We start from the raw sequence: 72089 nt of genomic DNA on the forward strand, positions 1-72089 counted from the left end.
AAAATGAAACTGAAAAACTAAAACCAAATCAAAAACAAATACTGTAAAAACCAAAACGAAAAACTGAATAAAGTTAAACCCACCTAAAATGAAACTAAAAAAAAAAAATCAAACCGAAACGAAACTGAAACGAAACAAATTTATAGAAACTAAAACAAAACCAAAACAAAAAACCATAATGAAACCAAAATAAATAATAACTAGCATAAAACTTTGAAAAGAAAAACACAAACTGATTAAGAAGCACATATATTATTAATAGTATAGTAGATTATAATATGTTAAATGTAATTTAATATAATTTTAAATTATTTTATTAGCAAGAAATTATAAGAATGCTTATTAATTATGAAAATAGTTGTTGCTTTAGTAGATATTTGTTAAGAGTAATATGTTTGATTACTTGACCCAAACGTTGATTACATATATGCCATGTTTATTGATTATATGTCATTACTTATTTGTCAAAAGCAAGTTTACGGCAATTATCTTTTGTAATTGATTATTCATTTGAGACAAATAGAAAGGGAGACAAAAATTAACAAGATGAGAATGATTTGTAGTCACACAAAAAAAAAACCATCAAAAAAATATAAAAATTAATAAAAAATCATAACTCAAAATTTAATAAAAAATGAAAAAAGTAAAAACATAAAAATGTTTCCACTGTCTTTCTCGTTCTATAAAAAAATCATGTTGAGTGAAAAACATCATTGTGTCTTTTTGTTTATCATTGTGTTTTGTGTTTATTTTCGTCATGGATTGTGTCTTTTTTTTCTTGGCATTACGTATTTTTTTCTTAATATTGTGTTACGTTACTCAACATTGTGTTATATTTTGTTGGGCGTTGTGTTATATTTTGCGATCTATTGTGTCTTTTTTTAGTAATAATTGTATCTTTTGTTCATTTTCGTCATTGTGTCTTTAATCTCGCCATTGTGTCTTTTCGTCAGGATGATTTTTTTTTGAACGGGAATGATGGGGGAAGCATTTTAGTTTTTTAAATTTTTTCGTTTTTTATTTATATTTTGAGTTATGATTTTTTTATTAATTTTTTTGAATTTATTTTTAAGGATTTTTTTGTATGGTCATAAATTCTTCTTACACTTCTTATTTCTGTCTCCCTTTGTATTTTAGCTTTACCCTTAAAACAAATTAAGGTAATAATCATGTATGAAGTTGGAATTACTTAAACCTATTTCAAACCTGATCTATTTCCATCCCTCAAATAATTGTTAGAAAGCAACCTGCTACATTTAATTTCATCTATACTTAAATACTTTTTTTCCAAATAGATTTATATAATTAACCTTTTCCTAAGCTACAAATGCAATGCAACATCATAAACCACGAAATTCAACAATAAAGATGATTAAATCCAAACAGCATGATAACTAGTGATTATTATTCAATTCATACATCATTATCACACATAATAAATTAGTGATGGTATAATCATAAACCACCATGGATGCAATCGCCCATTTAGCTTTCATTCCGTAAAACAATACATGAGTTCAAATTGTCTTATATTATGTTTTCTAGGGATGTAAATGGATCCAAGCCATTTGGTATCTGGATCTCGTCGACCAGTTAAGATTAAATGGAACTACATTAAAGAAACCCGAGGCGAGCTAGCTATTAAACTCAAACTTACTTAATAGCGTTGTTTTTCCAAACGCTTTTTAAAGAGAAGAATGAAAGGAAGGGGAAAGAAACTATAATAGATTTGTGTTTATGAGTTTTTTATTGATAAGGACCGAAAACAAAAATAAAGAGTTTTATTAATATTGTATTCTAACTTTCAAAATAGACGGATTTTAAGAGAAAGTAATGAAATACAAAAGATACTGATTTTACCATTTCATTTGATGAATAAAAAATCTAGATAAAGTGGGTTGTAATACTTTAACTTTCACTTCTCTTCATTTAAACTAGAGAACACGTAAAATCTTTAGTTTTATTTCATTTCCTTTGAACCATGAAACATGAAATTACATTAAAAAGTATAGACAACTCTTGAATGTAAAACTTATTATAACTAGTTTTATATCCGTCCGGTGGACGGGTAGTGTAATGTCATAATATCTGTTATCTTTCTTTTGCATTCTATATGAAAACAATATTTGTATCAACTTGAAAGATTTTCTCCAATGTTTGTATTTCATGACTGCTTAAACATCTCTTTTCGTCACCAAATTGCCATGTAATTTCTTCACCACCCCCCATCACTTCCTACCATTGACGGGATCTCTAAGATCTAAATGCAGTCATCTTCGGACTTGATCTCTCAAAGTCATAAGGAAAGAAGGAAAAGTTATTTTTCAACTCAAAAGATCTAGATCTAGCTTTGACTATTTTAGAGGTCAAATAGGCAACTTTTTACTTGGAATTCCACTAAAAATAATTTACTTTAAGCTAAACCATAATAATTATATCAACTTAATAATATATCATAACTTCAAATGACTTGTCCTTACCCTCACCCTCACCCTCACACAAACTGCTACAATATTGTGAGCTGCATCTAATAAACCCACAGTCAAATTTTAAGAAATTGACCCTTAAAAATTCCCAGATTGCCCCCAACACTTGATGAAACAGTTGCTATGATGAAAAACATATATGACTTCAGAAACTGCTAATTACTAATGATGAAACTTGGACCTGCAATCAGCAATACTTGAAAAATCAATCTTCACTATGGTGATTCTCTTCACGTTGTGATAAGTACTCGCGAGCCAAATCAAATGCCAGGACCTGTAAAGGGCTTCTGTCCATTTTAGAAATTCAACGATTACATAAAAACAAAAGGTAGAACAAAATTATTACATATGTTGAAATTAACATAGATATGGATTCTGGTGTATAATGGTGAAAAGACTACAAGATCAGGGAAGTACTTACCAGTTTTTTTTATAATGCGATGTTTATTAGTCGGTGACAGAGGACGAACACAGACATACTTGAACCTTTTAACTCCGATTAGGGTTTAGCGCTCTTTTTATGTATGGATTTCTCTTTGTATACGGCATACGAAATGGAGTAAGGATTTTGTGGGAATCCAAATTAAATTTATAATGATGATTGAAGTTATGATTGTCGAACGAATTCAGCGGAGAAAACAGAGATTCTGTAACTGCTCTTAACTGCTGCTTCTAGAAGCTTTTCAAGGGGTTTATACGGCTGTGATTTGAAGATGGAGACTTTGAAGATGGAAGCTTTTCAAGGGGTTTATACGGCTGTGATTTGAAGATGGAGACTTTGAAGGGTCCAGATTAATCTAAAAGTTGGTTACTTGAACGGGGAACAATATATTATATAATGGTAATATTAATAACTATAGTTGTACGATAAGTGGTTCATACCGCCCTTGCTTCTAAGCTGCCTCTTAGACTATCTTAAATGCCGGAGAAGAAGGAAGGCACTTAAATGCCCTTGATGATGTGGCTAGATGATATGGAAGAGCGAGAGTGGAGAAAAGCTTAAGCGACGAGTTGAGAAAAAGAGAAGAAAATAGTTTTTTGTGAGGGGCTCACATGTCTCACGCATGTTGCAGAGGAGGAGGAGAAGGGCTGGGGCATGTGGATGGTCTTATGTTTGTGACTCCATGCCCGCACCACCTCCTTCTTCATTCCACCGCTCTCTTTTCCTTTTTCCTTCAATTTCATCTTCTTCATAACCCCTTTTGTTCTATTCTTGCCATAGAAAATCGTATCAAAGAGCATCACAAATCCAACATTGTAGTTTTCTGCCATATAAGAGTGTTTCTGTTTATGGATATTTCTTTTCTTCCGTTCTTGAATTTGAAGGCAAGAGCTCTTGAAATATTGCTTTTGATGGGTTTGAATTTAATTTTCAATACTTTACTTGTTTTGTTACTATTCCACAAAATTTAGTTCCGAAATGTATACAAGTTTTGTATATTTAATTAGCTTCTTTTTTTAATTTCATTATTATTGAGCATGGTACATTGCCATGTTGGCAACCATAGTTGGAATCAAACATTTTGCTTAGTTCTCTCGGTTTATGTAGGATTTGTAGGATTTCAGTCATTTTTTTTATTCTTTTTTGTTGTTATCTTTAATTTGTTGCTACTTGAATAGCCATTTCCTAATTCTTAGTGTTCAAGATCGGTGCTTGAAGCCATTCATCAGAACTCTTAACCCTCTTCAAATCTCATAATCTGTTAGTGGTCTTGAATAATTCGGTAACTAGCCACATAAATGATCTTTGTTCTTGAATTCCATTCTACCACAACGATAACTCCTGGTCCCACAAACGTGAGGTCTATTTACCCATTTCATTCTGCCACAAGAGCACATAGGCGCAGGATTTACCCTACAGCATTGTTAACTAAAGCTAGGCTTTGAGGTCCTCGAAAAAATAAGGCATCCGTTTAAAATGTTTAAATACTTACATATATACCGAAATGCATATTAAAATATATAATTGATATTTATAATAGTGACAAACGTTGGCCTGATGATTAAGATGCATGCATGTGTTCCACTTCATAACATCTTCTTTATTTTTACTTAGGTTCGATTCTTTTAAGGTTGCTTTCTATTTTTTTTTTCCTATTTTAGTTGTTTCTTATTTTCTCTCCATTTTGCACAGCTGTTCTTTAATTCCATGAGAAAGTTGGGTGCTTTTAAATTAATATTTATATCTTCCTTTTGATTCTACATAAATCTAACTTTTTTTAAAACAAAAACTGACAATTTGTAATTTCATATACCAAATACAAAAAAGCTTGGTAATTTGAAATTTTGAAATTGTAATTCTTTCATTTTGTCACTCTAACTTCCGGTAAATACCTCGAATTTTCACTCCGCTTTAGGCCTTTAAAATGGTTCAGTCGCCTCTGCATAGGCGCCATTGCTAATTGCTTCATTGTTGAAGTAAAGCATGACGACTGAATTGTTGAAGCTCATTGAATTATCGTCACTAATTGAATTTCCTCATGGCTAAACTAATGCCACTGATTGAATTCTCGCCAATTGAATTGCCATCGTTAAGATATCCGAAGAGGATTCTACTGCTGTGATACTATTATTATGATATGTTTAGAGAAAGAAGAAATATGCAGAGAAGAAGATGGATTACTCCACAAACGCATAATAGCTAACCTCTCATTAAGGTTCATGGTATTTAAGTACACAGTTACATGGTTTGTAAACATATTTACACATGGACCCTTACCCTATTACCAATTAAAATTAGACCCCTGATCTTATTGACAATAACAAATTTGGGTTTATAGCCAAATGTGATCCCTTACCCGTCAGATCAGTCTTTTAAGATAAGTTCTTATGTTTGGGCTATAAGAATAGTATCGGAGCCAAACTCGGAGCGTTAGCCTGAAGGAAACCAATTGTTACAAACGATGACCTTGGCTTAAGGATGGTGAATATTACGGGTTGTAAAAGGTACGAGACGTGTGTACATGTTGTGTGGGGTTTATTGACCATACGGGCTCCCTCGCCCACCAAATAAGTCTTTTAGGATGAGTTCTTCGATTTGGGATGTAGCAAGTAGGCAGGCAGCTAAAGCAACCCATCACCAAGTAGGCAAGCAGACTCGACTCCGCAACTTTTTGCCTTTACAAAACCTTATTGTCATTAAAACATTATAGTTTAACCATGTACATGAATCAGAACAATATTGTGTGCATGGTTTTTTCAACAATGATACAAAACCTTAGTTTATTTATCTATCATATAAGAACTGTATTTTCAGTTACATATATTATAACGTCATGCGATTCTTAAATTTGGTCCATGAATCCGGCTGGTCCGACCTGTGTGGTCAAGTAAGACGTCTGCTTTAATGTTCACAGTTTTGTAATGGGTTTAAGAGCATGTTTGGGATTGAGTTTGAAAAATGCTTATTGGCTTATTCGCTTTTTCAAAAAGCCATTTTGAAAAGGTAGGATTTGAGACTTTTAGAAAACTGTTTTTTAACATTTTCAAAAAGCTAAAAATAAAAATGATTTTCATGATTGCCAAACACATTTTAACTTATTGAATTTTTCAAAACACCGATAAACAAATAAGCATTTTTCAAACTCAATCCCAAACATGCTCTAAATACCTTTGTAATCCCGTTATCAAAATATATCTAATACTTCATATTTTCAGTTAATAATACTTTCTCGATACTACAAGAATCGTAACAATTTATAAGAAATAAAAGATTTTATAAAATAATAAATGTGAGAAAGGTAAAAAGAAGAATGGAATTTTTATGTTTGAACCATAAAAATCACCAGTCTTTATCTCTATCTTTAAAATTACACTAAAAATCATTATACTTCTCATTTTCTTTTCAATTAAATAATATTTTTTATATCTTTATCATTACATTTTCTTTCTTTCACTCACAACCACTTTAAAAAAATATTAAAAAATTCTAGCGTTTAAATAAAATTTCTCCAAATTTAACCATAAACAGTAAATTTTTCTCTTTCATTTATTCACAACCACTCAAAACCATATTCTAAAAAATAAAGAATACACTCACATAAATTTATAAATTTAGAGAACCGATTAGGAATGCTCTTTAAATATCGAAATGGTATGAATTTGAATTCAAAAATATATATAACTTTTATGTATTCTTTTACATAGTAAATAAATATATACCCCGTCAAAATTTATTGTCCGTCGACCGACCCAAATATGAGATGGACCCGTCATTTGATTGATTATATACAAGTCAACAAAAGAGACAAAGGGCATGTTTTGTCATTAATTTGCCATTAATTTGTTCCTACACATTTGTACGGTTCAAAAATGTTCCTCCTGTTTCCTGACCACGCCCACTCGTTCACATTAAACAACTAAACATTTATAATACTTCAAATTAATGGCTCAATAGACTATAGGGGGTGGACACCGCAATGCAGTACAAACTGTTAAAGAGCATTTTCTCTTTCTTCTGCTCATAACCACTTTTAGAAATTAAAAAATTGTACGGTATAAACAGTGAAACCCAAAAGTTAACTTTTTCATATAACATTTTTTCTCCTCTGCTCACAACCACTAATAACCATACCATAAAATTTACAAATCTCCATAATATATTTTTAGAGAATGGGCTGAGAATGCCCTTATGTGTTAGCGTGGTAGTGATGAACACCGCCGCCTCCTTTTTTTTTATTTTTGCCACTCATACTATGCCGCTAGTCATGGCCGGCCTTGAGGGTATACAAGTCGCACCCTCGGCCAAGGCACCATTTTTTTGTGGCCAAAAATTTTGTATATATATATATATATATATATATATTATAATTCGATGTTGACATCTCTTAAACTTATTGAGCCAAAAAAATAATAATTTATAATCCATAGGATAAAATTTAGGTTTTTGAGCCCAAACCAAATTGGCAAAATCAATAATAAATAAATAAATAATCATTAGTTAAAAAAAAGAAATAAAAAAAGCGTCGATCAAAATAAGGTCTCTGGGCTCTTGAGACGCTTCATCGTTCTCCTCCTTCAGTTCTCTGCCATTAGTCACCACCACCTCCAGCACTCCACCACCATTGGTGCCGCCGAAAAGAACACCAACCACCACACCAACTCAATGACTCGCCAATGTATGATTTTAAGTTGTAACTATTTGAGTATATTACTTATGGTTGTTCCGCTATTCGTTAGAACGATTAGATATTTTATTAATTACTTGAGTGATAAATACTCTTTATTAGGTCGAACGATTTTACAATACAAAAGTTATAGTATAGAATGCTTAGTTACTTGAGGGAAAAATATTCTTTATTAGTATTTGGTCAATTGTGGAAAAACTTATATTGTTATATTGTATTTGATTTTTAGGATTTTAGCAATCTAGTAATCAGTTATGCCTTCTAAATAGTTATCCGGTGCTCAAAAACGTAAAAAGAAAAAACGAGATTATGCAATGAGAAAGTCTCAAGCCGGTGCTATATATAAGTTGGTGGCATAACGTTAATGTCATTTAAAAATTTTAACGCATATATTTTGTTATTCGTTAGGACCTACGGGCTTTTTTATTTCGGCCCGGCCGAGATATATGAATTCTCGAAGACGACCCTACCGCTAGTAAAATTATCTGGTACGCAACGGTAACTAAAATGTTTTTCTGTTATTCAAACGCACTATTTCAAAAAAAATAATAATAATAACAATAATAACTTCATTAACCATTTTTTTCAACAAAAAGTTTCCAGACTCTCATGGATCTAAACCAACCCTGCAACTCGTTCCAAGGTGAAGGGTATTGATCACAATTCGACCCTTTGATTTGATGCAAGTTCAATTCAAACATTTCGATCTTTACAACAATCACCCGGTTCTCAACCACCACTTGATTCGTATAGCCATTTCCCGACTCTCAACAATGAAATATTTTAGCCATCTCCTATGTTAAAGGCACAAAGGTAATGAGAAAACGAAGTCTTGATGTAAAAGATACTTGTCCTTATGTAATGTGTTTATGTAGACAAGTATTGTACATGGTTGTTTGGTTATTGAACTAATATTAAGTTTCTACTGCTAAGTTATTGTATCAATCAGTCACATTAAGCCTCCCTGAAAATGGGATTTGAAATTCTACATGAATTTTTTTTTTTTGGTTTCACACGGAAGTTTAAATTTTCTTGTTTCGTGCTAAAGTTATTTTCATAAGCAAGTTCATTGTTTGTTTCTTCCGAAACTTATTATCGTGTGACACATCTGGTTCAACAAAAAATACATATAATTTGCAAATGAGTTCTTCCAATCAATATATATGCATGCCTCTGATTGTCCAATTATTATTTGCAAATAAGTTCTTCCAATCAATATATGGAAACTAGCAATGTCTAATGCTTTATATGGCAAAAAAACAGACAAATGAAAGTAGCTAAACGACGAAACTAGGAACAAAACTTCCATACGAAAGTTAATTAACAAACTTGCATACGAAACAAAGTTTCAAATGAAAATATGCATATGAGTTACTTTATCAGTACCGGTACCGAATATCAACAAATCTGAATACCAAACTAATACCGTACCAAATTTGGTACAGTACGGGCGATATTTTGGTCTATACCCGCTTTGGCTTTTCCTTTTTGTTTTCTTTCAATTCTCCAATGAGCTTGGTATTGGTATCGATACGAATAACAAGTAAGCTAAATTGGTACGGGTACTTAATTGGCTAAATTGGTATGGGTACTGTTGGAATATGGTTACATGTACCTTAAGTCCTTAACCCTAATTAGAAAGCATGAAGTCTGGTTACGATTGTAATAAGGAAACTTGCAAAGTACGATCAGTGAAGTAAGTTACGAATCAGAATGTGCAAATCTTTCAATGAATTATGGTATTGATCGGAAGTCGATCAAAATACGCAAGAAAAACTAGGGTTGTCGATTGGAATATCCCAGACTATATGATTATCGATTGGAATGTGTGGCTCCGTGTTTCATGATTTGAAAAGCCGACTTGATCTAAATAGTATGAAGATACGCACTGGTTTGACCTATTTTCTTGCCATTATATATATGGAGATTTCCCAATAAAAATCCACATATTTAAAATGTGTACCAAATATTGAAATGCCAAAAAAGTGTATGTGCCCACAAGTGCCGAATTCTAAGGTGCTAATATCTTGGTACAATGGTACCAGTGCTGGTATCGAATAGGATAAATCGGTAGAGGTACACTACGAGTACGGGTATTCAGGAAAAAAATATACCATCCGTGCTATCAATTGTTTTAGTATAACCTCATGATTATATGTTGAGCATACGGATTGATTAAACAATCGGTCCTATCATATGATAAGTTTTATCAATCTTATTGATATCTTATGTTTTATAATTAAATAAATCTTGAAAGGAAATTAAATAATATAATTAATAAAGACATATGAACATTAAACAAGAAAAGAAAATGCAATAGTCTCAAAACGAAATTGATATTTTATGTTAGTTATGTTATTTAATCAAAACAAAGAATATTATTAGTGTAGTTAAAAAAAGAATGTTAGCTAGTTAAAATATACATGATACATTTCATCATGACATTAATTAGTCACGTTACCATATTGTAAAACATAAAAAGAAAAAAAATAAAAAAGCTAGGTTATTAATATTTATCATAAATATATGATGGTAGGATATTAAAAGTAACAATAAATTTGACCATCCTATTCCTGTAAATCTGTAATACAACAAATAGACCACAGGTGTAATCATTACACCTAGTTTTCATCACACAATGAACAAACTACTGATCTCCATACATTTTGCAGCAAATAATTTTGAAACAATAACATCAATGAAGCAAAGCAAAACTGATCGATGGTATAATTATTTATAAGTTTCCAGTGTAAAGTATATATTATGATCATAGCATCCAGTAGTACGTATGTAATACTATCATTACAAAGAAACAATATTAATCTTAGTAGAAACACTTCCATATATTTCAGATAATTATGGATTATTAATTACCTGTAACAGTACTCTAAGGATGATCGATTGTTGTCGCCCGTTCATCGGTCCCGGCAGGTCGAGCCTGCTGGAATTGTGTTTGTTGAGCAAGAGCATGACCCGCGGTGTTGTCGTAATTAATATTGCTGATATCAAAAGCTCTGATGATAGACTGTGAATGGTGATGGTATAGATGGTTTCCTAGGGTTTGCTCGTGGGCTGCAATAACTCCTTGAGTGTTATGGTTTTGGTATTTAGAAAGCTCGGATTTTGCATAGGTAAGATCCATCTGGAGTTGTCTGAGTTGGTGTTGGAGGAGAGAGATGACACCAACGCAGCCGTAAACCGGATCGCGGAGGCGCATTTCGGCCTCGTAAGCGAGGGAGTTTACGGCGTCTTCGCGTTGGTGAGGGTGGAGTTCGTTTAAGAGTTTTGTGACATTGCTGGCTCCGAACACTTTGTGAACATTTGCGAATTTTTGAGGTTGGTCTGGTGGGAAATAAGGTGCAAAAACACATTCTGGTTGGCATTTTCGCCTTAGAAACTTGCAGGCTGCACATGGTGAGCTTGAAGATGATGCCATTGGTTTCTAGCTCAATTATATATTCTTGCACCAGAGTAACTCTTAGTTATATTTTTCTGCAAAGAAACATTAATCAGTAACTCAAATTAAGCTATAAAAGGTTGACAAAAATGCAATTTTGAAACTAAAAATATTACTCAGAACAAGATAATAAAATTCTATAAAAATGGTTGATGAATAAATATACTAGTGAATGAAGTATTTGAAAATGAGAGAACCCATGAATTCTTGATTCAAGTACTTGTAATTATGAAAATTGTTGCAGATAAAAACCAGATCTGATATATTTGAAATATATATACCAAGGGTTTCTTGAATTATATATCCACCTAACTCTTTTTGCTCTCCACTGAAAACAGTATGTAGATCTCTTCTTTTTTATTAGAACTGAAATGGTGAGAAAAGAGTGTATTTTTTGAAAATGTGAAGAGGATGATTTGGAAGCAGAATTGAAGAGAAGCTAGCCAAAGAAGATTGGATCTCGTGAAAGTAAAGAGAGTTGTTCTTTCAAGACGAGGGTTTTGAGGGACTGCATTCTCGGGATAACAATAATTGATGACTTTTTTGCATTTAAATAATATTTATATATCATACATATAACGGTAGTATTCGGTATTTATGAAATTAATCCATGTTATTTTTGACCTACATGAATTAGACTACAAAAGAGTAATAATATAATAATAATATATTACCAATTAATCTAACGTTAACATAATTACTCAGGTTATCTGTATGTTTTCTTACTTTAAAAGCTATTTGTATTTGATCTTAATGTTATATATGTGTGTGTAAATATATTAAAAATGCTTGGAAGAACTAAGATTTAGATGCATTTAAGATATATATAACTAGTAGATATTCAAATTGTTGTATGACCATTAGTCCATTACATCTACTAGATGAAATATGAATTCGTTATTAATTATAGGTATTACAAAAATGGTTTTTACAAGGGTTGTGCTAGGTACACCCCAAACACCCCCTTAAACGTCGTGTATAGGGCTATACGTGACATATTATGGTTAGTACAACTTAGGACTGCAAAAAACAGTCATAGGTTATCTAATCGTACTATATACGCCCCGTATAGTTCTATACGGGGCATATAAGTCCCATTTGAATTATTGAGGCTCGGCCTCCTTCCCTATCCCTCCCTTCTCTTTATTATTATATAGACACACATTTACAGTTATATTATGTTATGTTATGTTATATTGTATTATATTAAGTTAAGTTATATCCATATTATACAGGTATCTACGTACATAGACTAATTACGACGTCTGTTTCAGGTCGTAGTCAGGGCGCGGAGCACTACAGCCTCCGCGATCTTTTTTTTTTTGGAGGTGTTTGCTGACCGGTACGGCCTGCAACCTTGCTAGAGGGTTCGCAGACTATTTTTCCGGGTATTACCACAGGCAGGAGCAAGGGTGCTTGATGGGTGACACGTACGTCAGTACATCACCCAGCTTGCGATCTCATTAGGCCATGGAGACCTGGTGGATGGCTTGCCTATCGCATCGACCCCTCCGCTCCCACTGGACTGCAGCCATTGCACCAGCATGCACATTGTGCATTCGTTTGACGGGCCCAACAGCCCGTACAACCAACTGGTGACCGGTGTTGGGGCACGTGCCCCTTACGGAGTGCCTTTAGACCAGCCTCCCCACTCGCGACAGTGCAAGTGCATATTGTCGATCAGCCTGTCGACGAGGGGGCGGGGCCGGCGGGGATGCGCCTCCGGATCCGGACGCCTTATATTATCGTTTTACGTGGACGCCACCGGTAAGGGATTTGGGGCCAAGCGCAAGGCAGAGGATGACGTCGACGTCGTTGACGTGGCGTTTAGGGCCCCTGGCGACATGGACTTAGGGGAGGGTTGTAGATTTTTATACTTTTGTTTTTATTTGTTATATTTAGTTTTATTTGTACATGTTTTGTATATAATACTTGTTTTGGTGTATATATGTGTTATTTGTTTTGATCGAACTCTTACAAAACGAGCTGACTGTTAGTAGCAATTATTTATTAATATATTTTATAAATTTATTATAAAAAACAATAAAAAGAAAAGAAAAGAAAACAAAGAAAAAAAACATAATAAAACAAAATTTTGGTGGGTTTTTTTCTATAAACTCACCAATACGCCGCAGTTTTCTAAAAAAACCCCTCAATATACCGCGTATGTATACGTGACGTATTGAGAGGTTTTTTAGAAAACTCCCATAGTGTCTATAAAATTTCCGTTTTACAAATTATTTAAGTAAAAACTCATTCTACAAAGTGAGGGTAAATTTCAACCTGAATTCTATACTCTTCTTGGGAGTTAGGAGCAATAGAAAGATATGATGATGATGGCCTCGATCTCTTCAGTCAAGCCCTTCTTTCTTTCTTTCTCTCTCTATCTATAGTTCTTTTTCCTTTAAAGTAAAACAGTGAGAAGGAAGAGTTGAATTGTAAAATACAGGGGGGGGGGGGGGGGGGGGGGGCTCAAATCCTTTAGGTTGACCATAAAAACAAAACAGAAAGTTACAAAAGGGCCTTGATGAGTGCTCTTAATTTGCTCACCATGAATCCTGCTTTTCTTTTCTTTTCTTTTTTTAACCTAAAATTCAAAAGACAGATGAGACTAATCTTTCAAACTGTACTGTCAGCCTAGTACTGCTGTGTTCTTTCAAGTGTGTATGTGTTTATTGGTTCTTCTTGCTAGCTTGGTCAATAAATGAAGATAATTAATGGGTTTAGGGCTTTAATGAAAAAGAAAAGTTATAAATTTATGGGTTTTTTAGGGGTTGCAAGAAAAAAAAAAGAAGGTTAGGGGTAAAATGATGAAATTGTATTAATGCATAGAGGAAGAAAATAATTTGGTTTAGAGAATTTAAGGAAATCTTGAAAATATTGGCGGTTGGAAGAAAATAAGATAGAAATAAATAATAATGTAAATATAGGAAATTGGAAAAATGTTAAAGGCAATCTTTAGGCTTTCATGTGACCAGTTTTTTAGGGTAAAAAACAGGCGTGGAAGAAGCATATAAAGATGGTGTCAACAGGAGGAGACTGTAAGAAAGAGAGAGACCCCCATGAGCCGAGCCTAAGCAAACGCAGAGAAAGTGAATCTATCACTTCTCTTTGATCCTACCCTATTTCCCTCATGGTAGCTAACTTGTTTCTTGATAAAATAAATAAATACTAGGTTAGATCTTGTATTACATATGGACGAAAAATATAAATATACCAATGAGATATAATTATGATTTTTATTAAACCATGCGTTTAATAAAACAACAATATAATCCAAATCTCGTGGCTTAAATCACCATTTCAATCCAAACATCCATACTTCCCGTCCAAACGTTCATAAATAATTTCTCAAAATCCAAAAAAAATAAAATAAAATAACAAATTCTCGAAATTAAAAGAATAACAATGAAAACAACTAACTGTCTTTATTACTCAATAAATGATGGATTATAACAATTTATATTGAAACTTTCTTCAACATAGGAGTTAATATTTAAAATTAATGTTCAAATTAACATGTGAAAATTATATAAATGAAAAATTAATGAGTTGAAAGCCTATGTGGACATGTAAGTTGAATGACATATGAAAACATTGTATTGCTTTAATAGTATGGTAAAATACATACATAGGATAAGATCCGTTATAAAACTAAACTACTAAACATACAAATAACTATGATAATAGTATTACTCTACAATTTTAAACTACATTAGTTACACACTTACACTACAAACAAATGAAGTTGAATAATAATTAACCTGGTTCAAAAATTGTGTAGTTGTAATAATTACTCTGGTTATTTGTGTGTTTCTTACATGAATTTGTGTTTGATCATAACTGTATCATCTTTTGTGGCAGTACGTGAAACCCACATAGGTTGGTTTTTTTCAATTGACGCCGACAATATTACTCGAAAAGTTGTATTTTTTTTCCTAGTAAGTCCACATGGTGTTCTTTTCCTCAAGCTTGCGTTTAAGCAAATCAAATACATATTAGAAAAAGAAAATAAATGTTATTTGTTTTAAGAAAAAAAAATATAACAATCATATCTATTATTGTTTGTGTACAATATATATTGCTATACTTTAAAAAAATCACTTTTCTTAAAAAAAAAAAAAAGTCCATATACCATATGTATATGTGATTAATTATGTCTATCATATGCATAGATTGTGTAATTATAAACATAAGTTGTGTAATTATCAACAGAGGCTTCAGAATTATTATTGATGTTGCATTATTATTTATATGTGCTACGTGATATGTTTTTTCAGCTTCAACCATACACATTAAAATCTTACACGTATCTGAGCTTTATGTAAGGTATGGGAAGGGTGGAATACATACACATCATAATTCTATTCTAAAAAATATTAATGTTGTTTATGGGAAGACCCCGACTCCAAATGGAGATATTTTGACCTGAAAAAGTTATATTAGAAATACTTCCAATAGCATAAACCAAGTGACAAAAACATATTAGGGACCGATACAATATCATTAAAAAAAAAAGGCATGTAAGCGGAAACATGAAAAAAGTCGGCCATTAAAAGTAAAGGTAACGTTAAGCTCTTAATATAAAACTAAGTTAAAATTGCATCGTCCCCTAAAAGTCATTAACCTTAATCATACGTTTTCACGAAGTCCTTAACCTAAATTCTACATATTTTATATGTATATATATTTATGTGTATTTAGTTATATGTGGTTGTGGATTTTTATAGTCTGCGTAACTTACGTGTAATTATATAATATTTGTGCGTGAAATAACAAATACAAATTTACTTCTCGACAAAAGGCACATGCTCTTTATATGGTAAAACCCATGTGTGTACACACACACAAGTTGAAGGGGTATTTTATATTCTACTCTCATAAAATTCGTTTTTGTTAAATATACGCTTATCCTAATCCTTTTGTTTTAGAATAACTAGACGCTAATACATATCCATGACCTATTAGTTTAGAAGTATGGTATCCTCTTTACAAATGTGAGGCTATGAGTTCAAATCTTAACAAATGCGAGGTAAGTTTGCAATTTTGCTGTTAATAAAAACAAACAAACACTATAAATACTACATAATTTTCAATTTGTTAGATAGTTTGTGGTTTATTGAATGTAGCATGTTATAAAGAATTTATTTAACCTATACAAATGTAAATGTATATATTTAAATTAATTAAATTATACTCCTCGCTATTGAGTTAATCAATTTATTTGTTTTTCATTCGTATTTATTAAGTAATATAACATAAAACACCGATGTTATATAAACAATAGCAGAGTGTTTTAAGATTGATTCAAGATTCTATGCTTTTGTGTGATCTATTTTGACTGGCTGCCATGGACAAAGGGAACGAAGATATAGTCTTTTACATAAAATATCCGGGTGGGTGTGGTGGGGTACGGTGTACTTTTACATAATATTCTGATGGTAGTGAATGTATGAATGTGTTGTCATGTGACAAGACCTATCCTATTCCTTACTTTTCTAAGACTACTACTAGAAATATGTGATAAGACTATTTATGACCTTAATCGACCCCACCCACATTTATATATCTTTTTTTTAGCATCAAACGGATGCTTCAAGTGAGCTATATAGTAAAGTTATCACATTGTAATACACTCATCTTTTAATCTGAGAAAAAATACTTACTTATGGTCAATGTTTGTGAACATTCATCCAAAGACATAACAATACGGTGAAACTAAATAACGGGAACTAGAATCGAACCCAGGGCCGGCTCCGATAAAACAAAAAAACTTTGGGCTAAAGGCGAAATTTTTTTCTGACCTTAAGTAAAAGGAGTATTTTGTTAGGTTTAAATAATTTAATTTAATATGGTTTACTTGGTTATAATTTAGATTGTGTAAAAAAATTTTGTATAAAAATATGATTAAACATGTCTCAGATGAGATTAGAACCCATAATCTTTTGGTTTGGAGTAATACATTTTTTGTCACTAGACCAAGCTTGTGATTATGTAATTGAGTTTAAACACTACATAAACATACTCCTTTAATAAAAATACATATAATTTTTTTTTAAATTTGGCCTAGCGGGATGTCGGGCCTGTGGCCGTCGACCACTCAGCCCCCCCCCCCCTCCCGGGCCGGCCCTGATCGAACATGAGCTCATTGGCCCCACATTTATATATAATCGTTAGAAATTCAGGATAAAAATAAAAACCTTTTTTTAAATGACGGTATTGTATTCGCAACCGAAGATTAGCAATTGACTAGTCATCAACAATTATCTAATTAGTATAAATGGGAAGTTAGGTACCACAAAGTGTTTTATTAATGTTTTTGTATATTATATTGCAAAATATGAGCTTTTTATTTAAGTTAATTTTTAGTCGGGCCAAGTTTATGTTTGCTCAGAACATGGATTTTTAGTGATTATGATTATTTTGTATTAGATACTTAATTTGATTTTTGTGACCAGAAACGATCTCGTTTTTATTTTAATAAGATACCCATTATTATGTACAAGAGAGCTTGCCTATAATAATTTGGAACTTTGGTTTCACAAAGATCCTAGTGGGTTACTTTGCAGTACCTTATTAGTGGTATGTTTTTAGTTCAAGTTCGTAACATATGTAACAAAAATTGATCGAAAACCATTTAAATTTCAGGCATCAGTCAAAGATACATTTTTCTCAAAGGATAAAAATATTTAGACTAAAAGTTTTTCGGGTCAACCCATTCCATACCCTCACGCCTCACTCATTTTTGCCATATTTAGTAAGCACTGTTGTATCATTAAATATCTGTTTGCTAGCTTTTAACTAATAGAGGAGGTATTTTACATTGTTTCTTAAATGAAGTTGATTGCTAACAAGTAACATATTTTCTACAGATGGCAATTGTCCAGCATTTTCTTATGGAGCCTTTAAGCTTCACAGTAAAAGGCTTACTTGATGAAGAGGTTAGTCTTAATCTCTTTTGTGTCTAATTATGCTCGCTTTTGAGTTTATATGTTTTTCCATTTATTATACATTTTTAGCTTCTTAAACCAGTTTTCTTCTCCTGTTTTTATGTGTCTTGGTCTTAGGCATCATTAATTTATGAGAAAATTGCAAAAGAAGCTAACCAACTTTTGTTTGATTTCTATTTGGGCAACACCCTTTATCTTCACCATAAAAGAACTTTTAGAAAGTTGTTTAAATTGAAACTTTCAAAGTGGATTTACTGTAATTTGACAGGGTGATATGGCAGCTCGTGTGTCTGTAACTTTAACCGCGCTGACTCTTTTTCTTCTTTGATGTGTCTTCAATCTCATTTGACTTAAAAAAAAATTAAATTTCAGTCTTCAGATTACTAATTGAATATTTTGAATTTCATAAGTCAGAAAAAGGGTATTTACTTGTGCAGTTTGCCCTTAATTTATGTATTCCTGCAATTTATTGGTTATTTGTTCATGAAGCTATACTTATTTCAAAGATAAAAAAACATTGATAGTTTACTACAATTGCAGGTTACAGAGATAGATGCCTGGCCCACACAAGCTCTTGATCTTCCATCATGTATGAGGTACTTAAGAGTTAAGATAGTTGTTCATGTTACAGTTTTAACCCATTTACTTATGAGTTAGTCAATATGGATTATGTTTTATCTGTAACTGGTCACGTTGTGCCCTTTAATGCATTAAATTGTATGTATACTATTCAAAAGTTAAGTTATTTGATTGATATAATACTTGTGATCTTTGACAAACTCATTGTATTCGGAAAAAAAAACTGTTTTGTACAAAAAGTTTTACGGGCCAACACAACTTATGAAATGGGATGTTTTTTCTATTTAGTTATGCTTTCAATCTTTTTGCAAGCAGACTTTCTGAACCAAAAGGTGAAGCTTTGTTAAGTGGAGCATCAAAAATGAAGGAAATGCTAAACATGTGGAGCTCTGTAGTTTTGGTGAGACATAATTTTTTTCTTCATCTTTAATTCTCCAAGTTTATTATCATGTGATTATTAATACATTAAGTACACATGATAAGTTAATTTGTATTAACTTCTGGTGTCAACTTCAGTTAGCCTTTTTCATTTCATCCAGTTGGATGATTTGGTTATATATTGCATGAATCTTGAAAATATAATTTGATGCAGTGTTTGCATGAAGTGGGAAAGAATCAGAGAACCACCCTTTTAGATTTATATGATGAGGCGTTAGACCCAAAGCTTTACAACTTGAGGAATTCTGATTATTTGGAATTAAAACCAGATCATCAAAGGCCTTCATGGAACCATAATATTAACGGGCCATCATCTGAAAATCAAAAGGGCGGGTTAATAAGCCGCATGATTCGCCAGATAAAGTAAGTAAAAAATATATTCTGTGGTCTGTTATATGCTTCTTAATCATACAGCCTTGTTTAATAATATCAATTACTTGAAGTTGATGGTAATAGGGTTGTTCATGAGCCGAACCGAACCGAGCAGGCTGTCTTTTCAAATTATTTATATTTGTAATTTGTGTTGTATAAAAGCTTTACCATGCGAGGTGTCTTTTTCAATGTTCAAAATATGAAGTAAATGTGTAAATGGGCCAAAACTTATCATTTTTACTTGTGATTATCTTTAAAATATTATGTTTTGTTGCATTTAGAATTGATTGTAAATTGTAATACACTCATGTTAGGGACATGCCGCCAGCTGGTTTGTGTCAGTTGCTTGAAAAATGGGATGAACAAACTAAGGGTGTCAATAAGGTACGGCCGGTTTTGTATTTGACCTTGTTAATGTACCCTCATGTTGACCTGTTAACTTTTTTATTGATTAGATTCATGAGAAAGTAAAAGAGCTTCAGTTGCAAGAAAAGTTGAAGGATAATAATTTGAAAGACTCACCGAGTAAATCTAGGTAATGTAATTTAAACTCATTTACTTGTGAATGGGTTGATCACGATTGTGCTTTTATCTCAAATGGGTCAAATAGAAAAAAGTTAGCTAAAAGGGAAACAAGTTAGATCAATGGTTGAAAGTTGCACATGTTCAATTTGAAAGGACTAGTTAAAAGTTTCATGTAGTAATGGTTAAAGCTCTGTAATTATTTACTTTATGATATTAAAATCATCTTTATTTTTATGACAGGAAACAACCAACCCGAAATATTGGAAATTTGGATAGAGGTACCAAAGCAGTAAATGAGAAAGCTGTTGCACAGATAACTTGCATGACAAGGTAACCACACCCTACATATTATTTCAAAGTTCATATTTAGAAATTGGGTATTTATACTGTTTTTTAGTAAAAATAATGTTATCAAATACTATTTTTGAGCCCTGCTTGCGGTGCGCACATATGATGTATATATGTGTGAACCCTCGGGTGGGCAAAAGTGAAATTGCACTAATTTTGACGTTATTTTACTAATCTCGTGAAAATAACGTTAAAAGTGACGGACGGTTGATCAGGCATCATGTAGTGGCGTTGATAGCTGAAAGATAAGGGTACATGCACCGATCAGCTGGTGTCCCGATGATTGAGTGCTATGTGCCTTATGTCCAAGGCTTGATGCAAAACTACTATCGAGCCGGGGGTCTCACCGGAAGCAACCTCTCTATCCCTATGGGGTAGAGGTAAGGCTGCCTACATCTTACCCTCCTCAGACCCTACCATAGCTTTGCTATTGGTGGGATATACTGAGTACGATGATGATGATGAAATACTATTTTTGTTGTAATTGTAATTTGTTCATTTTGATTGTTTGTCTATGAAGCAGGGACCATATGCAGCCCATTGAGTGCATTCCTTTCCATGAAATTGTCTGCTTTAAAAATGTTGACAAACTGCAAGCTGTAAGTCATGAAAACACTCACAGAAGACAATCTTTCTATTTAGTATGTGCATGTGTTGTAATATATGGCTGTTCAAAAAGTTGTTAGCTTTCTCAAAATGGGTGCATTTATAAGCGAGCTCGAGCCAAAGTACACTTGCTTGTTTAGTTGAGCCATATAATGTGGTCCACGAGCCCACAAGAGACTAATACTATTTTTTAACTTAGATATCAGATATTAATGTAAATTTACACGAACTGGCTCAAGCTTTTTACGGCCTAGATCAAGCTCATTTTTTAGCTTGTTAAGAATAAATGAGCCAAGCTCGAGCTCATTTTTCAGCTTGTTAAGAATAAACGAGCCGAGCTGTCTCGTTTAACTTTGAGCTCGAGCCCATACTGAAACTGGCTCGTCTCGGCTCGGCGGCTCGGGTCTATCGTTAAGTAGCCCTAGTGTAATATCATGCATTCTTAATGATTATAGTGTTCAGTGAAAAAAAAATACAGTAAATTGGTTTAGTACTGTTAACGAATGATAATATGCTCATTGAGTTGTGCCTTTTATTTCTAATTTTTTATAATGGTACAAAATAAATTTGTGCTGAATTACTTTGATCTAATACAGTTGTTTCAAAGGCTTTTTACAAATTGACCATTAAATTTACCATCTTTTTTTTTTCTTATTTATTTGTTTGGTAGGCGTTAGTAGGAGATCCTAGAAAAAGGATCCAACTTGATCTATTGGAGTGCAACAAATTCCTCAAGTGTAGTTGCTGCACCAAAAGTAGCAATGTTCCAATATCATCAATGCATGATACATCATTAATGTAAGCTGTAAATACTATCTTATATTAATTTGCTTACATATTTAATAACTTTTATGCATTTGCAGGTATACCCTATCTCAAGAGCATGGTAATCTTATCAATCTCCATGACTGGTACCAATCTTTTAAAGCAGTCATTCTCCAAAAAACCATCAAAGACAAGCACATGTCAAAGGCTTCACCATCTCCTAAGAAAAGAAAGATAACCGCGGAGCCTCAAAATTTAACAAAAGCATCTGTTCAGTATCCTTTTAACATGCATTTCTTAGAGAAAATTGCACAAATGGTTCCTGTGGTTTGATCATATTGCAAGTTTGTTTCCTAGATTTAAAATTTTGGAAATATATTGCAAGTTTGGTTATGCATTGAACCTTCGATTTTGCACTGATAGAAGGTGATTAAGTGTTAGGAGTTTTATAGAGTTTGAAAAATTGTGCATAATCCTAACGTGCAATATGTTTGCAGTTTTTAAAATATGGGGACCAAACTTGTAATATGATCAAACCACAAGGACTATTGGTGTAAATTTCTCCATTTCTTATTTTCTGCTTGCATTTTATTAAAAGATTAATTTTGCATTTTTACCAATAATAGCAACGTACTTTCATTTGTTATTTTATTTTCATAAAACGACTTTTATGGGTTTTTGTTCAGTTTGGTTTGGTTTGGTTTTGGTTTTTGTGAAATCTTTAACCACGTGTTGTACAGAGCGAGATTTTGTAGGGCGATAACCGAGCTCCAAATCACAGGACTGCTTCGGATGCCTAGCAAGAGACGCCAAGATTATGTGCAGAGGGTGGCATTTGGACTGTAACCATAGTTATGTTAATGGGATGTATATGTTATAGCTAAAAGCTATAGTTTATGAACTCCTTGTTTTGTAATTTAGATTTTGTTTGAGAATGATTTTTAAATCATTTCATTGTTCAATTTTCTGTTGTAGGGCATTTTATGATCTGAACCTGGTTCTACTTCTAATTTGTAAATGACTATAATTTGAGTAGTTTATGAACTACTCAAAATTGGCTTAATAAAAGCTAACTTGAGTATATCTATAAGTGTAAATAAGCCTATTAATCTTAATGCATTTTATTATATATAATTATGATCAAAACTACTAAATGATACATGATATATTATATATAAAACTACATTTATATATTGACTTTTTTTTTTTTGGTATGATGATTTCATATATTTTTATATAAATTTCACATAACAATTTGTAAATAAACTCAAATTATGCTGGTTTTAGAAAACATACTAATGCATTTAGAAAATCAAGGAATAAATGTTACATATCAAATTGGCAATTAAGCGTATGATCGATTAAGAGAAGAACACATAAGGGGTTACTCGATACTATTCTTATTCCCGACCTTGTTTATGTATATTAACATATTACAATTGTAACCCTAAACTGTTGGACATGTACACTTTAGTCCCTTTACTATTTAATACCTAATCAGTCAATCGAACAGACAAGTACATTCATCTTGAAAATCGGGCTCAAATCTAATATAATAATCCAATCTCTTAGGCCAAATATGTTTTTTTTTTCTAGATACAAGAATAATGTAACTAGTTTTTGAAAGTCGTGTTATATTTATAAACTAGCACTCCCTTTTTGGTTAATGTATCTATGAATTTCCCCAAAAACCAAATCAAAATGCTTTCACTAGCTTATCAAGGATATTTGTTTATCTGTGATGCATATTTAGTTGATAAATTTATTTAACGGTGGTGCATTGATAAATATTCTTGAGTCCTTATTTAATGGGTTTACTATCTTAACCTTGTTATTGTCCCCGAGCAAAATACAACCCCAATGGTTAGTGGGTCATGGTGGGATTTGTGAGTTTTTCTCAGATTTTCAAGTTTATCAAAAATAGTCTTTATATTAAAATGAAACCTTACTTTTAACCAGCTTGGATATTGTTTTTAGGCCCGTAAACATACCAAATGCCCAATGAAATGTTCATGAACTATTCGACAAGAAGTTTGTTTATGATTGCTTATTTACTAAGCAAGCGAACGAACATGAACATTTGCATTGTCCATTCATACTCCATTTATGTTTGTTCATTTATGTTCTTAAAAAAGTTCATTACATTCAATCATTTATATCCGTCTATACATTGTTGGTTATTTTAGTGTTATTGGATTAACTTGTCGATCGAGAAAATAACGTTAGAGATTAAACGAGTTAGGTGACGCGGGAGTGCGGACTCGATTTAATCTTAAAGGTTATTTGGGCTTTATAATAACATTGGTTTGTTATTTATTTACTTGGGCTTAAGTGATATATGAAATGGGCTTAATTAATATTTGGGCTCATGAGGGAATTGACCATATATGTTGATAGATGTTTTCCCTGGCATAAAAATGAATAATCTCGATCACATGGGAATAGAACAGAGAAGACGGTTACTTCTCTCTGGTTCTTCATCTTCACATAGAATCATCAAAATCCAATTCCATCTACAGAAAATCTCTCTGTCTTATTCGATAAATCATTGCGTGTAACCCGCAAATAGGTTTATTTGAAAGTGATTCACGATTCAGACTTCAGAGATTAATCCAGGAAATTGTTCAAAAAACCAAGATGAAATCAAGATTACAGGTTTGCATCATTGATTGAATTCATCATCCAGGTACGCAATTATACAACATAAATTCCTTTGAAATTATTTAGTACTTATTAGTAAATATTAAACAATGATACTAACCATCCCATCATACATCAAGTCATCAACCCATTAACCCAACCAAATTTTAGAACCAACCATTTGGGTGATCTAACGAATGAATGAAGGAAAACGAACTTGTTCATTTTCTTCATTTATGTTTGCTTATGCTCTTGCATATATGTTCATTTTCTTATCAAACAAACACAAATAAAAAAATATGTCCGTTCATTTGTTCGGTTAAAGTTATATAAACAAACCACGTTTATGTTCGTTTAGTTCATTTAGATGCATTATTTTCAAATGCAACTTTGAAAATAACTTGTATGTGTCGAAGCACGAAATGAATCTGACCTGATCCATAACGATGTTTCCATAGATTTTCGAGATGAACGAACCACGTCTTGATCTTCTTCTCCGGTTGCTTGAGACCTGCAATGGTTTTTCGGGGGTGTGGAGGTGACTGCTAAGAAATCTCAAAGATCTCTTGTTTACAGACACAAAAAAGTGGTGGTGGCTCTTATTGAGCATGACCCCTTGATAAGGAGGTGGAGACCTCCTTATATAGAGAGTCTCATGGCCACCATCATGGTACCCTAATGGGCCTAGCCCAGTTAGGGTTACCTCCACAAAACCCCCTCAGCCCAATAACATTGTATTAGTCCAATGTATATAGAGAGTCGCACGCGATGTTGCATGCGCGTGCGCGTAGACTTTGTGTCATACGCCATGCGCAGGTGTTGCGTGCGCGTGAACTGTGATGAACGAATGTGGTGCGTAAGCATATGTAATATGCGTGAGCATATGTGATGCGTGAGCGTATGATATGCGACTGCGCTCAAGCATCATGGTGGTGTGCATGTTGCGCGTAGCCATATGGGATATTATGAGGATTCCCAACCTTTAAGTTTGGCGCGTAGCCATATGGGATATTATGAGGATTCCCAACCTTTAAGTTTGGCGCGAGGCCTGATGCACGCATGCACGGCGATGGAGTGGTGACTCGCGAGTGCGCGTGCATGGCGGAGGTCTTGCGCAAAAAAACCCACATGGTGGTTTCCGCGGTGGCTCACGCATGTCGGCGGAATGGTGACCCGCTGGCGAGCATGCGTGGTGGCAGTCTTCTGCGCAAAACCCACATGGTGGAGGTCTTTTGCGCGAAAACCACGTGGTGGTTCCCGCGGCGGCACATGCATGGCTGCGGAGTGAGAATCCGCGGGCGCGCGTACATGGCGGCGGAAGTCTGGTAATTTCTGGATCTGCACTTTTAGAGTCAGATCTGCAATTTTAAACCTAAAATCCAGGTCTGTAATCTAGATCTAGATCTGTAAAATTAGATCCAGATAGATCTGAAGCTCGGAGCGGATTTAAAACCATCACAGATCCGGAGACCTGATCATTCGAATCAGGCAGTTTCTTTTTGCACAGATCTGGAAGCCTCTTTTAGATCTATGGATCTTTTTGAGCTTTAATAGAACAAGCCTTGAAGCCTTTTTCTGTAAACTTCCGAATCCGGGTTTTTCCTGGGAGAGATCTGACAGCCGAGATGAAGATCGAAGGGTAGTTCGTTGCCGTCCCACGGATGGCGCCAATGTCGAAGCACGAAATGAATCTGACCTGATCCATGACGATGTTTCCACGGATTTTCGAGATGAACGAACCACGTCTTGATCTTCTTCTCCGGTTGCTTGAGACCTGCAATGGTTTTTCGGGGGTGTGGAGATGACTGCTAAGAAATCTCAAAGATCTCTTGTTTACAGACACAAAAAAGTGGTGGTGGCTTTTATTGAGCATGACCCCTTGATAAGGAGGTGGAGACCTCCTTATATAGAGAGTCTCATGGCCACCATCATGGTACCCTAATGGGCCTAGCCCAGTTAGGGTTACCTCCACAAAACCCCCTCAGCCCAATAACATTGTATTAGTCCATATAATAAAATAAGCCAAACATAATAAATTTAGGGTCGTAAAACCGGGTTTAGTATCATACCCCTACAGTATGGACATAGAATCATGAAACAACTGAAGAGGTGTTGAGGCGATTTGATTATTTAGAAGGAAATAAATCATAAAATAACAATGATCTTTTTAAATAGAAGTTTATTGATAAGTTATTGATTGTTTAAGATTAAACTAAGACTTGAGGATGAGAGAGGTGATTAGGTGGGATAATTAAGGACAAAAGTAGGGATATTCATAATCCTTCAGTTAATTGTACGGATAAATGCATTGTTTTTTGTCTTCATAATATTTAATACCAACCTGACAAAGACATGGTATATGAATATGATATCCATGTTTGAATCAAACAAAAGAAACATGCAACACTGTCATTCTCATCTATCTTTATTCTGAAATAAAATCTTCAAATCAAACACACTCCAAATTTTGTTCTCTACATGTGTTTCAGACTTTTTATACATGGATTTTTGGCATAATGGACAACATCCTTTTACAAATGCTTATGATGGTTGAACACTTATCCACCAGGCCATAAAGAGTTGATGCATTTAGTATCTTCAAGAGACATTCATTAACAAGTAAAAATAGTATACAACTAAATTTATAATACTATTACATTTATAAAAGTGACTAAATTATAAAAATAACAACTAAATTTATCTAAAAACACATGAAAACATTTCACTCTTGTTTCTTTTGTGCTTCATCTTCGCCCTTGGGTTTGGGGCCTTCGGGTATATAAGAAGCCCATAAAAGAGGCACAACCGTGCACAGCGCCTGTATTACAAGCCCGTTTCTTAAACCCGACACGTCGGTTTCTGTGATCTCAACCCAGGACGCGAGTGTAACCCCAATATACCCGCTTACAATAAACGCCAACGCGATCGTAGACATCACAAACGCCATCAAAGACCCTTCACAACCGCGCGGGCACAATTTTGCCATCAAAACACTAAAAGGTAAAATCTTGAAGAAATATAAAACCTCAAGAAACCCGGAAACAACCACAACGTATAACGAATCGGGTACACCCAAGGCCCGGTAAAACCCGCTCACAAATAACGCATCGGATACCATCAAAACCGCCATTGTTCCTTGAATCGATGAAATAAGTGTCCGTGGTGGGAGAGCTTTCAAGTGTCGGTTGTATACAACACCCCATAACAACACTGTGATTTGACCAAACACCTTTGAAACACCGAGAACCGAGGATTCAATATTTAGATGTTTTGTTTGGTAGTAAAACATGGAGCCCATTAGCGCGGGAATCACAGCATAAGATGCTGCGAACCAGATAATCGGTTGATGGATCTTGGGTTTTCTTAATACCAGCAAGAGCTCTGAAAACTGGCTTCTGATACCATGTTGAGATAGGTTCTTTGGTAAGTCGAGTGATTTCTCGCTTGTGAAAACAGTAACAAGGAGTTGAATAACTAATAGAATTCCAAAGAAGAAGAACATTGCTTGTGGCGAAAACCGATCAACACAAAGACCACCAACAAGGTTTCCAGATATCCCACCGATTGCAGCAGCGACCCACGCAAACGATTGAAGATCAGAACCGGTATTAGGTTGCTTTGCACATTCTGCAACTACAGCATCATTTGCAACCTCAACAATGCCAGCACCAAGGTTTCCAAGAAGGAGATAAATAGTGATGGTGAAGAACGAAAGGGTTGAAGATGGTGAAGATGCGATTGCAAACCATGATAAAGCCTGTAATAAAGCTGCAAAACATAAACACAATAACATTCATCAATGTCTGTAAAGCATATGAAGATTCATTCAGTGATTATTAACCAAAAGTGAAGTTTATAATCAATCATAAATGTGCAGAAACAGAACATATGAAGATTCAGTGATTATTAACCACAGTTTTTAACGAAAACGGAACCATTTTCAAATTTAAACAACAAACTGGATTAAAATTAAGCTTACAAAACGAGCGCAGAAACACGATTCAGTGACTAATTTCCAGTATTTTATCGTTAACCGAAACTACTTTTCATTTCAAATATACTAAAAGCATCGAAATTAGGTTTATAACCAATCACGAAGATGCAAAAACCGAACATACGATGATTAATTTCACCAGTAAACCAAACCAAATACCATTTCGAATTTCAACGAAAACTAAACCAATTTTCAATTTTACAAAACGAATGCAGAAACACGATTCAGTGACTAAATTCCAGTTTTTTAACGTTAAACAAAACTATAAATAGACTAACTGGATTAAAATTAGGTTTATAACCAATCACGAAGACACAAAAAACCGAGTAATTTCATCAGTATTTTAACGAAAACCGACGGAATTTCATTTCAAAACGACAAAGTAACATTAATTATATTTGCAAATTGAACAAAACCAGAAGAATAATAATACTGAATGTTTTAGAGGATCAATCAAGCAAGTCACTGTAGCAAAACATAACAAGTAGTAGTAATAATAATAATGTTACCTCCAGCAGCGATGTAGGGGATCCGGTGTTGGCCGAACAGATAAAAGGAATCGGATAAAAGCCCGTAAAAGGGTTTGGCAACCATGGGAATGTTGGCAGAATTGAGGAGGATTTGGAGCGTTGATGGGTCCACACGGAGTCCGTCCTTGAGGAAGAAGATAACCGCCATCCATGGGAAGCATCGGAACCCTTGCATCCAAAACCCTAACCCTAGCAGCATCTCTCTCACTCCTTTCTTCTTTCGAGTTCGTTTTTCGTACTTGATGCGATCGTTACTTGTTGTTTGTGTGTGTGTTTTGAGTTTGGTGTTCGGTGAAGGCTCCATCGCCGCCGTCAGCCACCGCAATTGTGTATGGTAACCGTTGTCAGAGAGTATGTTTAAATTAAAAGATACTGGAAATGACAGGACAGGGGATCTGGTCTTCCAACACTGGCAGATACATACATATCATATCATATCATATCAAGTCGGTTACAAACCTTTTTTTTATTATTTTTTTCATTTTACCTGAAAGATTATACTAATTTTGACGCTAATCACTTCACTCATCCAAGAACACTATCAAAGACAGTGGTGAACGTTGGACGAAAACATCAAGGAAGCCGGATGAAAATATGTATAAGAAGTTTCATAAGCGGAGCAAGCTAGACACAAATTTTCAATCGAAAACGGGTAAATATACATTACACATCAAAATTTACGGACGAAAACGGGTATATTTGCACAGCAAGTCCTGGTCCTATAGAAGCTTCACCAATGATCAAAGTTTCGAACTTGAGATCATATGATCACAAGTCTTAACTATTTATCTTCATATCATTGAATCAGAAGGCCAACAGGCCAACTGCTTTTAGAAACTTAGTATTATACTTATACCATCAACTTTTTTTTTCAATTCTGAGGACAAGGTTGAAACCCAAGGGATGTTTATCGGGTATGTGTTTCGGTTTCAATAAGGACCCGATTCTGGCATTCAAAACCTGAATTCGATTTTGTTGCTTGAGTTCGGTTTAAATCAAATTTCTGGTTTTTCAAGTCCAACTCGAATAATGAGACCCTTGCATATTGATGACATAGACCAACAAACTTCGTTTGCGAAAACAAAATATTTTGGTCAAGGACCGTTCTTGGGAAGAGAGAGAAGTTATGCGAAAGAGTGAAAGAAAGATAATGTGCCCATTGCATTTTAAATCAAGTTGATATACATCTGAACACCTAAACTTGGTAACTTCTGGGGGAAAAAATTATGAGTCCGTTGCATTCTAAAGGTTACCAACGCAACATAAGCTGTGATTTATCTAATTCCATAGTTTATCATGGATGAGGTCTTAGTGAACGTAACATGTTAATGAATTCTTTGTTAAAAAGAAAAGGAAAGTAAAATGAAATTTTTAGGCTGGAATTGTGATTTATTTATATTAAATACTATTAGATCTGCTCGTTTCGAAGAGTTCGAGGCAACAGTAGTGGGGGGGAAGAAAAAAAGATATCATTTTAAATGTGTTTTATTTATCTATACCAAGAGATATGGACTATGCCAGTCTAAACCCAGTCGGGTGCATTCGGTCATCTGGCAAGAAGAACCAACAGCGCCACCACTAAATTGTGTACACAATAGGCTACCCTAAAGGAGCCACATACCCATAAAGATACAAAGGGATAACCATGACAACTGCTAAGCAACCTATATCAAGCGTGCATATCTAATTGCATTGCGCCATCCGTACAAAAGATGCACTCAAGCAGTGGTCCCTGCCCAAGGCATTTTCAACGTCCTCTGCCACGACAGTCACAAAGGATACCAATTGATAGTAATCGATTGGCCAATAACAGTAAAAGATTGACTCTGTACTCTCTCACTTATTTTACATCCTTATGACTTATGGAAAAGTCATAAGTCACAACCTTGTAACTTATGAACTTTTACTCTCACATATTAAGCAAACCCAATCGCCTTTTTAACTTTTTAATAAGTTATAAATCATAAGAAGACAAAAATAAGGAATCTCAAACACCCCAAAGTCCACCTTCAAATCAAATCCTGGCATCTGTATTATAAACAAATCTATATCTATATTAAAACAACATATTTTTCCATAAATAAAATGTATTCTTAGAATTTATTGCTAGTAAATATAATTAAAAATTAAATTAAATAATTTTTTCTATAAATACATGAATTCTCATAGTTTTTTGCTAAGAAAATAATATACAATTTAATTAAATCACATTTAACTTTTATAATTTCTTCTTAATATAACAAAAAATAATCAAAATTTAAAACAATGAATTAGCAATTAATTAATTTTTTGTTATATTAAAAAGAAATTCTAAAAGTAAAATGTGATTTAATTAAAATGTGAATTATTTTCTTAGCAAGAAATTATGAAAATTCATGTTATTTATAGAAAAAATTATTTAATTTAATTTAATTTTAAATTATTTTATTAGCAATAAATTATAAGAATACATTTTATTTATGAAAAAATATGTTGCTTTAATATATATATATATGTGTGTGTGTTTGTGTTTTAAGTTTTTGAAATTCAAAATCATTTGGATTCTTGTAATTATCAAAAACAAAGAAAACCTTAATTTGGAAACGGCAATTTTGCGGTTATGGTTTTTGGTTATATTGGCACTCTCTCGTAACACAATCATATATACAGTTTCAGATTTTGGGACTCTGATTGATGGCCTTCAATCGTAGTTGTTTTAGTAGATTATCCCAAGATTAAAGTTCGTGTAACCGAGACAATTAGGGTCGAATTGTTAAAATACGAAAGTGATTTCATACACCATATACTAAATAATCCAGCCTTTGTTCGTTTTCAATCTTCTTTTTCTACCCTATTTTCTAACATAAATGATTCAAAGAACAAAGATTATTATGTGGGTATAAAAGAAGCCCATAAAAGAGGCGCAACCGTGCACACTGCCTGTATTATAAGCATGTTTCTTAAACCCGACACATCAGTTTCCGTGACCTGAACCCAGGACGTGAGCGTAACCCCAAAATACCCGCTTACAATAAACGCCAACGCGAACGTAGACTCCACAAACGACACCAAAGACCCTTCACAACCGCGCGGGTACAATTTTGCCATCAAAACACTAAAAGGTAAAATCTTGTAGAAATATAAAACCTCAAGAAGCCCGGAAACAACCACAACGTATAACGAATCGGGCACACCCAAGGCCCGATAAAACCCGCTCACAAATAATGCATCGGACACCATCAAAAGCGCCATTGTTCCTTGAATCGATGCAATGAGTGTTCGCGGAGGGATAGATTTCAAGTACCGGTTGTATACAACACCCCATAACAACATTGTTATCTGACCAAACATCTTGGAAAAACCAAGAACCGAGGATTCAATGTTTAGATGCTTTGTTTGGTAGTAAAACATAGGGCCCGTTAATGCGGGAATGACAGCAAAAGATGCTGCGAACCAGATAATCGGTCGATGGATCTCGGGCTTTCTTAACACCAGCAAAAGCTCCGAAATCTGGCTTCTGATACCATGTTGAGATTGGTTCTTTGGCAAGTCGAGTGACTTCTCACTTGTCGAAATCGTGATGGTGAATTGAAAAATCAATAGAATTCCATAGATGAAGAACATCACTTGTGGCGAAAACCGGCTGACAAAAAAACCACCAGCAAGGTTTCCAGATATCCCACCGGATGCAGCGGCGACCCATGCGAATGATTGAAGATTAAAATTAAAATAGTTGTTGGGTTGTTTTGAACATTCTGCAACTAGAGCATCATTTGTAACCTCAACAATGCCAGCACCAAGGTTTCCAAGAAAATAATAAAAAGTGATGGTGAAGAATGTAAGGGCTGAAGATGGTGAAGATGCAATTGCAAACATTGATACAGCTTGTAGTAAGGCTGCAAAACATATATATAAATCACAATACTATTCATCAATTTTAGGTAAAAAGGCTTTTTTGTGATAAGTTGAAAAGGCCATATGGTTTTTTAATAAGGAGTTTTTCAAAAAAGTGTTTGGATTAACATAAGATAATAAATTGTTTTTTAAAAGTGTTTGGTTTAATTTATTGATGTAAAATGACCAAAAAGGATATTTTTGTATAAGTGAGTAAGTTGGGTGGAATGGAACTTGGAAGGGTGTAATGGGTATTTTGATCCTATAAGAAGATAAGTTAGCCAACTCCAACTTATTGAAAATCCTTATTTTGGCTTTGTTGATAATGAGATATGGAAAAGGCCTTATGTGTTCTCAAACACTTTGTTAACAAAAAGGACTTATTCAACCATCATAAGTCATAAGGAGAGAAAAATAAGGAATCCCAAAAACACCCTTAATCTGGTTCGTTGTTTAAACTTTAAAATTGTAACAAGACTAAGGGGGTGTTTGGATGAGCTTATTAAAACTGTTTATTTGTTTTTTGAAAAGCAAAATCAATTTGAAAAACTCCAATTAAAAATTTTTCAAACATTAAATTAAAGTTTTACCAAACAGCTTTTACTTTAAAAAAAAATCAAATAAATAGAGTTTAAAAGCTCACTCAAACATCCCTAACCAGTAACAACAACAACAACAATAATAATAATAATAATGTTACTACCTCCACCAGCGATATAGGGAATCCGGTGTTGTCCGAAGAGATATACAGAGTCGGATAAAACCCCGTAAAAGGGTTTGGCAACCAAGGGAATGTTAGCAGAATTGATGAGGAATTGGAGCATTGATGGATCAACACGGAGTACGTCTTTGACGTAGAAGAGAATCGCCATCAATGTAAAGCATCGGGAGCCTTGCATCCAATAACCTAACGCTAGAACCATCTCTCTCATTCCTTTCTTACTCACTCTCACTTTCATGCCATCGTTACTTGTTGTTTGTGTGCTTGGTTTCAGCTTCGTGTCCGTGTTGGTGTTGGTATTGGTGTTGGTGTTGGTGTTGGATGACAGTTCTATCTCCACTGCCACCGCCGCCATTGTACAAGTTCCAGGATGGTAACCGTTGTCACAGAGTTTAAAAGATACAAGACAGGGGATCTGCTCCAACAGTGGCAGACAACTTACTATATAAACCGTTCATGTCAAAGAAGTGTCTATGACTGACCAACATTCAATTAATGATAGTAATTAATGCTCTCCCCTCCTAATTTTCAGTCAGACGATTTTATTATCAGCTAACAATTGATCGTCACTTGTCCCTTTTTATCATACAGCACGAACAATTTTGTAAGAAGGATGATTACTTTATAAAAATACGTGACGACTTTATAGAATATAGAGCGACTTTATAAAAAAATGGATTAGCTTTATAAAAAGAGGGGACAACTTTATAGGATACAGGACGACTTTATTAAAACGAGGACCGGCTTTATAAAAAGAGAGTACTAAGCAGCAAGCATGAACATTCTGGGAATTTTGGTTGGTGATAGACGTTATTTCTTTGACATGAATGGTAAGAAAAGATATTTTGGGGATTTCCTCATAATGGGTTTTTTTTATACTATCAATTGTTGTGTTTATTTATTTTTTTTCCAAATAAAGAACCTGTGATGTTGAAGCCACATGGGCGTTTTTTATTTTTTAACGTGAAAGGATGAAGGAAAGATAATGTTGTAGACGTCTATGACTTTAGATGAAAAAATAGTGTTTTTGGGTGGGAAATGGTAAAGGGTGTTTATGACTCGGTTTAACATTGTAAAATGATCAAAACTAGATTATCGGTTTGGTTTCATAGTCGGTTTTCTGAAGAGCTTTCGGTTAGTTAGTTTAAATTTTGCAAGCCGTATTTGACGGTTTAGCATCAAAACCGGACAAAAAACCGAGCCTCACCTTGAGATTTTATAATGCATAATTTGTTAGAAATTTTTGATGAGCTATGCAATATTTTAACTTGTTTACTACTGATTATTGATTAAATATTATCCACTTGATAATTTGCTTAATCTTTATTATCTGTTCATTAGTGTTAGAGAATGATAGATGTATATGAATGATAGATGTATATTTAAAAGGTGTTTATGTGGACTATGTTCAAATGTTCCTGTTAAAACACATTTACTGTTGTTCTTGTTGACCAACTCTCTAATATGTTCAATGTTTAATTTATACTTTCACTTTCTATTACTAATTGATTAATAATCTTTCATTGAGAAGTCAAACCGGAATCAAACCGTCTGTACCGTTTTGTTTGGTTTTGTTTCAATTATATTAAACAATTTGGTTTCGGTTTAAAGAGTTTAAAAACCTAATTGGATTGGTGTCTTAAACCCAAGTGCATATATACTTTTAGATTTTGGATTGATGGATTCACGTGTAAACTTAAAAGATAATTGATAGGTATGGACGTGCGTATGTTATATACTACTACTAGTATAGTGAGTACTATAAAGGATGGGAATTAGAGTTGGTGTAAATTTTTGAATGATGGCTAAAAACAAGAAAAAAATATTATTTTAAATGTCTTATTTATCTATGTGAAGAGATATTAGGGATGGCAATGAAACCCGAACCCGATGGGAAAGCCCGAAACCTGACATAAATGGGATGGGTAATACCCGACCCATTAGGGTTTGGGACGGGTTTGGGATTTGTTATATACCCGATTACCCGATAACATTAACCCGTTTACCCGATTATATACCTGATGTGACCGACATAACTTTTTCTATAATTTATATATAGTATACTTTAAATATTTTAAATATATTATTTGTTGAAACTTGTTATAACAATTATTTGAGACATTTTATTTTATGTTAATCATTATTTGTAATCAATTAGTTATATTTTGTGAAAATTCAATAGAAACACGATGGGTTTTGGGCCGGGTATACTCAATGGGTATTTTGACAAAACCCGATTGGAAACCCGAAACCCGATGGGAAAACCCGAAACCCGACGGGTAATTGCCCGATTAAAATCCGACGGGTTTGGGACAAGCTTTCATAATCGGGTATGGGTTTGGGAATGGTTAAACCCGACCCAAACCCGACCCATTGCCATCCCTAAGAGATATGGACTCCACTGGTCGGGGTACGTCAAACAAAAGACAGAGCGACGCTCAGACACTAGACAAGAAGAACAAATGTCGACACCACAAAATCATGCAAACGATGGGCTAACCAGGAGGCACCACGTACCCATAAAAATACAAAAAAGGACCACCATGACATCTACGAGGCAACTGTACCAGGCATTCATATCCAATCGCATTGCGCCAGCTGTACAAAGATGCACTCATGCAGTGCTCCCCGCCCAAGGTTTTTTTAACGTCCTCTGCCAAGTCAGTCACAAAGAATACCAAAAATATTTTGATAGTGATCGATGGACCAACAACACCATATCACCTTCGGATATAAAATAGTGTACTCCATCAACGGTAAAAGGATTTGACTCTCTACTCTCTCAATCTTATAATCATTACTTACCATACTGATTATCACGCCTGATAGTTGTTACATGAAGTCCCCCTTCCTGTCATGAGAGTAACGACACTGTTAGATTTGCATGTTCTCTAAGTTATTGATCGGATTCATCAACCCACACATCCATTTCCGGTGGAAATACCCATCCAAACTTAGGTTTGAACACGTATTTCTTCACTATACAAGCCCATCTTATACGTGGAAAAGAAAGCAATTATGGTCCGTAAAAAAATCTTGTTTGGTTTCATGATATGAGAGAAAAAGAATTCAAGGAGGAGTTATGTGAGGTACCGTCTACCGTTGGGATAGGCTAACGGTACCTCAATACCTTTTAAGAATGTTATTTTAGTCAAATCACATAAACATATAAACATTAACATCGTTATATGGAGTTAGCGAATTGGATTGGAATGACGAGTTTTTGAAAACCACATTCTCTTTTTGACAAAACAAAAAGAAAAACAAAATCCCATGCACCAAAACATTAGTATAAGTTAAAAAGTTATTTTGACAAAAAAAACAACTAATCAAAGCACACCAAATCCCATGCACCAAAACGTTAGTTTAAGTTGAAAACCGGTGGTGACGATGGGCTCCAAGTGAAGTAGTTGTGTCAGCAGCAGCGTCAACAATGGAGTTGTGACAGAGCATCAACAATGGATTGTTTGGATTGTTGACGGCGATGTCAGTGATTGCAAAATGCAAAGTAGTGATTTCAGCGTCAGTTATTGCAGCGCCAGCAAAGACATGCAAGAGCCATTGATGGGCTTAACCCATTTAGACCCCTCAAGGCTATAAGTTAATAAGGTTTAATAAAAGTAACCGGTTGATTGATTTAAGATGACCCAATAAACCCATATACATTTTATATTTGCTCAAGTCAACCCATTCTAAATTACAAGTTTCTCAATTCTAACATCTTGCTAGCTCCTTTTCAATGATATTCATCGTTTCAAGAAAAATAAATAAAGTGCAAAAGAAGATTTTGACCCTCACTGGTTTTAACCCACATAAAAATTACTTGTTATGATCAGAACCCACTACTCAACCAAGCCGTAATAAAAAGCATCCCAAATATATAAGAGCATTCTCAGCCCGTTCCCTACCCTATATCCATCCATATATATCATATAATTACACTAAAAAACACTGTATTTTCTCTCTCCTGTTTAATTAAATAATATTTTTTATACCTTTATCATAATTTTTTCACTCACAACTATTTTATAAAAATATTAAAAAATTATACAGTATCTACAATAATAGACGTGCACAAAAAAACCGGTTCCGAAACCTAACTGGTGGAACCGAACCGGAACCGGTTCCAGTTCCAACCCGGTTGGAACAATACCCGGTTTGGGTATTTTTGTACCCGAAAATCGTACCCGGTTCTCATATTTATATGTCAGTACCGGTTCCTACCCGGTTCTTAATTGGAACCGGTTTGGTTCGTACCCGGAATAACCGGTTCCGACGGGTTTTTTTGAAGGGTCAAACAAAGGTCAAACTAGCCGTTGGAACCGGTTCCAACGGTAATATAGCCGTTGGAACCGGTTTTTTTAGACACCAATTAGCCGTTGGAACCGGTTCCGTTTTTTTAGCTATTACAAACAACTTATTTTTGGGTTGTAGAGCCGGACGACTCTCCCACTTCCTTTTTTTTAGCTTCCATTCTTCTTTTCTCTCGACAATACTTATTCGTATGTTTTCGTAATGTCGAGTTGGACGCTGCTTTAAGAAACTTCGAGCAATATTTGCAACGTGCCAACTCATGTGAGTCGGTCATGAGACACAAATCGTAATGAACCCAAACATCGGGGCATCTTGTTGTTTCGATCACCATAACAACGTCATCATTGGTTGCCATTTGTTGTCGGTTTAAGGTTAATTGTGGTTTGGAGTGTGTTTTATAGTTTTGGGAGTGGTTTAACAAGTACACAAACAAACCTTGCTATTTATAGAAAGAAGATAACCTATTTATAGTTAAAAAACCGGTTCCAACGGTCAAAAACGGCTATATAGCCGTTGGAACCGGTTCCTAACGGCTATAATGTTTAAATTTCAAAAAAAACCGGTGGAACCGGTTTTTACGTAAAAACCGGTTCCGGTTCCAACCTACCCGGTTCCTAAAAGTTTGCATTTCTGGGCATCGGTTCGGGTCGGGAACCGAACCGGTTCCTGACTGGAACCGGTTTCATTTTCTACCCGGTGTGAAAAAAACCGGTTCCGAACCGGTTCGGGTTTTCAAGGTGAACCCGATTTGTGCACCTCTATACAATAACACCTCAAATTTAACTTTCCCATATAAATTTTCTCTCTCATCTACTCACAACCACTCATAACCATACCATATAATTTGCAAATCCCCCTCACATAATTTAAGGGAACGGATTGAGAATGCTCTAACATTAGCTTAGACATTTCAAATTTAGATCAACTAACCAAATCAAAATGGCCCAAAATTAACCAAGACTAAAGAAATTGATCAACTAAAAAGAAAGAAAGGAAGTACATTGAATGCTCATAAAATCATTTTATCTTTGCTGGTGTATATTTGGCAGCACAAACCAACTTCATCTTCACCTGCAAATGCCACAAAACAGAATTCGGTCGGTTTTTGGTTAATCTGAAATGGAATGCGAAAATACATTAAATATTTGGTGATAACTGATAAAGTGGTCTTCATTCGAACCCAATGTTTGTGATGTGACTATAAATAATGAATGATGGACCTGCCTAAAGGAGAAATTACACATAATGCATGCATTCAATCACCAAGGTATCTTTTATGCACACAGAATTACCATTTGACCCCTAAAGTTCTTGATGATCAAAAAGACTCGTATCGAGTGCCAAAATGAAGCAAGCACTGTAAGCAATAGCATCAGTGGGTCCCAAAAAACTTAAACTTATCCTCAGAGTGAGAGATGAAATTTGCTCAAGAATGGGTAACATATTATCACCAATGGGTCTAACAAATATAACCAAGGATAGTACAAAAGGGGTACGGTTAGAAACTTAGAATGGATGGAGGCAGGTAAATTAATGTGTACTTTTAATGCATAAATGATTCAAAGAATAAAAGATTATTATGAACATCAACATAATATGTTGTAATAATAAGAATATTTGGATGGTAAAAGTATAACAAAAAAGGATACAAGGGTGGATACAGATTTTGATAAGCTTCTCAAACCTGGATAACTTCCTACCGCACAATTTCAAATTATTTCATGCTCATTACCAGAAAGTATTAAGAAGAGATAACTGAATGAAAACTTCAAGAACATACCTTTTCTTAGATAATGTAGTGGTTTAAAATCAAACCAAAACGGTCAAACAAACTCATGAGAGTTAGACGGATCGTATCTGTCCTCGAATTCATTTGGTAAAATTGAGGATGATCTTCTGTCTTTACGCTTGCTCTTATGGCGATTATTAGGACTTGAAGAACGATCTTTTGTTCGCGTGCTTGATCTGTTATCTTTATGTCTGTGTTTGCCGCTTTTCTCTTTAGCATCATCTTCATATCTTGAAGATCTCATACTGACATCAGAAACTGATTCTCTAAAAACAGTTTTCTGTTTAATATCATCATGTTTGTGTTTATCTGTATGCAAATTACTTATGGAAGAAGGTTTTGACTCATCTGCAGAAGATTGACCAGCCATGTTTGCGTGCTTGATTTCTTCCATGTATTCATCAATTATATCTCTCATGACCTTTTATCAGGAAAAAAAATTACACAAAAAAAAGTTTTAAAAAATGAAAATTTTTATTTAAGAAGATAGTTGCTTACTTGTGTGGTGCTTCTTTTTATTTTCTTGCCACGATATGACATTCTTCTCCTTTTGTAATCTCTTTCTTCAGCTAATAATTCCTCTTGTGACTTATTTTTATTTGAATCCTATAAAACCAAAAATATTCAAAAGAAAATAAACAAAAAGCTAATGATGCAAAACAATCGTTTTTTATGAAAACAGCGGAGGTATCCTGATTGCATCTAAATAAAGAATACTCAAAGACCAATGGTGACTAATACACACACGCCCCACTGAACCTACCTGGTTACCTCCCCTATGCCAAAGTACCCCATCGTGTTCGATTATAGGTCTATAATTTGGACGTTTTTTATGCTCTTCATCAGCCACTTTTGATATATATTCATGCTCTTGCACCCTGCAATAAGTTAAAATGATCAGATCTTTACTCACATAATTTGTTCAAGAGATATTCAAATGAGTAAATCTGTAAATGACTATGATTTAGATTGTGGGAATACATAAACTATCTTTATGCATTGATTAAAAATCAAATCTTTTTCTACATTACAGCACTTATGCAAATGATAATGTAAACTGTGACAAGTATTTTAAGCAAAATGTAAATATATACCTTTGATAAGCTGGAACAAACCGGGAAGCACGTATAGCTTTGATTCGCGTTTCAAACGCAGAACGTTCATGCAATGCAGCAACAGCCGCTGCCACCTGTGAAACCAAAATCATCCCCTTCCTACCTCTCCCATCAATTTCCTTACTTCCATTAACAGATTCAGTTTCACCATCATAACCATTCAAACCAGACGATTCATCATAAAACATCACCGATTTTGAAGAAACATTCAGTAAAGCCTGCTTCAACATATTAATCGCAAACAACTTCCCATTTACCTCACCATACAATATCCCAAACTGTGAGGCTAACCACATCATCACTCTAACCAAAACAGGACAATCAAACCAAGAATTACCACCCGCCCGCTCTCCTTTAGAACTCAAAACCATATATCCAGTAGCTTCCCTAACTATAGCCTTCAAACAAACCCTAAACAGCACAAATATATGATCCCTCGTAAACACATCAATCACAACACCGTAATACGGAGAATTCACCAATATCCATTCCATCAAACTTTCCTCTTTATAATATAAATAACACAACACAATCAAACGAATAACACCGTGCGAATAAACCGAAGGATAATCATAACCATTCCACTGACTAGTTTCTACTCTAACATTGTAATATTCAGAAGGAAGCAGTTTAACAGCATTAATGGCGTCTGCCATGTCATCATTGTTACCATCTGCACACTCAGCTGATAACACGGCAGGCAACGTAAGCATACGGTTATTATTATTGTTGGTGACGTCATGTGGAAACGTAACAACCGCGGGACAATCGAGATAAAAGAAATTAGAATCTAGAGACGTGTGGTAGTCAGTTAAAGAGATGCATAGATCTGTATTGGCGGGATAATTGATTATCAGAGTCGTAGTTGGAGATTGGAGAGTGTTAGGGTAGTGAAGAGAATGAATTAGTGAGAGGTCGATAGGTGCCGGAGACGAAGGGCAGTGGAGGTGGTGGCGGAAGAGGGAGGCGGTGGTTGGAGTTGTACGGACATGGGACAGTGTTGGTGGTGGTGGTTGGGAGGGTGTTTGAGAGGGAAGTGATGGTGGATTTGGAGAGGTGGATGAGGTGTTTTAGGGTTGAGAGTGTGGTGGTGTGGTGGCGGATGTGTTACAGGGTTTGGGTCTGGTGGTGGTGGAGGAGATGAGTCCATGGAGTGGAGACACGAGCTTATTATGATCCTGGGCTTGTTGAAGAACCTCTTCTAGTCCTTGACGTTATTGTTGCTTTGGCTCGTGTAGCAACAAGTTTTCATACATAAAATACAATGAAAATCTACTTTTTACGTTTTAAGATAAGGATACCTTGGAAATACTATGAAAGTGTGTGTATGTGAACATTTGGGATATTGATGAATTTTAAACAAGTTTGTAAATAATATGCGATATGAACAATCAAAATAGAGTAAACACGTATGAGCACACGTATAAGACCCTAAGCATAACAATACTAGGTCATTACGTCTAACCACCTATCCTATTGTCAGGGCTCTGATACCAATCTGTCACACCCTGACCAAAGGCGGCGGAACATGCCGAGGTGTAACGATTGTCCATAAGCACATGACACTAATTAAAGTGACAATATTTAATAAACTCATTTCATTTCACAACATCGAAAATGTCACATAACAATTATCCATAAAATAACCATAAACAAGATATCACAAAATATGGCAAATTTGATATTGTTCATTTTACTAATATCCTAAGGTCTTTGATGTCGTTTTCTTCACAATCATAAATCAACCAAGATGCAAACCTGCAACATTTCATAAAATAAAGTTTGTCAACACAAAGGTTGGTGAGCAATTCATAAGTTTAATCATATTAGTATATAATAAAGATAGCCACAAAACTTGCATACGAAACGATAAATAAAAGTGGTAATTTGGATAAATAGATATCGCTAAACACATTAGCGACACCTAGCTATAAGGGGATGCCAAATAGTCTAGGATTTTATAGTTATCGTTAATTGCATTACGTTAACGACACCTTGCTATAAGGGGATGCCAAATAGTCTAGGATTTTATAGTTCCACCAACCAAAAGCGATAAACAAATAGGCATATAAGCATAGAACACAAAATCAAGCAATTATTTAGGTAAAGTATACAACTACGTTTGTGGTTTAAGATTGAAATATAAAGCATTTTGTTGAATAAGTATGAAATGTCACCCCAAAATAAAAGATGGAAAATGGGGTATGAAGTACTCACCTTCAAGTAGTAAACTTGAAAGATGATAATTTGGAGATTTGTCGGAACGACGAGTTTAACGCACAATGCCTAAAAAGAAAAGAAGTCTTGAATTTAGAAAGGTTGTCTTGAAGGTATTTAAACAAAATAAATGTTGAGAAATGTAAATAATTAAAGTTCAAGGTTTAAAATGTAACTATTTAAGAATTTATAATAATAACCCTTTAAAAATGCAAGTTTGCTCGAAACCGGGTTAAAGTATCTAACCTTAATATTTACTCAACATATGTTAAGTAATAAGGTGGGTAAAATGCAAGAATGCAAATCCCTTTGGAATAAAGATACTAAAACGGTTTTTTTATCGAGTGTTCGGGTTGTCAGTTCGGGTCTTGATAACTGGTCAAACCCAAAGTCAACTTTCTAAAATATTGAATGTTATGAGATAACTCAATAAAATTTAATAAGACTTAACCAAGTATGTAGTTCCATTGTTTTAGAACTAACAACGCACGTTAAGCGAGTGTTCAGTTTTGTCGGTCCAAACTTTGTTATGAGATCAAGTTGGATCCAACATTTCCAAGTACTTAAGAAAATATTTAAAAATCAATTTGTAACTATTTTTAAAGAAATATACAAGTCTTGATGGCTAAAAAAAACACACTTGTGTGTCTTAAGCGAGTAAGAATCGGTTTGGTTTCCACATGTCCAAACACTAAAGAACTTGTATAATAATGTACAAATAAAAAAAATAGTTTAAGTTTTACAACCAAAAGTTAACAATAAAGTCTTTAAACAAAAGTTCGGTTTTCGGTTCGGTTCGTGTTTCGGGTTAAGACCGAGGTAAGATTCTACAAACCCATAACCATAGAATTTGTAAAAATGATTTTAGAAACTTAGATCTAACAGTAAGTATGTTTAAACAATTATTTAACAAAAGTAGCAACAAAGTTTGGTTTACGATTTAGAGCTATTTACGGTTAAACTGAAGCATAGACTCTTAAAAACCCATAACCATGGAACTTGTAAACATGACCAACAAACTAAGCAAGATTAATATGTATGAACAAGTTATATAGATATATATATATATCAAGGACACGAAGTCCTCCATGAAGCTTTGCCTTATGAGGTCCGAAACCTCACCGACCGGAATCGGAGAAGTAACTACCAAAGGTAAACAAGGGGTGTATATTATATATATGTTGCACAACCATAAACAAGTATTAATAAGGATACATAAACTAATTAAGATGAAAGACTAAAACCTTCAAGAACACTTAAGAAGATAACCTTGAATCTTGGATGTTTGAGAGATTTTTTTTTTTTTTTTTAGTTGTAGCAAGGGAAAATGAAGAGGAAAGGTAGTGTATATATAGGGTAATGTTGGTGGTCAAATATGGGTGTGAGACACAAGAGTTTTCATGCAAAATAGATCAAGACAAAAACACAAAACAACAAAAAAAAACAATAAAAATAAATAAAAATAAAAATAAAGGCAGAATGTTTTCAAGACCCAACAAGTGTGAAACAATATTGTAACATAAATCCATCATTTTGATTATAACATAAGCTTTGGTTTACAAATCGGGTCGGTTTACATAATAAACAAATACAAAAACGAATACAAACAAAACCCGAAATTGACGAATGTCACAATTCGAATGCTCAATATGATGAAAACTCTTCTTTCTTTCCAAATCCAACCTAGGTGCCAAACATAGAAAACTTTCAAGCCTCACAAAATACTACAAAAAAAATCTACTGACAAAAAGTGAGACGTTGTTCATCGAGACACCCTTTGTATGAGTCATCTGACTTTTTCTTATCTAGCACCGTTTAGACTTATCAGAATTGTCGACAACCAAACTTTTATACTAGACATATAACCCTATGCGAGCAATATAGGCCTATCCAAATAATATTATTCGAACAATATATAAAGACATTATATGCATAAACATCATATGACCGTACGACTCGTATAGATGAGCCGGGTTACTTAAAATGTCTCTCTTTGGTTATTATTATTATTATTATTTCTATACCGTTGGAAAATAGGTTTGGCCACCATAAACATAAACAAAGGAACGCCTTATAATAAACACTCGCAATTCTTTCTTTATCGTCGGCCGCTATTGAATAACAAACAACCGCTGCAGCAGTAGAGAGAATATGACAGAAAGCACCGTTGCAGAAGAACAGATGGTGACACCAGGAGAAGTATTGGGTAAAGGAACTGAACTGAAAGCAGGAAGAGGAGCCTACTTATCTCGCCACAATAACACCGTCTACGCCTCCCTCACCGGCCGCCGTTCCGTCATTCCTCCGTCACCGGAATCTCCAGACCAGGTGCCATTGCTCTTCATTTTTTATGAAGAATTGAACTAATAATAGGTTTCACCTCAATATTCTAGGGCATAAGATTGATAACTTTGCTAGGGTTCTGGAGATGTATTCTATAGTTACATGTATTCTCCATTGGTATTAAAAGTTTAGGGTTCATATTTATTATTATTACTGTTATTGTTATTGTTATTGTTATTATTATTATTATTGAAAACCACCAGTTGACCATGTTGACTACAAATTATACCCGAATGGCCGTTTGAAAAGCTCATAAACGCAGTTTTAGATGTCAAAACAAATAAGTGTGTGCGTGAGTCTAATATATCTATTTTGGAATGAAGGTAGTCAATGTTAATGGTAGTTTGTGCGTGACTCGTTTTTGTTTGACATGATTACTAAATATGGTGATAAATTCAAAATGTGTTGTATGTTGTTTGATAATCATTTTATCTGGTCGGTCGGGAGCAAGAAAGATGTTTTTTTCTTTACATAATTTTATCTATTCGTAACGCGATTGTTAGAGCATTCTTTCCAAGTGTCGAAGAAAACCTATTAAAATCAACCTTATCTTAGAACATTCAGGATTTAAGATCTTGCTGGCCAAGATTTCGCGTCACGTGTTGTTACATAGTATTAGTTATCTGGCTATATATTATATTAACCTCTTTTTATGAGCACGTTGATCTTTCTACCAGCCTTTTTTTGTTTATTCCACTTGAATATTGCTCTTTTTATCATCATAAACATGTTTTTCTTTCTTCTTTTTTGAATAATTTACATATTTATTTGTTTTTATTTTTAATGCAGAGGCCTACTGTGGAAGTGATTGGGCACAAAGCCCATGGCCCTGTTCCTGAACCAGGCTGTGTTGTGATAGCCCGAGTAAGTATCTTTTCAAGCATCCCTTCTATCCAACTTGGTTTCTTGATATTTGTTATTATTACTAGATACATTAATAAAATAGCTCTAACTATTCTTTATCTAATACAATAAAGTTATCATAACTAGTCTGTTATCTAATATTACAGTTGATGTGCTTAAATCACTTAAAATAATAGGTAACCAAGGTGATGGCTAGAATGGCTTCAGCAGATATTATGTGTGTCGGTTCAAAATCTGTACGAGAAAAATTCTCCGGTATCATCAGGTAATCCGGTTATTAAGATTATTTTTTCTAATAATTGATCTTTAATTTCTGTGTGTAATAAACAGGCAGCAAGATGTCAGAGCAACTGAAATTGACAAAGTAGACATGCATTCATCCTTCCGCCCTGGTGACATTGTCAAAGCATCAGTTGTATCCTTTGTTTCAATAGTTTCTTTTAATGTATTATTCTAGTCTAATTTCTATAATTAATCCATTGCTGTTTATAGCGTCTTCTAAGATGCATGTTTATAATTAGACGTGACAATTTCGACCCGTTTTGAATTGGTCAATTACTGGCCAATGGTCAAACTATTTTGAAAATCCTGCCAAGTCTCTTTTTATATAGTACAATCTGCTAAATAGTTTTATTCATGGATTTTGATTATTACTGTTTTAGTTGTATGATTTTTATTCACACTTAACAGTTTAGTTTTTAATCACATTTTGGCACGTTATCCACCTCTGTTATTATTTTATTTGGTAAATTTACTCAAGCAGTGATGGGGATTTTATGTTTAAATGTTGTGAATTTGTCACCTTTAACAAAACTTTTGTTAATAAGATATCGCTAGGAGACGCACGCGCATATTATCTTTCAACTGCACAAAATGAACTGGGTGTTGTGTCAGCAGAAAGCATGGCAGGTAATATCTTGTTTCATCTGAAATTGAAAAAACTGGTTTTTTAGAATTGTATATGATTATTTAGTTCTTATCCCAACTGTATTTTTTCATGTGACTGCCTAATATTGGGGCTATTATGGTCAATTCTTCATGACTTCATCTTATAATGCTTCTATTGGGGGCAAATGGGTACATTTTAAGAAAATGCTAATGCGAAAACTATTTGAATCTGCCTGAGTGAGTCAAACAGGTCAAAAGTCATTCACAAATTGTTTTCAAAATCCATAAAACTATATAAAATTGTTCTATTTCAAAAACTAAATTATGGTGTAAAAGAAAAGCCAATAAAATAGGCATTGTTTTAAGTTTCATCTTGCATATAAATCAGTTGATATTAAAGGGCAGTTGTTTCTCTGACCATAAAGTGCCCTTTTAAAGAGTCAATCATGTCGGGTTGGAAGGTTGAATTGTTCAAGCCTAACACAACTCTTATCTTTATCTGTCAATAGCATCAATCCTTACCCCAAACCGTTAAATCATGTAACTTCCCTTTTAAATTCAATTATTTAACCATGTCAAACGGGTTGGTAGGTATCAATCATATTATGAATGTGTTAATCAGGTTGAATAGAAAAGGTTAAAACTTACTTAAAATTCCCAAGTATTATTAAATGGGTTCTTTAAACGGGTTCAATAGGATAACAGGACTTGATTATTTTTATGTTGTGTCGGAAATTGCCACCTTTAATTACTAACTGCATTTGTTGGGGTGGTAGGTGGCACGATGGTTCCGGTTAGTTGGACAGAGATGCAGTGCCCGTTGACAGGTCAAATTGAGCAAAGAAAAGTTGCTAAAGTTGGAGCTTGATTTTATGTGAATTTTAAGTTATGATTATGTAGTGGCAATTAGAGTATTTGGTTGATTAAAACTTGATATGAAACGGCCATTTAAAATATTATATTGATTTTCTAGCTTTGAAATTTTATGATTCTGTTAAGAAATGATATGTTTACTAGTATGTTGTGGGGCTCAAAAGATTTTACTAAAAAAATGATTTTATTAAGAAATTATGATCCAACTAAAATGTACTAAACTCTGTTTATGGCCCGAGGACTTTAGTAAGAACATTCATGTCGCTTTCACCATTCTCTATTTCCCTCCCATAACTTCAAAATTTAAATAAAACTTCTAAAATTACATTTCATCAAATCCGCCATTTTTATGCATCAATAACTGTTAGGGGCTGTTACTTTTACCCGAAAAAACCCGAACCCGAACCCGAACTAACCCGACCCAAAAAACCCGAACCTGAGAAAAGCCGAACCGAACCGAACCGAAGTAATTCGGGTTGGTTCTTGGGTTTGATTTATAATTTTCGGGTCAACCCGAAAAACCTGAGTAAACTTTTAGTTTTGAAATTAAATATATTTTTAGGTATAATATGCTTAGTCTTAGTCACTAAAGTTATCAGAATTTGAGCATAATCGACTGCTGTCATTCCAACTATTATGGATCGATTGTTTATTGTTAATTTATGTTTTCCATTTATTACTAATAGCAATTGTAATCGAACAACCAAATCACGTCTGATCGAAGACGATTATGGTTCGAGTTAGTTACCTAGTTTTACTCTTCTTTTGAATTGTTTTATGACTTTATCAAGTTATGTTGATTTATTATTTGATTATTTGCGTTACGAGCAAAGAAGAATATGTTGTTTTAATTTTAGCATTGAAGTTTTTTTAAATTTTTTTTTGTTTTTAGTTTCATTTTCAAGGATACTCGAAACCCGATTAACCCAACCCGAAAAACCCGAACCCGAATTATCCGAACCCGAAAAAGCCGTGAGATATTTGAGCTGGGTTTTGGGTTAAGATTTAAAACTTTGAAACCCGAAGAACCCGACCCGAAAAACCCGAAATCCGAAAAACGAACCCGAAGAACACCCCTAATAACTGTTAGTCTGTTATAGTAATTTTTCATATATGAAAAGCTACTATTCATTCTTCATAAAACATGCGGGTGTATAAAGTAAAATAATCTTTTTTAGCCAACTGAACAAACTTTTCAATTATAAGAATTGACAATTACATAGTTTCAGTTCAGCAAGTAGCTGATTCCATTACATAAATAAACATATTTTGGTGCTTAGTTTGATAATCATGATAAATTACATACACACTGTCCCATTTTGGTGGCAAAATTAAAATGGTGAGTTGGCTACACTACGTAGTACGTATATTCAAATTAGTCATATAGTCAAATTCGTCATTTGACTAGTACGCTTCTTTTATTATGTTACATCAATCACCTTGACTTTTGTGAGACATACTACCTGTCTTTCACTCAGTATCTTTCTTATTTTTATATACATGATTTTTGAGGCATAATCCCTGTCTTTCACTCAATTAATATCTTTCTTGTTTTTATGTAACAATTCAAAATCACATGCACATGATTTAACGTATTTGGCCCAATTGAATGCATCTGGGTCCGATATTGACAGCGAAATAAGTCATCGGCCAGATCTTGAATGGAAATTGTTAGTTGTGGGAAAAAGGAAAAAAAACGAACATGTGGGTGTGTGTTAGGTTTCTTTCAAGTAAATGGTTTGATATTATGTGTCCAGGGCGGATCTAGCATAGAAGCAGGGGTATCACTCTAGTAAAGTGCAAAATTAGTGCAACTTTTTCTTTTTATTTGTTTTATGTATTCGAAGGTGTTCTGGGCAAATATTAGGATACTCCTCTAGCCCTATGTCCAAAATTTAGATAAACCATATGGGCCCAAACTACATTATAATACATTTGAGAAGGGCGTTAAAAATTTTTGGACTCTTTAAGAGTGTAGACGTGTAGCGGACTAGTGGGTGAAGGTGGTAGGTGGGGTGGGGTGGGGTGGGGTGGGATATTGTGTTCTTGTGGTGGACCGATGGTGTAATATCAATATCGTGATCATTTTACTATACATTCCATAATACATATTAGTATTTGATATCTATGACTAATAACTTGCTTATATATTGTGGAAATATTGTGTACAACTTGTAATCTGTATAACGGATTGCAAGAAATGAGTAAATAGAGTGGGATAAGTTGCTTTCTAAGTAAAGAGGGTGGGTAGGTGCTAGAATTGTGTAAAAATGGATTCCAACAAGGACCACTTCCTTTATGCAATGCAATTGGTTACCTCCACATCACTTACCATGGTGTTGATGACTATAATCAAGCTCAGAGTTCTACAGGCTATAGCCGAAGCAGGACCAGATGCCCGACTCACAGCTCATGAGATCGTGTCTCGTTTATTGATCCCCGATCAAGATGCCCCTGATATGGTTGATAGAATGCTTCGTTTACTTGCCAGTCATTCAATTGTCACTTGCACTGAGGGGATCCATGAATCAAGGCCAGTTCGAGTGTATGGACTCACGCCCGTGGCCAAATACTTCATCCCGAATGAGGATGGAGCATCCTTGGGTGCGCTTTTGGAGCTGAATCAAGACAGCGCTTACATTGAAAGCTGGTAAGTTTAATAGCAAGACCCGTTTTTATATAATTTGTTTGTGCTTATGTGATACGTATTTTTAAATGGAACAAGGTTTGGACTTAAAGATTCTGTCGTTGAAGGAGGTGTTTCATTTGAAAAGGTTCATGGAATAAACGCGTTTGAATATCCAGCATTAGATGCAAGGTTCAACAATGTTTTTAACAATGGCATGGTGAATCATACAACTATTGTGATGAAGGAAATTCTTGATTGTTACGATGGTTTCAACAATCTTGAATGCGTTGTTGATGTCGGAGGTGGTCTAGGAATCAATATCAAAATGATTGTAACTAAACATGTTAACGCTAAGGGGATTAATTTTGATTTGCCACATGTGATTCGACGTGCACCCCTCTATCAAGGTATGCTAAAAGAAGAAAACATAAATACCATCTTGCAGTGATTTACCATAATACATATATAATTGTAGGTATAACACATTTTGGAGGGGATATGTTTAAAGAGGTTCCACATGGAGATGCCATTTTTATGAAGGTACTTTAGATCAAATTATACTTTAGTTTTTTTATTGAAATATGAAGTGGTAAAATCCTTCACATATTGTTTTTATGACCGGGAAACTAACATCTTTAAGAACGACAGACAAATTTCAACGACTTAATCTCAAAATAAGTTAAAAAACGAGAATTAAAAGTATGTATGGCATTGTCAACCTCTTGAACGATCATCTTGCTAATCATGGACAGTGGATTTTACATGATTGGAGCGATGATCATTGTGTAAAGTTATTAAAGAATTGCTATAAGGCCTTACCTATTGACGGGAAGGTTATTATAGTAGAGGAAATTCTTCCTTTTATACCGAACACAAGCTATTCGGCTAAAGTTAGCACCCAAATGGATGTGGTGATGATGGCACACTATCATGGAGGAAAGGAGCGCACCGAAGATGAGTTTCTTTCGTTGGCTAAAAGTGCTGGATTTATGGGGATTAAGAAAAAATGTTTTGCTTGCAACTTTTGGGTTATAGAATTTTATAAATAGAAAGATTCTTATGTATTTTGATTATGTAAGTGGCTATTTTATTGTAATCATAATTCGACTATATATATTCAAATTGTTAGAATAAGTGACACGCTGTAATATTTACTCTATTGTGAAGAAATGTTTAAAAATGTATATTTATTATTTAATGGGTAATCGGTTTGGAATTGTTAAAATAAGTGACATACTGTAATATTTACTTTGTGAAGATATGTATAAAAATTTATATTTATTATTTAATGGGTTGAAATCGGTTTGAAACCGGTCAAAACCCGGTTTCAAATGAAGCGACATGATCTCAGGCTTTCTTCAAACCGATTTGACTTTTGTTAATCTAAATAAGAACTTGTTTTAACATGAATTGGTTTAGAAAAGAACTGGTTTTATTTCTTATTGTTGGAACCAAAATTGAATTGGAAAGAACTATGGATTCGACAAAAGCTTTAAATCAACGACCAAATACAAGTACGAAGTGTGTGTTGCATGTAACAACACACCCCCCCCCCCCTCCCCCAACCCCCAAAAGTCTTCCTTTGTATAGGTATTGTATTATTTTATTGGGGGTTAACCTTTGATTAGATAAGCATCTGGTTCCCCCAATTACTAGTTACCATCTCGTTCTCTTTGATATGGACTTTCCTTATTAGGTCATTATTGGGCTCGCTTCTTATTTCCTTCTCAAAGCCCATTCGTGGAGCCGGCTCCGGAAGCCCAATTACGGGGTAGGCTCTTCACTTATTAGCAAACTTTTGTTTTGGTAAGGTAAATGCGTAATTGTTAATTCAGATAAAAGTTCGGCATAACTCTTCACTTTATCAATTTTGGTGTTAATACTTATTAGCAAATAATTCACCCATTCACAATGTTGAAGGAGTACAACATTAATCTGCACTCATAATTTCATCAGGAAGCAAGCATAAATAGTGAGTAAAGTTATCAAAATAGTACTAAAGCTTTAAAAATAAACGAGGTTGAAAATCAAATGTTTCTCATAATGGTTATGTTGTTGCTGTAGATCTAGCGTTGAGCAAAATATGTTTGATATCTTTGTTGAGTTAAGATTGCCTTCAGAGTTATTGCGCCCAAAACATGTAGCAAATATTTGAGATCCAGCATTCCTTATAAACCCAACATTTCTCATGTTGCGACTGATGTTTGATTTGCTAGGTGTTGTGAGGACATAACATCAGAGTATTCCGGTCTTTAATTTAAACTTTTACAACCATAATAATATAATAACAATTATTATTTAATTTATTATTATTATTGTTGTTGTTGTTGTTACAGGGGAGAAAGAGTTTGATTACGGCACTCGGGAGGACATTCACGTCAACTGGACCTGATGAGCTACCGCTAAGAACAAAAGGACCTCTAATCTCATCGCATGAGAGGACCTCCTACAACTAGCTTCCGACAAGAGAGTCAGATGCCATCTACCAAACGCATCACTTAAACGAAGTTAGTGAAATGAATTGAAATAATATTGAGGGTTAGGTTCAAATAAGAAGTTTGATTTTCCTAAGAAGGCTAGGAAGGAGAGTATTTTAGTCTAACACTTAAATATCAAAACCCACTTAATTTAATTTCAAAAACCCACTTACATTAATTTCAAAAACCCACTTACATAAAACCCAATTACATATTTACTCTCTACAACCACCACCACTCCACCGCCCACCGCCACCACCTTGCCGGAAAAGTTCGGAAAAACACAATGGAAAACACAATGAAAAACACAATGGAAAAAAACATAATGAAAAATACTATTGTATAACACAATTTGGTAAAACACAATTTGTAAAAAACCCACTAATTTTTTTTAAATTTTATATTACAATATGGTACTCATATGAAAGATAAAAAGACACTCGTTATTATGGTGAATTTGTTTTTCAATAAAAACGTTGTAAAAAAAAGTTATGGACGTTTTAAAATGATAGGGTAATTTGGCATGTGCCTTACATGTGGAGAGAGAAAGTTAACAAATGTGTTATTCCTTTTATGCCCTCTACCATATGTTCACACTTGATTTCCTCTTAAACTAATCTCAACCATCTATGTTTAAAATCAATGGACAAGATTACTTCTTATCCTTCCTAAAAAACTATACTTCCTATTATAACCTAACTAATAACATTGATATCATAAGTACAATATCATTTTAAAAAGAAAACCCAAACTATATAAAACCGCAATTTGTACTAAACCCAGAGACCAAAACACAGTTTACTAAAAATAAAGGGACTAAACATGCAAATTATATATATTTTGTTTATGGTATAATAATAATAATAATAATAATAATAATAATAATAATAAATCCCCAAATTTTGATTCCAGCCCGCCTATTTGACCCCTATTTCTTCTTCAACCTAAATCCACAATCATCATCTTCGACTGACTTTCAAATTCACTGTCACTATGACTATACTACAGGTTCGTATATCGTATTGCCATTTTCTGTAATCATAATGCTTGATATATATATTATTATTCATCTAGCTTTTCCTAAAATACTTTATCCATCTCACCATTTCAACTACGATTGTTAATTACTATACCAGATCTTTATTGTCTCACTTTATACTATCCCTATTTTTATTTTCCTTCTAAACCCTAATATTGTTGTTCAAATGCGCAACCGATATGGATACGCGTCGACAAGAGTACAGTATTTGTGAAATTTTGGTAATTGTTAACATTATTATTGTGTTTAAATTAACAGCATCCTCTAACTGCGTATGCAATCATTACAGAACTGGACCTTTGGTGTTCAAATGATTTGAAACAATTTGTGTCAAATTTGAAAATGGAAAAAGTTAGGGTTTTCTTTGAAAAGAGGGGTTATGTTAGAGAATGCTTAAACACTGATATGTGTTGTTCATTGGCAAACAATAACTCATTAATAATTAACTTATTAACCACTAGAAGATTACTAATTGCAGCCTTTTCAAACCTAACAAGTTAGCAATACATCACTAATCAGATGCCTTCTCCTTCTGTGTGATTTCTTGGTTTTATATTTTGTTTGAATTTCTAAGTAGTTGATTATGTTTTTCCAGATTTCTCATTTGTTACCTTTTAGGCAGTCATGGATCAAAAACAGCACGAGGTTGAACAAACTGTTAACATTGTGCCCGTGGCTCATAAATCATGCTCGGAATCTTTCACTCCAACAAAAAAGCTACATGTTAAAGAAATCCCACTTGTTGATTCTAGTTTGGTGTCACCAACACCAGTGAAGACGGAAGAGACTGTGAACAGGGGTAGAAGAGAACCTGCTAAAGTTTCAGAGAAGTGAGTCTTTCATTACACACATCAATCATGTATTCTCATTAATAAATATAATTATTTGAAGTAATTGCTTTACAAGTTTTTATTTAATAAGAATACAATATGAATTGTTTTAGGCAAGCCTTGGATCAGGAAGAGAATGAGGGTGAACAAACTGACAATGTTTTACTCGAGGCACATAAATCATGCTCTGAATCTTTTACTCCAACAAAAGAACCAAATACTAATGAAATCCCACATTTTGATGCTGATTCGGTGGCCCCGACACTAGAGAAAACGGAAGAGACGCTTGCTAAACTCCCAGAGAAGTGAGTCTTTCATTACACACAAATGTTAGACAAAATTTTGATATTTTTCTTTTTTATTAACGTGTTAAAAATGATTAAGTATAACTCTAATTATTTGAATGAATCGATTTACGAGGTTTTATGTGATAAATATATACTTCTGACAGTTTTCACCCTTTTGACTTGTTCGGCCCATTTAGTTCAAGTTTTTTCTTTAACTTTATGTGTCGTGTTTGATAAAAACCAAATGGACTATCGATAAGTAAATGGGTTGAAATTGCTATCTCTGACATTAGTAATTATATTTGTCACAACTAGTAACTAGATACTTATTGATTAAAATCGTAAATAGGTTGTATGCATCAAAAAACATTTTGACTGACTTTTGAACTCTTTGACACATTTTCTTCTTAGCTAATTTTTCTTTCATTTTGATTTGCTAAGGATAATATATACTCTGGAATCGAACTGTCCTTATTAAGTGATGAAAGTTCCATCTTTTATAAAACCAAGTTTAACGTGATTTTAACTACAATTTTTATTTTTTTATCAGACAAAGACTTCTTTCAGAGCTTTTTGATCGTATGACTAGTTCATTGAGGCTGCTTAATCTGCATAAACAGTTGCCTACTTTTCAGAATATTCGCCGTATAGTTGAAGTACTTACAGAAAGGTAAATAAAAGCATGCGCTCGTTTTTTTTATTTTTTATTTATATATTATTAACGTATTATATTTTATATATAACTTGCAACATATTATCTTCAACTTAAATGGGTGAAAACAAGTGATCAGGTTTATCTTTTTAACCATAACTGCATCTATTTCAAGAACTGATTATAAACTATTGTATGTTTTTTATGTTTCAGGGAGTTTTCATATAAAAATCTTGCACAAATAAAGTTCATTCTCCCTGAGGCCGTTCAGATTGATAAGATTTTGTTACACAATAAGAAGACTCTGTGCATGGAGCCACACATGAGAGTTGCATTGCTTTTTGATGTAGTTGAAGGCCATACTGAACACTCTGATTATTTGGCTCTTTCTCAATTAGTTTTCTCTAGGCTCCTCAAGTTGGTCAATGAACATTCAGAGGTGACTCTCTCTCTCACTCTCTACACACACTCACACACACAAACAACTTTTAACGTGAGAAGTGTGAAACATAGTAATTGGGCTAACATTACAGTAATTATTCTTGCCCTATAGTTTTAAACTAAAGTAATAATAAATACTCTAGCTCATTTTGGTTTAACGTTATAATTATTACACTTGCACTACAACTAAATAAACTAGAGTAATTATTATTACCATAATTTATATAGCTACAGTTTACCTAATTTCCCATTTTTCTCCTAATCACACTTATCATAAAGTGTTGCAAGTTTTCAAGTCAAATGGTGTCTTAAATGCATTAAGGGTAAAATTGTTGTTTCACTTGTTATAATCCATATTAATTGTACACTACACTTGTTATTTTACCTTTTAATGTTTATGGACAATAATATTGGAATGGAAGGATTATTGTCATAAAATTGTTATCAACAATTAACACATTAGTTATCTGCAGAAGTCTAAGATGCACAATTAGACTTTTTTGATCAACATGAATCTTTTTGATCATGTTTTGACTTACATAAATATATTATGTTTTATCATAGGATTATGATGTGCCTGAGGCTGTTCTACCAGAGCCATTCAACCGAAAAGTGATCACAGTTTCTACAAAATCTTTGCCATTGAACTCATCAATTCAAACACGACCAAATCTTGATGAAACTGAGCCCCTTAGCGCTTCTCACTTGCCCCCATCTTTTAAAAGACACTTCTCACCAAAAGAATTCAAAACAAAACTCTCACAATCTCCAGTTCTATCTTCGTCTATTAAAGAAATGGATGTTAGTACATGTTTGGATTCTGTGAAACAAGAAAAAGCTGTTGATGATGGAAACACGCCAACGAAGAATCTGCTGGTAGTTAATGAGATAAATATTGAAACACCTGATTTGTCAACTCCAAGGAGATCGATGGCTACTGAAGATAACAAGTCCAAGAACACGGTTAACAAGAAAGTATTGCTAAGCGGTCCATTTACAAAAAGAGTCTTGGATTTCTCAGGTTTTGATGAAGAAAACGCGTGTTTGGATGTAAACTCCACTTCTGATGGTGGTTCTTCAGCAAAGGTACATTTTTATAACTGCTTTAGATGTAACCTAACGTGTGACATGTGCAAGACAATTTACAACATTCAAAACAAATCTTATAATGCCACTTAGCAAGAACCTTGTATGAAGTTCGCTAAATGATAAAGTGCTATTAGTTTAAAGCTTGTGTCACATCCACACCCTAGAGTTCTACAAAATGACATTAATGAAAACCTTTGAATTTATGGACATCTTGTCATATAACCATTTTTGGCAGATTCTCTTGCTGGAATTGTCATAAACATAACTCATTTGATACTTTTGAATACTTGGATAGCTTATGTTTACAATCTTCACACTAATATTATAATTTGAAACATTTAATAAGTGATTTGGGAGGTCATATGCAACTATGCATTCAGATACACTTCTTTAGACCCCCGCCCCCCTTTTTTTCGAACTTAGTTTTTTTGACTGGTTAGACATAAAACACAACTCAATTTACTATGACCTGCTCACGGATAAATGGATTAAAACGGCCACCTTTTCTTAATTCACTGATAATTTGCTAAACAAGCGATTAGAAGGTGCTTCATACTTTGTTTAGTGATTGCTTACATTAAACACATGCTATGGATTTAATAGTACACAAATGTCATTTTGTTACCTTTGATGCTCACAAACAAACACATTATTTGTTACATTGTACAGAATTAACAAATGGTTTGGTTTGAAGCCGATCACTGAAGAGCTCAAGGTTGGTGATTTTTTTTCTTTGCTGTTAGTTTGTTTTGACTATTTTAGCCTTTGGTCAACTGAAACTTCTAAATACTTGTTCATAGCAAGCTTCTCATTTATGAAGTTTTTTTTCATTTATTTATTTTTATTTCTTTTTCTTTTTTAAATTTGCATAAAAGTGCAAGATTGAAGATACTATGCCTCAATAATATAATTCTTGCAACCAACAGTGAAATTAACATTTTTAAATGAGAATTAAGTAAAAGTTTTTTCTTTTTAATGCCATCTTTAACCAGATTAACAGTTTAGAATGCCTTATTTGGTTCTGTGGTTATTGTAGTTTTTATTTTTTTAAGTAATATTTGGTATTTCTCAGAAATTAATTAAATTCTACAGTGTATATAATTATAAATAAAGGTGGCGCAATGGGTGGGTCGATTTGGGAGTGGGTGTGAATGTGGTACTTTCTGATTATTATTTTCCATGCTTTGTAAATAGTTAAGTGTGTGGTAATGATGATAAAAGTTGTAAATAATATAACTTAATTATGAAATGATTTAAAATGTTTTTTACAATGTGTTTTTTTTTTCATGTTTGATTCGTGTTTGCCTTTTGAACAGGAGTCGATCAATGGTTATCGGATTTCAGTTTTACTTTGCCGTTTGGAGGTTTTAGTAACCTTAAAGAACTCATAGGAAGCTTTTTTGGTGAAACAATGGAGTTGTTTATGGATTTAAGATATTATGTTTGTTCGAGTTCATGCTGAATTAAGACCAATTATTATTGATTTTCTTTTTGTTTTAGTTGAAGGTGCTTGTCATATTTTTAACGTTTATTTTGCCAAAAGATAGTATAATTATGTCTTGGCCATCAACAAACTTTATTTTCGTTAAATTGTTATCATTTGTTACTGTTATAGGTGGTAATGAATATCAGTTGTTCAAATAATGAGTTAATTTTGAGCCATCTAAAGTTAGTAAACGAGTTAAAATAAATCACCTTAAATTGGTCATTGACAGGTTCGAACACTAGGTGGGATGGGAGAAAATTTTGCATGAATGGAGTGTGCAAAATGGGGTTAAGTGACGGGTTTTGTACCGAAGAGTGCACCCCTCGACCCTCGTGGTTGGACCAATGGCTCGTGTTTGCACCTTCCGGGTGGTTTCGGTGAAGCTGGTTTCTGCTGTTGTCGGACACCTTGAACCCATATTTGATAGCATTTTCTAATTTCGGTCTTTCAAGTTATGTGACATGGTTCGTTGATCTTCTATTTTCCAAATGATTGAATGAAGGATTATTTGTTTTCTTATAATTCCTTTAACAGTTATTTGTATGGTAACTCTTAGATATAACATTCAGAAAGTTCTCTTACCCAGAATTAACATTTTTGAAGTTAAGGGGTCAAAATTTCAAATATCCCAAAGTATAAGTCAAGGGGCTGAAAGTAAAATATTCAAAAAGGTTTCATACGGATCGTAAGATATGGTTCCACGATCCAAGCCTCATAAGAGTATGGCGCCCACACAGGCTGTACAGGCTAACGGTCCGTGTTGGCTGAGTCAGTTCTGTCAATTTTGGCAACAAGCTAGCCCATATCATGTCAAAAATGTTAGGTTATACATCAAAACCGAGCAAAAGCGTGTTTGCACGACAAATCACATAGATCGTATAATCTCTTATACGGTCCCTGTAAAACTACTTTAATCCGATATGCGATTTCATAACCACATAGACCGTGTGATAATATTTCAAACCTTTACATGGTTCGTGTAAGAGCCAAAGCAGAAAAGTAAACTTTTCAAGTTAAACATACTTATCAAGTTAAACATTTTCTAAACCGGTAATTGAAGTGATTTTAATACGAGGCTTATATCCACAAAACTAGAGCATGTAAAGGTCTAGATGTGTAAGACTAGATTGCATGAGATCAAGATAATTAACACAAACATATGATGACAAATATTACAACTTAGGAATGATCATCTACTCAAAAGTTTCCACGGTAACAAAAATATAACAAATCAAATTTGATGAGGATGGATACGAATCGGAAGCCCTTTTGTCGGGGTAGGCATGGGATCGTATTTGATTTTCTCATTGGGTATCAACAAGTCCCATTTAAAATTGGTTACGATGTTGTGAAGGAATGCAAGTACTTCCAATCGGGCAAATTCTTTACCTAAGCACATCCTAGGACCCCCTCCGAATGGCACAAATGTGAATGGTGTTGGCCCTGAACCATCAAACCTTGATGGATCAAACCATGCCGGATCTTCAAAGTTATCCTTGTCTGTGTGTGTCGATGAAGCACTCCAGTGTAGCTGAGGATGCAACATGAAAGCAAGATAAATGAATAAGTAACACTTACTAAATAAATGTGTAAGTTTGTTACCTTCCATCCTTTGGGGATGGTATAGCCTGCATACTCGATATCCACTAGGGCCTCTCTATAGGCCCCCGTGACGGGTGGATTTAGTCTCATGACTTCCGATATAACATTCCATGAGTATTTCATCTTTTGTATGTCTTCCCATTTAAGTAACTCGCCTGCTTCTTTCGCATCAGAAATCTGTAATTGCTCTAGAAAATATGTAACATATTTCATTAGAACTTGATCCAGAAACATGTAGGATAATCAAGTAGCGCACTAGGATCGAATAACTAACCCGCCAACACCTTGTTATAAACATCAGGGTGCTCACCAAGACACTTCATGAGCAAAGTGATCGAAACAGTGGAGGTGTCATGACCAGCAAAGAGTAGTAACAAAATGTTATTTGCAATCTCTTTCTCAGATAAACACCTTCCATTTTCATCCGATGAAGTAAGCAAATGTGATAACAGATCTTGTGAAGACGACACCTTTCCTTCTTCCAATTCCACTCTTCTAGCTTTGATGATCGTCATTAGTTCGGCCCTGATAGCTGCTGCGGCTTTATTAGAGTTATAAAATCGTGTGCCGGGGAAGTTGATAGGTAGCTCGATGATGCCTTTCAAGAAAATGTTGAACAAGGAACCTAGTTTTGCAATGTGGTTTGGCTCCTCAAGGCTCATAAATAAACAACATGCAAGCTCAAAGGCATATAATTTAACCGTTTGGTATACGTTCACCACTTCCTTGCCTTCATACATGTAAATTCAAAATGACCATTAACAAAAGAAAAGTCTAAGGACATATGTTTGTTTTGTAATGACCATTAATTAACAAAAGTCAAGGACAGTCTAAAGGAAGAGTTGGAATATAACTGAGAGGCCTGGTTTTTACTCGTGGTCAACTATATTCAGCTTTATCAAGAGTTAAAAGAGGGGATATATATAATATTAAAATGCTTATGTTGGATAAGCAATATCTTACAAAGTAAACAACAAATATGGTTTATAAGGAAATGTTTAGTAGTTTATGAATTTGTAAATTTTAAAGTTTTAAATTATGTTTCCAAATAATGTACCATGAATTTTTTTTTTGGTAACTTTATGTTTCTAAATACTTTGTTTGTATATGAATGTGAATTGCAATTATAAAAGATAATCCTCCCAATAAGCATATAAGCAAAACTTTTGTCATCTTAATTAAATTATATGTCTTTAAATTATGTCTTTAGTTGACAATTTTAATGTTTCCACCCATGTCGTACATGGGTCAATAACATAGTTCGCAATAAGCCGATATTAATTTCATACATGAAGGAATGACCTCGCTTTAGCCTAAGCGATAACATCTAGGTCACCTTAATTAGTAGTAGGGTCTAACGACTATAACTGATTAAATATGCTAAACCTACAAAACCAGTTGAGCCTAACACTTAAAACGATGCTGCAAAGCAAGGGAATGTTTGACTCAAAAGGATCCAACATGTTGATCGTTAGGCACCATTTCAACCTACAAGTTTAAATTGTTTTTGTGAAAAAGAAGTGTGATATTGGGCTTTAATGATTCCAGCATTCTGATTGATCCGTTTTAACCCAATATCACACTTATTTTTGACGGCGTCGATTTAAACTATCTAAGCCTGAATGGTACATAATGATCAACATACTGAATCAATTATAACCGTAAGACACTTCTTTGAGTTTACCTAGATTTTATCGCTTAAGCTAAAGTGATGTCGTTTATTCAGCGTGTTGGATCTCAAAGAGAGGCGTCCAGCACTTCTTTTGATGTCTCATAATTTTAAAATTGAAAAAAAAAAAAACACTTAATAAACCCCGACCACTCTTTCTTTTGATTGTTTTATCAACTGATCTTACTAGTGTGATATCATTTAGTAAAAACACATCGAAACAACGTACATAGCTATGACTTTTGTTATAATATTAAAACAAGATATCATACACCATTAAATATAGCTACGACTTTTATTATTATATTAAACTCCTAGGAATCCGAATATTCACATTATATTAATACACAAGGGTAGGCTAAATTATATAAGATATAAGTTATAGATCATAACATTCATTTCGTTGTTCTAAATTACGCTAAACTATATTTATAAGAAAGAGTTTGAGCTAATTTATAAATGCTTTGTCTACAAATTATATAAAACAATTTAAAAAAAAAGTAGATAGAACAGTTTGAGAGTGTTGAGCTCATTTATGAATACATTACTATTTATTATAAACTTGAAAAAAAGGGCTAGTTCGTATCCTAACTCTGAAAAATAGGCTTATATATCTAGTATCTGGAGACGAACTAACTAGACACCAAAGCTGCCTACATACTAAGAAACAAGCAGCGTTCAAGCCTAAATATTGAATCTGACACTTTTTCAGCCAAAAGTAGCTTGACTAAGCACTATCTTAGCTGAGCCGGGCCGGCTTGGGTTGTGGCTTGAGTCGTCTAGGGAGGTGCCAAGTCAAAGCCAAGCGTAGATGGCACCGTGCGTCTTGGCTTAAGAGTAAAGGGGTACTTAGTATCTTCTCATTGGTTTTGCCTACATTTAAAATTATATGCCTAGCTATATATTTTAAAGTTTCCAAATGTGAAGATGCTTATTTCACATGTGACACATCCTAAGTAACCGGGAGTTGTTGTTTAGTCCTACTCCTTAAACGAATTACATCACAATTAGATGAATATATTACCTCGCCAATGAACTTCGATATGGCGTCGGGTTACAACGTCCATGGTGGCCGCATAGTGAGTGACAAAAGCATCAGGACCAAGATATGAAAGCAACATCTTTCTCATCCACTTGGCTTCATCGCCTCGAATCGTAATCAAACACTTGCCAAAAAGCTTTCTAACCGGATACGGCCACCACACCCCAACCAACTTGTTCTCGTTACCAAACAAGAACTTGTTACCTGCAGGGCCAAACAAGACGGCCATTCGGTCACCAAGTAAGGACGTCTTAAACACGAGAGAGCTTCCGTGTTTATCGATACGCTCTTGAATGAATCTTTCTGGAACTCCATCCCAATTTGCTCGTAGAAATGCTAGCGTTTCTCCAATGAGTGGCCATCCAAAGCTTCCTGGTGGAAGGTTGATATTGTTTTTTACAGATTTTCGGTTTCGAGTTCTGTAAACATTCCATAAGATGTAGGAAATGATGAAGAGGAGAACTGAAGTTAGAAGAATCTGAATCATTTTTGTGTCTGTGATGCAATGGATAAGTGAATCTGCACTTCTATCCACTCTTCCAACTCAGTTGGACACTCATATAATTGAAGCCAATATAATATAAGTATTTAATTACAGCAAGTTGTACGTAATTAATTACAGAAAAATAGATGATTTGGTGTTTGGTAATAATCAATACCTGGAATTTGACCCAAAATACTTTTAACTGTTACTTTTGTTGTTAAATCTCACTCATGAGGTGTAGTTTCACATTCCAATGATTCCATACGTGTGAGAACTACATATAAGGCGTGGTTGTTTAATGGAATAGAATTGAAATTAGAATTTGTATTTGATTTAGAATTGGAAGGAATTGAATTTGAAATCTGAACATTACAATAGGAATTAAAATTTGAAGAAATTGAAATCCAATTTCATTCTTGATGTGCTCGTTTAACAAATGAATTGAAATCATGTTTTTCTTTTTCTTAACGAGGATAACGGCGGAAACATATTAGTTTTTTTTTTATTTTTTTATTTATATTTTGCTTTATGATTTTTTTTATTATTTTTTTGAATTTTTTAGGGTTTTCTATTAAGATCAAAACACCTCAAAAAACATTTAAAAATAATAAAAAAAATTATAACTCAAAATATAAATCGAAAAACAAAAAAAGTTTTTTTCGTTGTTCTCGTTAAAAAAAAACCTCGAGAAAAAATTTCAAGAAAATTCACTTGAAATCCTTTATATTTTGGAAGAATTTAGAATTCCTTTATTTAAAGGAATTTGAAGGAATTGAATTCCAATTCCTTAACAACCGAACACACAAAAATAGAATTAAGATTCCACTTCCAACGAAATAAACACGCCATACTATGAAATTTTAATTCCAATTCATTTGAATTCTCACGAATTTTTTAAAACAAATTCCTAACTACTAGGAGTCATATCATTTCCCCACGGTTTTCACAAAGAATCACATATGGGGATTTTTCATTTTTTTAGATAAAGATAATTATGTTTTCATAAATATATTCATAATTTACAAAAGAGTATATAATCTTAACAAACGTACTACACCCTGATCCATAAAAACGTAGCATGCGAAATAAAGTTAAGTGTCTAGTACTCATCGCCATTGGCCAGTCGAATTACGTAAATATGTTCCATCAAAGTTACTGATACAAGTACGTGCATATATATATATATATATATATATATATATATATATATATATAGGATAAGGTTAAAATAAAAATCCACTTGAATTGTGAAAACCCGCGAAAACCCTATATAACATCGTTTTTTTTTTGGTTAAAATGAAAACCCACTTGAGTTGTGAAAACCCACGAAAACCCTATGTAACGTTGTTTTTTTTTTGTTACATGTAATATATGTTGTAACATTTAATACAAAACATCGAAATATCAAAAACTGTTTTGCTATTTTTTAACTAATTTTTATATATGTTTTCAGGATAGAGAAAAAGTTATATTTACATTTTTTATTCACTTTAATTGTGGACCACAAGATTTAAACATTAATTAAAAACATGTGGTTGATAATGGGTTTCTAGAGTTTTCACAACTTAAGTGCGTTTTCATTTTATACTTAGTCTATATATATATATATGAGATAGTTCACGCGAGAAATGGTATTACTACGAGAAATGAATATGGACCACCAGTTTTATTTTAGGTTTTAAATGCTTAAAGACAAATGAATAAAGTATAAATGTATTCTCTCTTTTCGGTTAATATAACTAATAGACCATAATAGTTATCTATTCAATTAATATAACTAATCAAATTATTATAATTGGAAAATATTAATAATTTATTTATTTTTATAACCTATTTTTTCTTCTTTTAATTTTTATCCTACACAAGTACAATTTATTAATATATTAAAATTTATTTCTATCCAAAACCAATTTCTTCCAACTCAATATATTAATATCCATTAACATGTAGTTACATTTTGATAAATAGTACAAAAACTATCTTACAAGTGTTTGCATTAAATATCAACAAAAAAATATACAACCTACATAAACATATAATCTACACTTGTTATAAGTGTAACATCTCGGATTTTTTGTATTTGTATTCGTTTATGTTTAAAATGATTGGGGAATGTAATTCGGATCTTTCGAACTATTTAAAACTTGTATTTATTGGTATTTAACTTGGTTTAACTTATTTTATAATTTCATAACTTTAAAACACGCCAAGTAGTCCTTAGAAACTCTTAAAATCGCTTAAAATGGCAAAAAAAATGCATATTTGGGAACTACATGGACTAATTTTGCAAATTTTTTCCTATTTTCGATTAAATTAACTAAATTTAAACTCTAAGAAATGTTATTGTATATCCCAATTCATTTTCTTGTTGTGCAATCCGAATTATTTTAGTTATTGTACTCGATTTTCTCATTAATAGCTTATTTCGTTTTCTAATCGGGTGAATTACTTCATAAACAAGTTAATAATTCATTATACTTAATCAAAACACATATCTAAACGCTAAAAACTACTGCAAACATCAGCCACCATCCCCTGATCTCTAAATCCACCTTCTCCTTTATTAATTTCATAAAGATTGTTCAAGTTCTTTCATCTACGGTTTGACTTTGATGTTCAAGACCACTTTGACCTTGATTATCTCTTGTTCCATTCATCGTTTGGATAGGTTGTCTTCATGAAAAATGTTGGTTTATATCTAAATAACAAAATCCCTCAATCAAATTATACTGATTGATGGGGTTTTGTCGGTCAGTTGCTTTCCAACCGTTTAGGGGCATTAAAGTCAATTTTAATGATTTTTCAATTACTACATTTTCCGTTCGGAATTAGCTTTCGGTCTAAAAGACTTTTAGTTTTATCTCTAGATTTTGAATGTACTGACCAAAATCCAACTCCTGACTCGCTGTTCGGATTCTAGTAAGTCCCAGCTCGCTTATTTACTAAAAATCTCATAACCGGAGTTCTAGATATTCGTTTGGATTGATTTTAGCGGCTATGTTCTCACTTTTGACTCTATTTTAGTTTGTATAAGTCTCAGGTCTGGTTGGATCAGAAAACTTGTCACGTTAAATTTGCTTGTTTATGTTATCTCTCAGCTTATTCGCTTAATCGTCAAGGTGAGAAATCATTCCCCTATTTTTATAGCTTTTAAACGTTTTAGGGACACTTGCGTACTTATCCGTATTTACATATTATATATTATTTGCACTAGCAAACTGTGAGTGTTGTGTGTATCAATTGAATGCTAATTGCTTAATTGTTTAACTGTTTACTTTATCGTATTCGGAGAGGTCCATCATAATCACATTAAAGTATGATCATACGCCGTACTATTAGCCAAAGCCCGATTCGCAATGCAATGGTCAACCGACATTCTTATTTGCAATTGTTTTTGTCATAGTAACCATAGCCTGTGTTCGAGAGGCACGATCAACTGACACCTTTTATTTGCTCATGGTTTGATTGATTTTACTCACAATATTGTTTTTGCTCATTTTACTTATACATTATTATTAGTGTCAAAACTGGTGACTTTTCTCACTAAACATCGTGTTGACAAATCTATATTATTTTATACGTATTTACAAATTATCATTTGGTTGAAGCTAAGATGAAGAAACATTTAGAGATCTTAGTTAGTGAAATAAAAGAATACTTGCGTACTATTTTTATTTTGATAATTTTTTAAACTTTATGTATTTGATTAAAATTATATACACACATATTTATTTTAAAACAAAAACTTACAAATTGACTCATTGATTCAATGAAAAGAGAGTGTCTCTTGTGTATGAAACAAAGATTTTGGATTTTGGATTCAAACACGTGTGATTATTTATTTTTTGGGGCCGTTTTTGTTGAAGATATTGATCATGGGTTGGGTATGGGCTTGGCGGTGGATTCCAATGGGCAATGGGTGTTGAATTGAGTCCACCATGGTTAATAAAAATCCGTAACTTCATTTTTGTCTATAGATATCGTTTTTACTTAAACATTAATAAACGTTATTACTTTTTTTTTTCTAACGACCAAGAAAATGTATTTCATTAAAACACTAGTGAGCCGCTAAACCCCACCAGTACAAACAATAAAACGCTGAAAAGGTGCATTACCTATAGATAAAACACGTAACTGACCAAACCAAACTACAAAACAATTACAACCGAAAAGCACACTAGTCCTCCTAAGATAACCCTCTTTTTTTCCCTCAATTCATAATCCCCTTTATTTGAATACCCACCTATGACTTTGATTGTTATTGCTTTCGCAGGAGCTATGACGTCATTTCTTGCGTCGACCACCGATAAATCCCAAAATCTTTACATCCTCTATAAATTCGACATTTGTATTAGGGTACCGTACTCTTTCCTTCGTTTCCAAAAGCACCAAGTTGCCACCAAGAAAACTGCTTGGAATTCCCTTGCTTTCTCTTTAGGAAGTGACGAGAAATTATAGAGTTTAATATCATCCCGGAAACCAAAGAGAATTACCGTCGGACCTTACACCATTGAGTGATCACACTCCACATAGTTTGGACTAACCCACATGAGACAAAGACGTGTTCAACCGACTCCCTCTACTTCACCACAAATCAAATCGGGCAATAAATGTGATTGCTATTGTTTTAAAAAAAGAAAGTTCATAAATATATTTCAAGATACTATTGTTTTATAGTAATAAATATCAAGATATTAATTAAATAACCATATATCATAAAGATCATAAGCTTCATGCATAAAAAAAATATATTTCATTAACATAATATTCGGATCCAAATTTAATTTATTATTATTAATTAAACTATGCTATATAAGTACATAATGTTCACAAACCCTTTTCATCAGCACAAATTGAAGAAAAAATAATCAAATGAAGTCGCTCTTCATCGTTTTTCTCATTCTTACGGCTTTATTTGCTTTGCAAACTAAAGGTAATAATGCTTGTTGTTTCAAAGTTCTCTATAATAAATTATGTTGATCTATGTTTGTTTTGTATAGAAATTCAAAAAAAAAAGACCACTTGAAGTTGAATTCGTAAGATAAACGATTGAAACGATCTTTTAAGAGTGGCCAACCCAAAAAATTCTCATAGAGGTTTGAGGGGGTTATTAAAATTTCATAAAAGTCGATCAAGATTTTAAATTATCTATACCTTTGAAAGAAGTTTTACACATGGTACGATCGACCCCTACACTATAACTCCAGAAGTATATGTTTGTAATCTAGATCAACATTTTAGTTTGTAAAAAGAAAAACGACTAGATCCGAGCTAAATTGTTTTGATCCATAACTCGAGCCCAACCTGGCTTGGCTTGCTCGTTTACAACTTGAATCATGTCTTTTCGTTGTCTGCTCTGGCCAAAACACGATTCATTTCAATTGTAGTTAATTAGTGGTTCTTAGGCTTAATCAAGGATTATTATTATTCTGAGTTTGTTCGATTACACATTTCAATCTATATATTGTTTTCTAAATAAGGTATAAATAGATTTATATCATTTTGTTAAATAGATGGAAAAATATTCATGTATTATTATTATTTATTAAGAATGAATATTGAATTGTGGCAGCTTGGGATGGTAAAAAATTTTGCACGGAGGCGGTGTGCAAATTGGGGTCTGGGGATGGGTTTTGTCAAGACATCTGCCGGCCTCGTGGTTGGACCCATGGTCAGTGTTTGCAACTTCCACGTCAAGGAGGCGATGATGGTTACTGTTGTTGTTGGACTCCTTAAATTTTAAATAAATGTTCTTAGATCTAGGTTTGAGTTATATGTTATGTTCCTTTTACATGAATGACTAAATCAAGGGTTATTTTTTTTCAATGATTGCTTTCATATAATTTGGGAAAATTATCTAAATAGGCATTTAGAAGAGAGAACTTGAAAATAGACGAAAAGTTTCAAAACTTCCATTAATAATCCATCGAAATCCTTCTCCGTTGTGACATTTGGATTCCCGCTGATGGTTTTCGTCTACCAATGAAATTGTGCCACGCGAAAACCATCTCCTCCGTGATGTTTGGTCCTGTTTTCGTCTTCGCCGTGAGTTTTCAAAAAAAGTCGAAATTCGTGTTTTTTTTAATTCATTTGACAAGACAAATTTCAAGTGAATTTCGTCTTCGGGACGATTTAAAAAAAAAAAAAAACTTGCACCACCGCCACCACTATCATCATCATGATCTCCACTTTCTGGCCAACAACACCACCACCACCACCACTCCACCGCCGGCAAAACCCACCTCAAAAGGCCCATCTTTATTCATCCAATCACAACCGTAGAGTACAAAGAGAGAGGGAGTTAAATCGTACGGTCATGGAGTACTAAGAGAGAGGGAGTTAAATCGTCAACAATGTCCTGGAATCCTTACCATCATCGTCCCCGTTAGTTAACAGATACGGCGAGTCCGATATCCTCAGCTGATTAACCATTGGAGTTTTCACAAATCCCACTTGCTAGCATGTCCTCCAAGGGCTTCATAACCGTAATATCATTATAAATGTTATTGTTTTGTTTTTTGTTGCGGGTGGAAAAGAGAGTAGGTATGGAGGGGTGTCATTGCAGCTGAATTCGTATTCACTGGAAGACGATGGGAGGCGTTGAAGGTGGTGGCAACCATTGGCGGATCTAGAAAATAATTTCAGGGGTAGCGTAAATTTTTTTAACCGTAGATTAAAAAAAAATTCCTTTACCGGTTTCGCGTTTATGGGGCCTGATTACGCATTTCGCACGTAGCGGAGCCCAGTAATGCGTTTTGCTCGTGTAGGTGTCTGGTTACGCGTTTGGCGCGTCCCGGGCTCGGCTTCGTGTTACAAGCGTACGGGCACCCGGTTAACCTATTTGCAATGGCGGATCAAAACAAGTTGGTTTATAATGAGTCGCATCAAAATAGCCTAAACTTGTTTGCTTAATGATATTGTAAAATTATTCAAACTTATTAGTTTACTAACACAATGATTTTATTGATATCTTTCGATCAGATCAAACGCATATTGTTAATGAGTAGTTTTAAAGTTTACTCAACAAAAACATTGAGAAACACAATATGTCAATATTTAATTAAATAAGAAAATAAAAGAGTCGCACATGTTTAAACTTGAAGTTGGAATATTTAAACTTGGTGATGAACCGATGTCATAGTTTTTTTTCCTTTAACGTTTAAAAAAGTTGCTAATAAGAGGTTATTTACACATATTCAAAGTTTACCGAACAAAATTTGAATCAAAAACCTAATATCTATCCCAGTTTACACATAAAGCTAAAGGGTAAATCCCTAATTAATTCCAATTTAAACATAACCTTAAATACCTAATCTATTCCAATTATAATTATAATTATAAATATATATAATTTGAAAGTTTGGTGATGTAAGGCCCCGTTCCCGGTACCCTACTTTGGTGTTGGATTTACTCATAAACACAATCCTAAAATCAGAGTTAATTAAAACTTTCGCGGAATAACTTAAAACTTCAAACATCACATTACAAAACATTCATTTTTGTCTTAACATACAAATTGTTTCCATAAACATCGATTAAAACAGTCATGACACTTCTTCGTTGATGCCAGTCTCTTCCGTTCATGCCATGTGTCACCCTCCTCAAGCCAGCTGCCCCAACCTATTTGCCTGCGTGCATACTAAAAGTCAGCTACGCTGAGTGAGTTCTAGTTAATCAATCAACGTACATTAAATTCATTTCCTCACTCATACGTGTCCGAAGATACGTAGTCATACCTTACCTGTTATTTCTTCTTTCATACATACTTTACATACATGCGTGCATACTTACATACTTTCTTTCATATAACCCTATGGTATACCACAAGCTATTCTATCTTAAACAACACAGATATTATTAGGGTCTGGTCCCTAACATCACAGATATTATAAGGGTCTGGTCCCTAACATCACAGATATTATGAGGGTCTGGTCTCTTCTGTCTCGAATAACTTTACCTTTATCATACGTGCATACTTTACATATCTTCTAGTTATAAATATATATACATAATCGTTCATACAATCATTATGTAACGATACACTCAATACACAATCATACACGTATCATACACTCACCAATCAAGTAAGCGTATTATCTACCACATAGAGTATGCACACAGCCCCGGAAACATAACAGGTAAAGGGGCTAGAACTCACCTCGAGTCGGTTTCTCTCGCTGTTGATGGTAATGCCCTGCCTTAGTTGTGCACGACTAACTGTACAATACATTATGCGTGTCAATTATCCATTGCTACTACTTCCTATATCTAAGTTAATGAAACCCTCAACTACTGGGGGTCCGGGGGCAGCGCCCCTGGTAGCGGGGTCTAGGGGCGGCAGCCCCTAGCAGGGTCCAAGGGGCAGAGCCCCTGGCTAGGGTCGAAATTTCGCATGGAAGAATTTCGCTTCGCATTGCTGAGCGAAGCGAAATACCTGTTTCACTTCTCATGGCTGGGCGAAGCGAAATACCTGTTTTTCTTCGTTTTTACCATTTTAAAGCTATTTTACTTCGTGACTCTTCCTTAGGATCCGATTTTACCCTTTTTAT

General features: G+C 33.9%; 7 protein-coding genes and 2 pseudogenes across 8 annotated transcripts; 4 read left to right on the top strand and 5 right to left on the bottom strand.

Moving 5' to 3' along the window:
- Positions 1-10499: 10499 nt before the first annotated feature.
- On the bottom strand, positions 10500-11048 carry LOC143620044 (protein ASYMMETRIC LEAVES 2-like). The gene has a single exon (XM_077091841.1). It carries the CDS (start codon positions 11046-11048, stop codon positions 10500-10502), a length of 549 nt encoding a protein of 182 aa, XP_076947956.1.
- Positions 11049-17942: 6894 nt separating this feature from the next.
- Positions 17943-22571, top strand: LOC143619861 (origin of replication complex subunit 3-like). The gene is made up of 11 exons (XM_077091689.1): positions 17943-18010; positions 18560-18615; positions 18914-18998; positions 19191-19399; positions 19723-19792; positions 19864-19943; positions 20174-20263; positions 20805-20880; positions 21558-21685; positions 21751-21927; positions 22393-22571. The coding sequence occupies exons 1-11, from the start codon at positions 17966-17968 to the stop codon at positions 22496-22498; spliced, it is 1122 nt and encodes a 373-aa protein (XP_076947804.1). The 5' UTR covers positions 17943-17965; the 3' UTR covers positions 22499-22571.
- A 4443-nt stretch (positions 22572-27014) lies between these two features.
- On the bottom strand, positions 27015-29140 carry LOC143619862 (putative folate-biopterin transporter 7). Its single transcript, XM_077091690.1, has 2 exons — positions 28796-29140; positions 27015-28060 (listed from the first exon to the last, which is right to left on the bottom strand). The coding sequence occupies exons 1-2, from the start codon at positions 29118-29120 to the stop codon at positions 27015-27017; spliced, it is 1371 nt and encodes a 456-aa protein (XP_076947805.1). The 5' UTR covers positions 29121-29140.
- Positions 29141-31684: 2544 nt separating this feature from the next.
- Positions 31685-33666, bottom strand: LOC143620045 (putative folate-biopterin transporter 7 pseudogene; annotated as a pseudogene).
- A 5690-nt stretch (positions 33667-39356) lies between these two features.
- On the bottom strand, positions 39357-41778 carry LOC143620046 (U11/U12 small nuclear ribonucleoprotein 48 kDa protein-like; annotated as a pseudogene). Its single transcript, XR_013151281.1, has 4 exons — positions 40608-41778; positions 40277-40391; positions 40012-40119; positions 39357-39934 (listed from the first exon to the last, which is right to left on the bottom strand). The product of XR_013151281.1 is annotated as a U11/U12 small nuclear ribonucleoprotein 48 kDa protein-like (transcript).
- Positions 41779-44986: 3208 nt separating this feature from the next.
- On the top strand, positions 44987-47844 carry LOC143619864 (uncharacterized). The gene is made up of 6 exons (XM_077091691.1): positions 44987-45173; positions 45978-46052; positions 46229-46317; positions 46383-46467; positions 46880-46961; positions 47717-47844. The coding sequence occupies exons 1-6, from the start codon at positions 44997-44999 to the stop codon at positions 47806-47808; spliced, it is 600 nt and encodes a 199-aa protein (XP_076947806.1). The 5' UTR covers positions 44987-44996; the 3' UTR covers positions 47809-47844.
- Positions 47845-50064: 2220 nt separating this feature from the next.
- Positions 50065-51519, top strand: LOC143619865 (cathecol O-methyltransferase 1-like). Its single transcript, XM_077091692.1, has 4 exons — positions 50065-50463; positions 50539-50849; positions 50918-50982; positions 51195-51519. Exons 1-4 carry the CDS (start codon positions 50084-50086, stop codon positions 51489-51491), a joined length of 1053 nt encoding a protein of 350 aa, XP_076947807.1. The 5' UTR covers positions 50065-50083; the 3' UTR covers positions 51492-51519.
- A 3047-nt stretch (positions 51520-54566) lies between these two features.
- Positions 54567-58719, top strand: LOC143620047 (uncharacterized). Its single transcript, XM_077091842.1, has 7 exons — positions 54567-54788; positions 54902-55093; positions 55626-55745; positions 55941-56166; positions 56733-57254; positions 58371-58413; positions 58574-58719. Exons 1-7 carry the CDS (start codon positions 54583-54585, stop codon positions 58717-58719), a joined length of 1455 nt encoding a protein of 484 aa, XP_076947957.1. The 5' UTR covers positions 54567-54582.
- Positions 58720-59974: 1255 nt separating this feature from the next.
- On the bottom strand, positions 59975-63543 carry LOC143619866 (beta-amyrin 28-monooxygenase-like). The gene is made up of 4 exons (XM_077091693.1): positions 63039-63543; positions 60620-61075; positions 60346-60533; positions 59975-60274 (listed from the first exon to the last, which is right to left on the bottom strand). The coding sequence occupies exons 1-4, from the start codon at positions 63541-63543 to the stop codon at positions 59975-59977; spliced, it is 1449 nt and encodes a 482-aa protein (XP_076947808.1).
- Positions 63544-72089: the final 8546 nt, after the last annotated feature.

The sequence above is a fragment of the Bidens hawaiensis genome, unplaced genomic scaffold (assembly GCF_021521415.1).
Source record: "Bidens hawaiensis isolate Kalapana, Puna unplaced genomic scaffold, B.hawaiensis_p1.1 tig00002525_1, whole genome shotgun sequence".
In the NCBI taxonomy this organism is placed as follows: domain Eukaryota; kingdom Viridiplantae; phylum Streptophyta; class Magnoliopsida; order Asterales; family Asteraceae; genus Bidens; species Bidens hawaiensis.

Bases quoted from the DNA above. Each gene is read 5' to 3' on its own strand.
- LOC143619861 (XM_077091689.1), top strand. From the start codon at position 17,966: ATGGAGCCTTTAAGCTTCACAGTAAAAGGCTTACTTGATGAAGAG. The intron at 18,616-18,913 runs GTACTTAAGAGT...TTTTGCAAGCAG, and splicing joins GATCTTCCATCATGTATGAG to ACTTTCTGAACCAAAAGGTG. The intron at 18,999-19,190 runs GTGAGACATAAT...AATTTGATGCAG, and splicing joins TGTGGAGCTCTGTAGTTTTG to TGTTTGCATGAAGTGGGAAA.
- LOC143619866 (XM_077091693.1), bottom strand. From the start codon at position 63,543: ATGATTCAGATTCTTCTAACTTCAGTTCTCCTCTTCATCATTTCCTAC. The intron at 61,076-63,038 runs GTAATATATTCA...ACATGTATGAAG, and splicing joins TATCGAAGTTCATTGGCGAG to GCAAGGAAGTGGTGAACGTA. The intron at 60,275-60,345 runs GTAACAAACTTA...TTGCATCCTCAG, and splicing joins CCATCCCCAAAGGATGGAAG to CTACACTGGAGTGCTTCATC.
- LOC143619862 (XM_077091690.1), bottom strand. From the start codon at position 29,120: ATGGAGCCTTCACCGAACACCAAACTCAAAACACACACACAAACAACA. The intron at 28,061-28,795 runs GTAACATTATTA...TATGTTTTGCAG, and splicing joins CCCCTACATCGCTGCTGGAG to CTTTATTACAGGCTTTATCA.
- LOC143619864 (XM_077091691.1), top strand. From the start codon at position 44,997: ATGACAGAAAGCACCGTTGCAGAAGAACAGATGGTGACACCAGGAGAA. The intron at 45,174-45,977 runs GTGCCATTGCTC...TTTTTAATGCAG, and splicing joins CACCGGAATCTCCAGACCAG to AGGCCTACTGTGGAAGTGAT. The intron at 46,962-47,716 runs GTAATATCTTGT...TTGGGGTGGTAG, and splicing joins GTCAGCAGAAAGCATGGCAG to GTGGCACGATGGTTCCGGTT.
- LOC143619865 (XM_077091692.1), top strand. From the start codon at position 50,084: ATGGATTCCAACAAGGACCACTTCCTTTATGCAATGCAATTGGTTACC. The intron at 50,464-50,538 runs GTAAGTTTAATA...AAATGGAACAAG, and splicing joins AGCGCTTACATTGAAAGCTG to GTTTGGACTTAAAGATTCTG. The intron at 50,850-50,917 runs GTATGCTAAAAG...ATATAATTGTAG, and splicing joins ACGTGCACCCCTCTATCAAG to GTATAACACATTTTGGAGGG.
- LOC143620047 (XM_077091842.1), top strand. From the start codon at position 54,583: ATGGATCAAAAACAGCACGAGGTTGAACAAACTGTTAACATTGTGCCC. The intron at 56,167-56,732 runs GTGACTCTCTCT...GTTTTATCATAG, and splicing joins TGGTCAATGAACATTCAGAG to GATTATGATGTGCCTGAGGC. The intron at 57,255-58,370 runs GTACATTTTTAT...TTATAAATAAAG, and splicing joins ATGGTGGTTCTTCAGCAAAG to GTGGCGCAATGGGTGGGTCG.
- LOC143620044 (XM_077091841.1), bottom strand. From the start codon at position 11,048: ATGGCATCATCTTCAAGCTCACCATGTGCAGCCTGCAAGTTTCTAAGG.